Source organism: Phacochoerus africanus, chromosome 2 (genome assembly GCF_016906955.1).
Source record: "Phacochoerus africanus isolate WHEZ1 chromosome 2, ROS_Pafr_v1, whole genome shotgun sequence".
Lineage (NCBI taxonomy): Eukaryota > Metazoa > Chordata > Mammalia > Artiodactyla > Suidae > Phacochoerus > Phacochoerus africanus.
This window is the reverse complement of record NC_062545.1, coordinates 209256400-209328488: the sequence shown is the minus strand read 5'-3', so window position 1 is coordinate 209328488 and position 72089 is coordinate 209256400. Positions and strand designations below refer to the sequence as shown.

General features: G+C 39.3%; 1 protein-coding gene across 2 annotated transcripts; it reads left to right on the top strand.

The window, feature by feature from the left end:
- Window positions 1-36448: 36448 nt before the first annotated feature.
- SNAPC3 (small nuclear RNA activating complex polypeptide 3) lies at window positions 36449-70700 on the top strand. 2 transcript variants are annotated; one of them, XM_047767625.1, is made up of 9 exons: window positions 36449-36794; window positions 37499-37576; window positions 45778-45862; window positions 54817-54921; window positions 56999-57148; window positions 64744-64826; window positions 66058-66222; window positions 68714-68821; window positions 70359-70700. In XM_047767625.1, exons 1-9 carry the CDS (start codon window positions 36478-36480, stop codon window positions 70504-70506), a joined length of 1239 nt encoding a protein of 412 aa, XP_047623581.1. In that variant the 5' UTR covers window positions 36449-36477; the 3' UTR covers window positions 70507-70700. The 2 variants fall into 2 exon arrangements, with proteins under 2 accessions (XP_047623581.1, XP_047623582.1); XM_047767626.1 differs by lacking the exon at window positions 56999-57148.
- The last annotated feature ends 1389 nt before the right edge of the window (window positions 70701-72089 follow it).

Here is a 72089-nt window from a genome sequence, read left to right as displayed (position 1 = left end):
GCTCATGGCAATGCTGGATCCTTAACCCATGGAGTGGGGCCAGGGATCAAACCCAAACCCTCATGGATACTAGTCAGGTTCATAACCACTGTGCCACGACAGGAACTCCTTAGAGGGAAGTTTTAAACCAGAGACCTCACATGGAAACAATTCCATGCAGCAATGCAACACACTAGATACACTACAAAACAGACTATTAAAAACTTAGTGCTAAATTTTTTGAAAGGTACAAAAGAAAAAGATCCCTAGCAAAATACCATTTATGTGAATAATAAGCATGCACACAAAACATTAGATATATATGAGAACATATCCAAGTTGAAAGATACAGTTATGTTAGAATGGTCACTGATTGGAGGGATAAGGACATAGAAGCAGAGAATTCATCAATCAAAGGTGGTATTCAGTTCAAAAATGCAATTGCAGTGGTCAGAGCTCTGAGTTGCAAATGGCAGAAATCAACTCTGGTTAATTTAATCACAAGAGGGAAAAGATTTAAGGGTCTTGGGTAGCACATTAAATTACCTGGGAGGCCCGGAGGCTAGACTGCCAGAATCACAACCAGAAATCACAGCACAGAGGCTACCATGGTTGCAGTCTCTACAGACTGGACTACTGGCAGTGCCTGAAAGAAAAGAGGCAGATGGCTACAGCCATGTTCTCCACATTCAGTGACAAGTCTGCTGTCCCTCTTCTTTGTCTCACTAGCTAGATTCGATGTCTGAAGCAGATGCATCAAAATAACCAAACGTAACTCACAGGCAGTGCCATCTACCAAGGAGGCTGGCAATGAGTCTATTCTTAGCATCCATGGGAGGTGTAGTGAAGGTCTTTCCCAAGATTCATGGAGCGAAGAAATCATTCAGCAGAAAAGCATTCTATGTTGGGCAGGCAAAATAATTTCTCGTGAAAGTATGTCCAGGAGTTCCCACTGTGGCACAAGAGGATCGGCAGCGTCTCTGCAGCACCAGGATGCAAGTTCAATCCCCTGCCCAGCACAGTGTGTAAAAGGATCCTGATGCATCTGTGGCACAGGTCGCAACAGTGGCTCAAATCTGATCCCAGGTTTGGGAGTACCATGTGCCATGGGTCGGCCAAAAAAGAAAAAGAAAAAGTGTGGCCAGGTTTCAACAACAAGGTGTACTGAGATCAAACAAGAGTCCATTGACTTTTCCAAGAAGGCCACTGTTAACATTTTTCAGAATAGTTTCAGTGGAACATTGGGGCAGAGGACAGAGTAGTAAGCTAGAGAATGAATGGAAGATGAAGGCGGAGAGATAGTGAATATAGACTACCAAGGAGCATCACTGTGAATGGAAGGATAGAGGGGCTCGTATGTAGAAAGAAATATAGAATTCACAAAGGCCTTTGCTTTATTTTATTTTATTTATTTATTTATTTGCTTTTTAGGCCTGCACCCACAGTATATGGAAGTTCCCAGGCTAAGAGGTGAATCAAAGCTACAGCTGATGGCCTTCGCCACAGCCACAACAATGCCAGATCCGAGCCAAATCTGCGACCTACATACACCACAGCTCACAGCAACACCGGATTCTTAACCCACACTGAGTGAGGCCAGGGGTCAAACCCACACCCTCATGGGTCCTAGTCAGGTTCATTAACTGCTAAGCCACAAAAGGAACTCCTTTTATTTTTTTAAGATCGAAGAGATTTGATTATGTTTTTAGGCCGAGAAGAAAGAATCAGCAGAGAACGGTTACCATGGTTCGAAAGAAAACAGAGGATTTTTAAAAGCCTAACCTAATCAGAGGCCAGGCAGAAGGATCAGCCTGAAAATGCTGTAGGGAGAGACAGCTGCTCTTGAAAAAAGAAGTAAGGATGTATGTGGCTGTGTATAAACCATGATGTGGGGAAGTGCACGTAGTGAGTGAAGGTCTATCAGATGGCCTCTATTTTATATATGAAATAAATAGGCAGGAACAACTGAGGGAGGCAGAGGTGGAGGTGAGTTAGAGCCCTGGAGGAGAATGGTGACATTTCTGCCAAACAGGAGTTGATTATTATCAGGTAAAGAAATGATTGAAAGTACAGTTAAAATGGAAGATTATAAACTTGAAGTGGATCCAGTCTGCTTAATGATTGTTTTTCCTTCAGAAAAACCGCTGCCTATGTGTGCAAACAAAAAAGGCCAAGGTCTGGCTCATGGAAGTGCAAGGCAAGTGCGGAAGGACACGAGATTGTGAGCCTTGGGCTCTTAGTGAGTAGTGAGTATGATAATCTAACAGGCCGTAGATTAGATAGGAGGGAAATGTGGCCAGGAGCAGGTAGATAGAGGGATTAAGGTATTACAAAACTCCCTTGAGATTGAAGGTTAGGGGTTAGAGATGGAATAAGTGCTGGAACGATAAGGGTTCGTGGTAAGAGTGTGTGCTTTTCGAGTGTGTTTTTTGTTTTTTGGGTTTTTTCTTCCTTTTTGGCTGCCCCACTGCATATGTAGTATCCAAGGCGGGGATCAGATCTGAGCCACACTTGTAGCCTAAGCCAGTGCTCGATCCCTTAACCCGTTGTGCTGGGCCAGGGATCGAACCTGCATCCCGGTGCTGTAGGGATGCCACCGATCCTTTTGCACCACAGCGGGAACTCCTCGAGTTTTAGATTTTATTTATTTATTTATTTATTTATTTATTTATTTATTTATTTATTTATTGTCTTTCTGCCTTTTCTAGGGCCACTTCCCGCGGCAAATGGAGGTTCCCAGACTAGGGGTAGAATCGGAGCTATAGCCACTGGCCTACGCCAGAGCCAGAGCAACACGGGATCTGAGCCGCGTCTACGACCTACACCACAGCTCACTGCAACACCGTATCTTTAACCCACTGAGCAAGGCCAGGGATCGAACCCGAAACATGAGGTTCCTAGTCGGATTCGTTAACCACTGCACCACGACGGGAACTCCTGAGTTTTAGATTTTAGAGATGAAGCTAGTCAGGTCCAAAATGTGACCGTTAAAAAGCAATAACCTGGAGTTCCTATTGTGGCTCAGCACTAACAGACCCGACTAGGAGCCATGAGGATGTGGGTTTCATCCCTGGCCCTGCTCAGTGGGTTAAGGATCTGGCGTTGCTATGAGCTGCAGTGTGGATCAAAGTCAAGGCTTGGATCTGGCATTGCTGTGTCTGTAGAGTAGGCTGGCAGCTATAGGTCTGATTCGACCCCTAGCCTGGAAACCTCCAGGTGCGGCCCTAAAAATATTATATATTTTAATATTAATTTAATATTAATTTTTATTTATTAATTAATTTTTATATTAATATAATATAAAATATTATAATAGTAATAATAAATAAAGAGCAATAAACTTTAACATGAGGCTCCAAGGACAGAAACAATTTAGAGAGCCATCTATAGAGAGATAACCATCTGTCACTCTGCTTGAAATTCTGAAATTAAGAAGCATTACACACAGCAAAAACTAGTCCTAGAGATCATGCCTTCACATCTGGTAGCCATAGATGGTAGACGTGGCCCCAGATGAGGATTAAATAAGAAGCTGGAGATAAAAGGGAAGAATCTGCCTTCTGTGAGCCATATTTTATTACAAGCAAAGAAAGAATTGTATCACAGGTTAAGACAGAATGGTAAGCTTCCCAGGCTGATAAAAGGTAACCATAACCTAAAGAGAGGGTGACTATCTAGTTGTGGTTGGGTTGGTAAATGAAGCATAAATGGGAGTTAGAGACACAGACACTGACTTGGGGCCTCCAGCTCTGCACCAGGGTACTCACTGCTCTCTCTGACCAACACAGGTAACAGCCAGATTCCTGCCATCTATCCTTCCCAGATGACATTAACCGTGAAAGTCATCCAAGTGCTTTCCCTTGTGCTAATTCTTTGTCCCCTAAGCAACCTTACTGGATTCTGGCTTCCCACATAGATTTTTGCAAATAGGACAAGAACATGTTGATCAACAACATAATTCTTTTTCTCATGATCAGTATAGATCAGTTTGTTAATTAACAAATAGGCATTTTAAGTTTATATCTGTGGATTTGGTTAAAGGGAGTCAAGCCTCAAGCCGAAACACTAAAAATTGCATTTCAGAGTCTAAAAATCTAAGCATCATCCCCTGGAAAGTAGCACAAAATATGGCCACGATATGAAGTTGGTTTGAGTGACAATAGTCATTTCCTAGGACATACTTCTCTTATGCACTGCTCTCCTACAAATCCACAAAGATTTCTTTTTTATTATTATTATGGTTGATTTACAATGTTCTTTCAATTTCTGCTGTACAGTAAAGTAACCCAATTATACAAATATACACATTCTTTTTCTCACATTATCCTCCATTGCATTCCATCACAAGTGATTATAGTTCTAGTACTATACAGCTGGACCTCATTGCTTATCCATTCCACATGCAATAGTTTGCATCTACTAACCCCAAACTCCAAGTCCATCGCACTCTCCTCCTACCCCTTGGCAAACACAAGTCTGCTCTCCATGTCCATGAGTTTGTTTCTTTTCTGCAGATAGGCTCATTTGTGCTGTAATAGATTCAAGATATGTTATATCATATAGTATTTGTCTTTCTCTTTCTGACTTGACTTCACTTAGTATGAGAGTCTCTAGTTCCATCCATGTTGCTGCAAATGGCATTTTTTATGGCTGAGTAGTATTCCATTGTGTATATGTACAACATCTTATTAATCCATTCATCTCTTGATAGACATTTAGTCTGTTTCCATGTCTTGTCTATTGTGACTAGTGCTACAGTGAACATAGGGGTGCATGTATCTTTTTGAATGAAAGTTTTGTTTGGATATATACCCAGGAGTGGGATTGCTGGATCATATGGTAGTTGTGTTTTTAGTTTTCTGAGGTACCTCCGTGCTGTTTTCCATAGTGGTTGTACCAATTTACACTCCCACCAACAGTGTAGGAGGGTTCCCTTTTCTCCACACCCTCTCCAGCATCTGTTATTTGTAAACTGACTAATGATGGCCATTCTGACTGGTGTGAAGTGGTACCTCATTGTAGTTTTGATTTGCATTTCTCTAATAACTAGTAAGGTTGCGCATTTTTTCATGTGCCTGCTTGGCCATCAATATATCTTCTTTGGAGAAATGTCTATTCAGGTCTTCTGCCTGTTTTTCAGTTGGGTTTGTTTTTTTGCTGTTGAGTTGTATGAGTTGTTTGTATATTTTGGAGATTAGGCCCTTGTCAGTTGCATCATTTGCAACTATTTTCTCCCATTCTCTCATTCTCATTGTCTTTTTTTTTTTTTTTATGGTTTTCTTTGCTGTACAAAAGCTTGTAAGTTTGATTAGATCATATTGGTTTATTTTTATTTTTATTTATCTTGCTTTGGGAGACTTAACCTGAGAAAACATTTGTACCATTGTTGTTAGAGAATGTTTTGCCTATGTTCTCTTCCAGGAGTTTGATGGTGTCTTGTCTTATGTTTAAGTCTTTAAGCCATTTTGAGTTTATTTTTGTGCATGGTCTGAAGGTGTGTTTTAGTTTCATTGACTTACATGCAGCTGTCCAGTTTTGCCAGCGCCACTTGCTAAAGAAACTGTCTTTTCCTCATTTTATATTCCTGCCTCCTTTGTCAAAGATTAATTGACCTTGGGTGTCTGGGTTTCTTTCTGGGCTCTCTATTCTGTTCCATTGGTCCGTATGTCTGTTTTTGTACCAGTACCACACTGTCTTGATTACTGTAGCTTTGTAGCATTGCCTGAAGTCTGAGAGAGTTATGCCTCCTGCTTGGTTTTTGTTCCTCAGGATTGCTTTGGCAATTCTGGGTCTTTCATGGTTCTATATAAATTTTTGGATTGTTTGTCCTAGTTCTGTGAAAAATGTCCTGGGTAATTTGATAGGGCTTGCATTGAACTTGTAGATTGCTTTGGGTGTTATGGCCATTTAATGATATTAATACTTCCAGTCCTGGAGCATGGAATACGTTTCCATTTCTTTGAATCTAGTTTCCTTAAATTTAACTTGAATTTAATATCCTTGATTAATGTTTTATAACTTTCAGCATATAAGTCTCTCACCTTGGTCAGGCTTATAACTAGGTATTTAATTTTTTGGTGTGATTTTAAAAAGTATTGTGTTTTTATATTCATTTCCTAATATTTTATTGTTAGTATACAGAAATGCAATCGATTTCTGAATTTTAATCTTATATCCTGCTACTTTGCTGATCCTAGTGGAGTCAGTCCTTAGGGTTTTTGATATATAGTATCATGTCACCTATGTAGAGTGATAATTTTATGTCTTCTCTTCCAATTTGGATAACTTTTCTTTTGTTTGATTGTGTGTGGCTAGGACTTCCAATACTATGTCGAATAAAAGTGGTGAGAGTGGGCATCCTTGTCTTGTTCCAGATCTTAGTGGGAAGGCTTTTAGCTTTTCTCCATTGAATATTATATTGGCTGTGGGCTTGTCATAATGGTTTTTATGATGTTATGTTCCCTCTATACCCACTTTGGTAAGAGTTTTTACCATGAATGAATTTTGGATTTTGTCAGATGCCTTTTCTGCATCTATTGAGATTATCATGTGGGTTTTGACATTTCTTTTCTTTTTTTCTTTCTTTTTTTTTTTTTTTTTTTTTGCTTTTTAGGGCTGAACCCACAGCATATGGAAGTTCCCAGGCCAGGGGTCCAATAGGAGCTACAGCTGTGAGCTATATGTCTCTAGGAAGTTATCCTTTTTCAAAGATCTTTTCAGAGTTCTCAGGGGTTAGCCTTCTTGGGCAAATAATGGATCACATCATAGTACAAGGAATTCATAGTACAAGCCTTGGCTCCAAGTCCCAGGTCCAACATTAATTTGCCGCAAAACATAAGGACAGTCATACACACATCCTTTATGATATCGTATTTACAAACATGTCATATTTAACATCCTCTTACATAAAATATTTATTTATTTTTTTGTTGTTGTTTTTTTTGTGTTTTTGTTTTTGTTTTTTGTCTTTTTTGTTGTTGTTGTTGCTATTTCTTGGGCCGCTCCCGCGGCATATGGAGGTTCCCAGGCTAGGGGTTGAATCGGAGCTGTAGCCACCGGCCTACGCCAGAGCCACAGCAACGCGGGATCCGAGCCGTGTCTGTGACCTACACCACAGCTCACGGCAACGCCGGATGGTTAACCCACTGAGCAAGGGCAGGGACCGAACCCGCAACCTCATGGTTCCTAGTCGGATTCGTTAACCACTGCGCCATGACGGGAACTCCCATAAAATATTTATTATTCACTAAACTACTCGGAGCCAGGCATTGTGCTAAAGGGGCCCTGCCTGCGTTCTCTTTAAACCTTACAATAGCTCATCAAGGCAGGTATTTTTAACTTTGACCAGAGAGAATGATTGGAGAGAAAACAAGGAGAGAGAAGCCAACCCATAGTGGTCAAATGATTTAAGCCACAAAACCATGTTTCTGCACCGTTTCCTCTAGGAAGAGCAAAGCATATGTTGTCATCCTTTGTTTTGCTTTTTTCTTACCACCCTGCTTTATCCTTGAAGTTGGTATCAGTATATTTAGCTTGGATTTTGCAAACAACTGAGCTTGGCTCTGAGCTCTGAGATTCCTGCTGGGAATTGATTTGCGTCAAGCTGGTTAAAGAAACCAAATCCCCTGTGTCTGCCTTAATTGCTGGCTCCTGCTTTTAGCTCATTGGCTGTTTTATTTGGAGCCCTTGAAGGAACCACTGCCCTTCCTGTTCTCCCCTAAGGCTTCTTTCATGCATTAAGATATAAATTAAAGGGTAGCTCCCTTAGGGGTATGAACAGCATATGTTATAGTTATTCATTCTGGAAAATTCCGAAGTGGTAATATGCACCTTTTGTCAAGAAATTGGTTTTCATCACAAGCTGTCTTCTTTCCAGATCAGATCTTCAGAGGACCAGAATGTGGGCCTGCCTATGTGTTCTGTCCTGTGGGAACACTCCAGAGCCGGCCCAGGACAGAACACAGCCTGTATTTCCACTGACAAGTATGCTCCCTTCAGGCTATTCCAAGTATGGAGTGAAGACACTTGGCAACCCTCTTCTGCTATCTTCAGTTAACCAAAGTGTTCTCAGCAGGAGCAAGGCTGCCTTACCTTTACTGCCAAGTGGCAAATAAGGAACCCTCCATTGAAAATTCAGAGAGTGCAGGCCAATTGTGAGGTGTGGTTAAAGCCAATGGATCAATTCCCAGGTACCTCTTTCTGAACAGCCTCTTTGTATGTCTCTTTTTTGCTTTGTTTTTCTTTTTAGGGCCACACGTATGGCCTATAGAAGTTCCCAGGCTCGGGGTCAAGTCAGAGCTGTAGCTGCTGGCCTACACCACAACCATAGCAACATAGGATTCATGCCACTCTGTGAATGCTGCAGCTTGTGGCAACTTGAGAGCCTTAACCCACTGAGCCAGAGACTAGGGATCAAACCTGAATCCTCACAGAGACTAGTCGGGTTCTTAACCCACTGAACCACAACAGGAACTCTCCATATGTCTTTTTTTTTTTTTTTTTAGTAAATCTTACAGAGTTTCACTCTGAGTTTTATTAAACACAAAATTGAAGCTTCTGAACTTGATATTGAATTCAATTGCTGTATTTTAATAAAGTTATACATGCTTTATTTAATACTCAAATAAAATTACTCCTTTCTGTAAAGACAATATTTTTTCCTAAAAATTAGCTTTACTGAGATGTCATTTACCTACAATAAAATTGACCCACTTTAGGTATATAGTTTGATAAGTCTGGAAGAATGGAGACAGTCCTATAATCATGACCCCAAACAAGATATAGAACATTCCATCCCCCTAAAAGTGACCCATGCCGGTTTGCAGTCATTCCACTCCCCCAACCTCCAGACCCAGGTGACCACTGAGCTATTTTCTATCACAATGATTTCAGAAATAGAAATTCTTCTTTCACTCAGCATAATGCTTTTGAGATTTATCAGTGTCTTGGTGTGTATCAGTGGTCTATTCCATCTAATTGATGAGAGTTGTATTTCATTGTATGGAATGGAATTGTTTTTTGTGATTTTTAAAAATACTACAATTTCTTTACCCATTCAGCAGTTGCTGGACATTAGGATTATTTCCACTTTCTGCCATCATGACTAAAGCTGCAGTGAACCTCTGAGAAGTCTTTGGACAGATGTTTTCATATCTTTTGGGAAAATATCTAGCAAGCTTGCCAAGATATATGATAAGTGTATTTTAACTTTATTTTTTAAAAAGTCCAACTGTTTTTCAGAGTAGCAGTTGCTTCATATCCTTGCCAAAAAGTGGTATTGTAGTACATTGAATTTTATCATTCTAGTGGTTTGAATAATGATGTTCAGCATTTTTTCATGTGCCTATTTGCCAATTTTTAAAGTATTCTTTGGTGAAATATCATTTCTACTCTTTTGCCCATTTTAATTGCATTGCTTACCTCACTGAATTATAACATATATATTTTATTTTTTATAATGATTTTTATTTTTCCATTATAACTGATTTACAGTGTGCTGTCAATTTGCTACTGCACAGCAAGGTGACCCAGTCACACATACATATATACATTCTTTTTTCTCACATTATCATGCTCCATCACAAGTGACCAGGCATAGTTCCCAGTGCTATACAGCAGGATCCCATTGCTTATCCATTCCAAAGGCAATAGTTTGCATCTATTAACCCCAAATTCCCAGTCCCTCCCATTCCCTCCCCCTCCCTCTCGGCAACCACAAGTCTGTTCTCTAAGTGCATGATTTTCTTTCTGTGGAAAGGTTCATCTGTGCCATATATCAGATTCCAGATATAAGTGAAATCATATGATACTTGCCTTTCTCTTTCTGACTTACTTCATTTAGTATGAGAGTCTCTAGTTCCATACATGTTGCTGCAATTTAGATAGAAGTCTTTTTATAACAGGATTTCGTAAATATTTTCCCTATGTAGTTTGCATTAATTTTCTCAACAGCGTCTTTGGAAAAGCAAGTTTTTCATTTTGATATAGTCTAGTTTATTAATTTTTCTTTTATGGTTATACTTCTGTTTCCTACCTAAGAAACTGTTGCCTAACCTAACATCACAAAGATTTTCTGCTTTATTTTTACCTAGAAATCTTATAATTTGGGCTCTTACGTTTATATCTATGATGCATTTAAGTTAATTCTTATAAATAATGTGAAGTAAAGTTCGAGGTTCTTTTTTTTTGTACTTATGTCATGTTGATTCAACACCCTTAAGACTGTTCTTTCCTGCATTGAATCTTTGTACTTTTGTTAAAAATCAGTGTGCGTCCATTTCTGAACTTGATATTCAGTTGCTATAATTTTACAAATATTACACTGTCTTGATAACTGCAGGTGTATTGTAAGCCTTAAAATCAGAAAGTACAAGTCCTTTGAATTTTTCCTCTTTTTTTGCCAAGATTACTTTGGCTAATTTTAGGTCCTTTGAATTTCTATACAAATTTGAGAATAAGCTGATTATTGTCCACAAAAAAGCTGTGGGGGTTTTGTTTGGAATGTCATTCAATCTGTAGATAACTTGAGGAGGTGGGATTAACATTTTAAGAATATTGAGTCTGCCAATCCCTAAACATGTATTCATCTCCTAAATAGATCGTCTTAATAATTTCTCTCAATATTGTTTTATAGCTTTCAGTGTATAGGTCTTACACTTATTTCCTTAAATTTATCCCTAAGTATTTCATATTGTTGATATTTTAAATCATATTGATTTTTAATTTTAATTCCCAGTTGTTATATGCTATAATATAGAAATATGGTTGTTGTTGGTTTTTTTTTTTAATTTTTTTTTGTCTTTTCTAGTGCCACCCCTGAGGCATATGTAGGTTCCCAGGCTAGGGGTCTAATTGGAGCTATAGCCACCAGCCTATGCCACAGCCACAGGAACACGGGATCCAAGCCGCATCTGTGACCTACACCACAGCTCACGGCAACGCTGGATCCTTAACCCACTGAGCAAGGCCAGGGATTGAACCCACAACCTCATGGTTCCTAGTCGGATTCGTTAAGCACTGAGCCATGACGGGAACTCCTATTTTTTATTATTCACCTTATGTCCTACAATCTTGCTAACTCATTTATTCTAGTAGATTTTTGTGTAGTTTCTGTAGGATTTCTTATATAGACAATCATGTTGTTCATGATGTTTTTACTTCTTTTCCAATCTTTATATCTTTTATTCCTTTCTCCTGCTTTATTAAACTGGCTAGGACCTCCAATGCAGTTATCTAATTATAGTTATATAAGACTTTTATTTTTTATCTCATTAGAAGTAGTAGGAGTGGACATCTCTTTTGGTCAGTTTGAGCTGCTATACAAAATTCCACAAGCTGAATGGCTTATCAACATCAGAAACTTTTTTCTCACATTTCTGGAGGCTGGAAGTTCAAGTTCATGGTGCAAGCATGGCTAAGTTCTGGTGAGAGCTCACTTTTGGGTTGCAGATGGCTGACTTTGTGTCTCCTCAAGTAGTATAAAGAAAGAAAGCTCTCTTAGGACTCTTATAAGGATACTAATCTCCTTCACAAGGGCTCCCTCCTCATGACCTTATCTAATCCTAATTACCTTCCAAAGGCCTCATGTCCTAGTACCAGCACATTGGAGGGTAGGTTTTTACCATATGATGTTGGGGGAGATACAGACATTCAGCCCATAATAGCATCCTTGCCTTGTTTACAATCTCAGGGGTAAAGCAATCAGCTTTTCATCATTAAGTATAGAGTTAGCTATAATTTTGTTAAGTGTTCTTTATCAGATTATGGAAATTCCCTTGTTCTGCGGTTTGATGAAATTTGTCATGAGTGGATGTTGAGTTTTGTGAAATGCTTTTTCTTTATTGAGATGCAACAACTTTTTTACCTTTATTCTGTTAATGCAATGAATTATGTTTTTTGGTTTTTGTTTTTTTTAATGGCCACACCTGCAGCATATGGAAGTTTCCAGGCTAGGAGTCAAATCAGAGCTGAAGCTGCTGGCCTACGCCACAGCCACAGCACAGCAGAATCCAAGCCATGTCTGTGGGCAACCTACACCACAGCTCATGGCAATGCTGGATACTTAACCCACTGAACAAGGCCAGGGATCGAATCCGCATCCTCATGGATACTAGTTGCTTTGCAACCCACTGAGTCACAACAGGAATGCCTGATTGATTTTTTTTTTAATGATTTTTATTTTTTTCATTATAAGTGATTTACAGTGTTCTGTCAATTACTACTGTACAGCAAAGTGACCCAGTCATAAATATACATAAATATTCTTTTTCTCACATTATCCTCCATCATGTTCCATCACAAGTGACGGGATATAGTTTCCTGTGCTACACAGCAGGATCTCATTGCTTACCCACTCCAAATGCAATAGTTTGCATCTATGCAATAGTTTGCAACTATCTGATTGATTTTTAGTGTTAAACCAATCAACCTTTCATTCCTAGATAAATTCCACATCTTCCTGACGATTATCCTCTTATATGTAGTTCTTGATTCAATTCCTAATATTTAGTTAAGGTTTTTTGTGTCTCTGTTCATGAGATATACTAGTCTGTGGTATCTGTTTCTTGTGATAATCATGTCAGGTTTCGTTATCAGTTTTATTGGCCTCATAAAGCAACATGGAAGTGTTAACTCTTCCTTTTTTCTGCGAGTTTAAGATAAGAATTTTTTTTAATAAAATTTATTTAGCAGCTATAGGGTTATACAGATTTTCTATTTATTCTCTTATTGGTTTTGGTAAGTTAGGTTCTTCTAAGAACTTGAATGTTTTATCTGAGCTGTCAAATTTATTGGCATAAAGCTCATCATAGCATTCCTTTATTATCCTTCCTTTTATAAGATTTGTAGTGATATCCTTCCTTTTTTTTTTTTTTTTGCCTTTTAGGGCCACCCCTGAGAGGCATATGGAGTTCCCAGGCTAGGGGTCAAATAGGAGCTGCAGCTGCCATCCTACACCACAGCCACAGCAATGGAGGATCCGAGCCGCGTCTGTGACCTATACCACAGCTCACAGCAATGCCAGATCCTTAACCCACTGAGTGAGGCCAGGGACTGAACTGAGTCCTCATGGATCCTAGTCAGATTCATTTATGCTGAGCCATGATGGGAACTCTGATATCCTTCTTTTTTATTCTTGATAGTTGTAATTTTGCCTCTCATGTTTTTTTCCTTGTCAGTCCTCTTCAACTTAATTCATCTTTCCAAAGAATCAACTTCTTGTTTGAAAAATTTAATGTAGTACTTCTATGATTTATCTTTCTCATTTCTGTTTATTACTTCTCTCCTTCTATTTATGTTTTGTTTAATTTGTTCCCCCTGCAGGATCTAGGATATAGGTTCTTTGTATTGTAACTGGATCATGGGTGGTATCTGATGGAGTGTATGAACTTTAGGAACATAGCTAGGGGGTCAGTTAATTTAGGGAAACTTGAATCTGGAAACCAAGTATTACAGAAACAAGAGATAAGACTTGAATGCTGCTGGCTAATATACAAGTAGAAGGAAGGTCCAGGGCATCTAAGCTGGGAAGAAGTAGCCTATTGGCACATCCCAAAAGAAGTAAGAACATGACAGGTAAAGTTAAACAGATAGTAGACGGGGTGGGTGGGGTTGGGTGACAAAAGGTAAAAAACACCTAGCCTCTGGGCACACCATGTATCTGAAAGGATCTAGTTATTAGGGAAAATAAGAACCACATCTCTGGAGTTCCAGTCGTGGCGCAGTGGTTAACGAATCCGACTAGGAACCATGAGGTTGCAGGTTTGATCCCTGCCCTTGCTTGGTGGGTTAACGATCCGGCGTTGCCGTGACCTGTGGTATAGGTTGCAAGACGTGGCTCAGATCTTGCGTTGCTGTGGCTCTGGCGTAGGCCAGCGGCTACAGCTCCAATTGGACCCCTAGCCTGGGAACCTCCATATGCCGCTGGAGCGGCCCAAGAAATGGCAAAAAGACAAAACAAAAAAAACAAAAAAACCACATCTCCAAACTTAGTCAACCCTACTCTTTTGTGGCCTTATTCCAACTGTTTTCATGCTAATAACTAGGGGACACTTGGCCATCTTTCTGTGGGTATCACACTGAGGGCTCAGCTATCCAAATCCATACAGTCACAAGGGGAAGGTGTGTGTGATTGCTTCCATTTTATGAAAGAAACGAGAATCTTACTAGTATCCATGAGGATGCAGGTTCAATCCCTGGCCCCCCTCAGTGGGTTAAAGATCTGGTGTTGCCATGAATTGTGGTGTGGGTTGCAGACTCATCTCAGATCTGGCATTGCTGTGGCTGTGGCATAGGCTGGCAGCTACAGCTCCAATTTGACCCCTAGCCTGGAACCTTCATATGCTGCAGGTACGGCCCTAAAAAAGGCAAAAAAAAAAAAAAGAAGTTACATCATCACACTGAAAATTACCTTCATGGGAAACTATGCCCAATTAGATAATAATGTTATTGCTGGAAGTGGTTTAAAATTTCTACAATAGGCTTGCTTCAGAGTTTTATTTATTTGTTGTTTTTTTACCTATAAGTTTCCTTTTATTTTATGAAAATTTTCATATATTTGGGGGAAGCTAAAAATCAGTAAGATACAGATCTGGAGGGGGGAAAAATCAATGACAAAGCTGGGTGATTCCATTTAGGTAAAAAAATGAAAGGGCAACTATAAAGCAATAACATTAGCCTGTAAACTCCATTCTGTAGGGGAGACGAAGGTACTGATAAGTAATTAGTCTGGTTTCATACGGTTAGGACACGTCTAAACTAAGAAATCAGACCTGTGCTCTTAACCACCAAGTTCTACTGCATTCTATGATTTGACCATCTATCTACCTTGTGGAGCATAATGCCAAGCAGCTTGTAAGTTAAGTCAGTAACACAAAAATGTGATATATTATTACTAATAGAAGTTGATGCAATGTTGGTATTCAGTATATTCCTTTTGCTTATGAAACATAACATCTTTGCAAAAGCAAAACAGGCAGAGTAGAAAACATAGCTTGCTACTAGTTGCAAGTTTTTGCAGTCCTGCTGACTAGACCCCTGTTCAATTTAAGCAGCCATATAGGATAGAGACTGGGTAAGAAATGGGTTGTGGATTCAGGCAAATCTGAATTCAAGTCCCACCTTCACCACATGCTCTCTGGGTAACTTTGTGTAGATGAGGAAACTAAGTCACCATCTAATTGATAACACAACTGAGCCCAGAGTTGAGGTTTCCGTATTCCAAGCACCTTCCATTACCTGTGAACATATGGCTGTCATACAGTCGCTTTTCAGAAAACAGGCCCCATTGTTTGTATGACGAGGCCCAGAAGAGTCTAGAGAGTGTTGTGAAGAAGGAGATATGAGCACTGGGGTTTCAGAGAACACTGTTCAAGTTACCAGACCTTCTGCTACGATCTGAATGTTTGTGTCCCCCCAGTGTTGATATGTTGGAATCTAATCCCCAAGATGATCATATGAGATGGGGACTCTGGGAGGTGATTAGATCATGAAAGCAGAGCCTTAGGAATAGGATAATAGGATTAGCACCCCTTTAAGAGAAGCCTCAGAGGGAAGTTCCCACATAGTGCAGCAGGTTTAGGATCTGGCGTCACTGCAGCTGTGGTGAAGGCTGCAGCTGTGATGCAGGTTGCAACTTCAATACAGGTTCAATCCCTGGCCCAGGAACTTTCATATGCCATGGTAGGGTTATGGCCAAAAAAAAAAAAGAAGCCTCAGAGACAAAGCTCTCTAGCCCTTCTGCTATGGGAAGTTACAGCAAAAATATGGCCTGTGGCCATCTAGGAAGTGGGCCTTTACCAGACACCAAATCTGCCAGTACCATGATCTTGAGCTTCCAAGCTTCTAGAACTGTAAGAAATAAATGTTTGTGGTTTGTAATCTACCCAATCTGTGGTATTTTATTATAGCAGCCTGAACAGACAAATTGCCTCATTTAATTTATCTATAAAAGGGGGCCTAGTCCTTCCCTCAAAGGACTATTTTGAGGATATTTTTAAAACATAATGATGGATGGGCACTGGAGTCCTACTGCACAGCACAGGGAACTGTGTGTGACTGGGTCACTTTGCTGTACAATAGAAATTAAAGAAACATTGTAAATCAATTATATTTTAATAAAAATATATTTAGGTGCTCCCCTTGTGGCTCAGCAAACCCAACTAATAACCATAAGGACTCGGGTTTAATCCCTGGCCTAAGCTCAGTGGGTTAAGGATCCAGCGTTGCTGTGAGCTGTGATGTAGGTCACTGATGTGGCTCAGATCTGGCGTTGCTGTGGCTGTGGTGTAGGCCAGCAGCTGTAGCTCCAATTCTGCCCCCTAGCCTGGGAACGTCCATATGCCACAGGTGTGGCCCTAAAAAGCAATATATATCTATATATTTAAACTATATATGTAGTTTAAAATAAAATGAAATGTAATAATGCATATGAGATCTCTATCTCTATGCCTGGAACTTAGTAGACACAAAATAAATATCTTCCCCACTCAGTCACACCAGCAAATAAGTTGGATTCAAGACCAAATAACAGCTACTGGAAAAAATTAATAATCACTAGTAGCTGAGAGACAACGAAATATGTAAACATTGTTGTTGGTTCACTTAGTCGGGGTTAAGGAAGCCTGGGCCAGTCCTTCACACTGTCAGCTGGCCAACTAGTGAGAAATGCATATGAGTGAAGAGCTCTGCTCCAAGTTCCGCATCAAGGGATGGATGGTACATGCCAGGTATAACCCACACATCCTCCCCCCACCCCAGCCCCTCCCTGCTGGCTCCCTGATTCATCTCCCAAGGACAGGTTCAGGCCTCTTCTAGTTCCCAGAGCCAGTCTTAACCTGGGGCCAGATGTGCTCAGATGACTCCAACTCCACATTTGGCTGCCAGTCGACTTCTGACCTATTGCCCAAGTCTTAATGTCTAGGCTTCTGCTTGCTCTCCTATCTGATTCCTTGCCCCACTGACCTAGTTCCTACATTTCCCTGGCTTCCTTGTCATTCTGCTATACATATCTGATAGGAAACCTAAGACATTGTCACCGTGGTTCTTCTGCAAAAATTACAGACTGACACATAAGGGTTTCCCAAAAGGCTATGCCTATGTTACCCATTCTTTCCTTTAGTTATGCCTGATGATACAAAGGAAGAGATTGCTGACCTATCAGGTTCTTTCCTGGGAACTTTGAGAACAGAGACAGAAAATGATAAGAGCTGAGTCATTGCTGGCAATTAGGGATAGAAACCCACAAGCTCTTCTTGTTTTGAAAGGACTGACCCTGTTAGGATAACTCTTCCTAAGACTTGGCTGTTCAGCTCTGCCTCCTATCATTAAGCTTCCATGATGAATCTAATTTTTGCTTAAATAGAAGATCTGTTTCTGGTTCTTGAATCCACATGAACCTTATCCAGTACAGCTCTCTATTTTCAACCACTTATCTGAATTCAGTGTGTCCTGCTTCTGGTTCAGAACTTCTCTTTCAAACAACTCACCCAGGCAACCCAAATCTTAAAGCAAAATAATGCACACTCATGTTTAACATTGATATTTGTCCCAGGTTATCCATAGGAGAATTTTTTAGAACTGTTCCAGTAATAGTCATTTCTTTGGTCATATTTATTTATTCATCCATGTATGCATCTTCCATCCATCTGTATTGAGCATCTATTGCACATTAGGTACTATCCATGGTCCTAGGGTTACTGAAATGGAGCAGGCAGCATCCCTGCTTTTCAACATCATAGAGTGAAAAGTAACTGCAATGCCAATAAATAATCTCAGTACAAAGGGCTAAGAGCTATATTAGGGGGACAAATACAAGGTAGGGAGAGCAGTGAGGTGGGAGCAAATGACAGTCTTCAGAAAAGGGATCAGGAAGTCTTTGCACAGTAGTCTTTAAGCTACTGTTTAAAATGAATTTTGGAAAATAAGGAAGAATTCACAAAGGGAAGAACAGTAGTACAGTTTTAAGAAAACACTACAGGAATGACAATTTGTTAACTATTCAACCTTGCAATCTTATTTCTGGGATTTATTCTATAAATGTATTTGTACATGTAATAAATGACTTCAGTATGAGCTTAACCATTGCACCACTCTTTGTAAGAGATTGAAAAAAATTCATATATAAATTAATGCGACTGATTAAGTAAATGCAGTATATCCATTTGATGGAAGATTATGCAACTGTAAAAAAAATAATGAGGAAGATCTCTATTTACCAATATGAAAGATCTTTAAGATACAATGATGGAGTTCTCTGGTGCCCTAGCAGTTAAGGATTTGGTGTTGTCATTGCTGTGGCTTGGGTTTGATTCCTGGCCTAGGAACTTCCTCATGCCATGGGAGCAGCCAAAAAAAAAAAAAAAGATACATTGCTAAGTATGGTTTAGAACAGTACTGCCTTTTGTTTTAAATGGGAATACATATGTTCATAATTGTTCATGTTTATATTAGAAAGCTGTATAAGTTATATACATCTGATAAAAGTGGGGCAGTAAGAACTGAAAAGACAGCAAAAGACATGAGCATGAGACTTCACTGAATCTTTTTTATTTTTGAACTAAGGGAAGATATTATCTATTCAAAAATGCAAATAATTGGGTTGTGATGATCATTGCACAACCATAAATATAAGAAAATCCATTGAGTTGAAAAAATGCAAATAAGTTTTCAAAGAATATCTTGCAAGGAAACACCAGAGTTAGACACAGCTCAGAAGATAGCACAATTTTGTTTAAACTGCTCCATAAGTCAGAAACTGGCTGACAAAAGAAAATAAGGGAAGAATGTTTTGCTTCACCTCCCTCTTATGTGGGTAGTAATACTCTAATAACTAACTGTTCACAGCAATTACATAATGTGAGACTGGGCACCTTTAAAAACACAGACAAGACTGGAGATTTATGGCTTGTGTGAAAGCAAAATGTTGATGACAGGAAAACCTATCATACAGATTTAGAAGCAGAATTTTTGTTCCTTCTTAGTTGGATATATTCACTCAATTTAAACAACATTCCTTTTGCCTTACTCCTGAAAGCATATGAAGATTTTTCATTTAAAACACTTGAGGGGAGGGGAAAACAAATAAAACTGCATATCCTAAAGTCATCTTCCAGTTTAAAGAAAAAAAAAAATCCACTGATATTTTGAACTGCAGAAGCCACCCTTGTAGAAAGTAAAATATACAAGGATGAACAGTTTTAACTTATCCCAGACAACTCACCAGTGTATGTCATTAGATAGGACTTTTAATTTTTTCTTACATTCTTTCAAGACTCAATGTCCTCCTCTTAATTTTTTTTTTAATTTTTCATTTTTTTGTGTGCTTTTTAGGGCCACAGCTTTAGCATATGGAAATTACCTGGCTAGGCATCAAATCAGAACAACAACTGCCAGCCACAGCAATGAGGGATCTGAGCCCCATCTGCGACCTACACCACAGCTCACAACAAGGCCAGATCCTTAACCCACTGACTGAGGCCAGGGATTGAACCTGCATCCTCATGAATACTAGTCGGGCTCATAACCACTGAGCCACAATGGGAACTTCCAATGTCCCCCTCTTTAAAAGAAAGAAAACAATAATTCTTCTTAGACAATCCCATGCTATCTGATCATTAGAAAATTCATTTACTCAAAGGAAGAAGATATAATTAAGTAAAACCAGTGTCACTGAAATTAGAGCGTCCTCTGACATTTACCATTGTCTGAGAGTTCAGTCCTCAGTTGTAAAAATTGTGTTTTTAATTCACCAAAGGATGACCATATTTGAGGCGACTGGGTCATTCTACCCAAACTCAGAAGGATCGTGGTTTTTGTAGCTAGCTCTTGTTTCTGTCTATTATTACCTTCCTTCTTTTGGGGGCACTGTTCTTCTCCCACCCACTTGCCAGCTCTGATTTTCCTTGTGGCCAAGCTGTCAGTCACAGTATCTAATCACATGGCCACAGGGTGCTCTAGATCTAACCAAACATAATAGCTCATTCCCCTAGCTGCAGTCACTGGTTGTAAGGACTGCTGTATGGTAGGCAGGTGTTCCAAGCTGGATAAATTATCCTCTTGGGTTGCTGCTATTTGGAGGTAGGTGAGAGTGGCCTTGCCTCTAGGATCACGAAAGCTGGAAAGATATCAATATGAGATCTTAGGTAGCCATATTATTTATATATACATATTATAAGATTTGGAAGGCTACTCAAACATTTTCAAAAAATCAGAATTTTCTTGTGGTGCAGCAGATTAAGGACCTGACGTTGTCACTGCTGTGGCTCAGGTTGCTGCTGTGGCACAGGTTTGATCCCTGACCCGAGAATTTCCACATGCCAGAGGGCATGGCCAAAAAAGAGATTTTTGGCTTTTTTTTTTTTAAGTCCTTTTAGGTTGTTGGAACTATGAGGGATTTAAATTTTTTTTAGCGCTATGATTTTGATTTCAGTTTTTAAAAAAGGAAACAGAGGGCAATTAAATTTTTGAGGTGATGAAGAATACAAGATCATTTATAAAGTGTGGACAGAACAGTACAGACTGGCGTGGGAAGGATGTCACAGAACCGAAGGATTCTATGGAGCCTCAAATGATCTGGATGAGCGGAGGAAAATAGTGCAGAAAAAGAGGTAGGCTAGAAGGTCAACCTGACAAGAGCAAGAGTGAGTGTCGGCAGGCAGTTGAGTCAGCCAAAAAGCATAGGAGTGATATCTGAGAGAGGCAGGAGAGGGACAAGCACTGAGCAGAGGTGAGGGGACCAGAAAAGGAACCTCTTCTTGCCAGAGGTAGAGAAGAGGGGAGGAAGGCGGGAGTGAGGGAGTCTGCTGGCAGACATACGTGCCCGGGGCATAATGACCTGCCCGACTACTTTCTTTCTATGTAAACTAAATCTGTATGTGTCCCTACAGCCCCCCAACCAACAGCCCATGACCTTGGCCACAGCAGGTTAGACCAGAAGGGGAGACACAACAGGGCCATCTGAAAGCTGACCTTTGGCTTAGCATGGTCTGGGATGCCGGGCTTTTCCAAAACAGGGAAACCAATCCTCTTCTCTTTCTACCTTGATTTTGTGCCTTCCCCCGCAAAAGATCCAGAGGGAAGTTTTTTGTAGCTCCGTGAGCTGCTCTGAAAGGTTATGAAGTAGACTGTAGGCCAGGCATAGGATTGTAAGATAAAATAAAGAATTGTTAGGGTGTTCCTTGTGGGTTATGAACCTGATTAGTATCCATGAGGATACAATTTCTATCCCTGGCCTTGCTCAGTGGGTTAAGGATCTAGTTGCTGTGAGCTGTAGTATAGGTCATAGACACAGCTCGGATCCCGCCAACCCCTAGCCTGGGAACTTCCATATGCTCCAGGTGTGGCCCTAAAAAGCAAAAATAACAACAACAATCAACCAAACATTTTAGTGTAAGTATATCCCAGATAGTGCATGGAATATGCTTATACTAAAAAGTTATTAGTTCATAGTTTATATCCGAAATTCAAAAGTAGGAGGATGTCCTGCACTTTTCATTTGCTAAATCTGGCAACTTTATCGGGTGCCCTTATGCAACATGTGAATATGAAGCTTGTGGGGCAAAGCAGTGCAGATCTCTTCTTTCCTGCCTTAAGGAAAAAGGCAGGCTGTCTCTGGTGCTGGAAGACTCTGCCCCAATGCGGTAGGCGTGTTTTTCCTCTCCTCTTTTTGCTGGATCCCCAGCAAGCGACCAGAGAGCACTTATTGTTCCTCTGCTGCTCAGTCTCCCCTGACCAGGTACACACTGTATTATGAGTGAAGTACAAAATTCATCACCCTGGGTTAGGCTATAACTGTATTGGACTCTATCCTACCTTGCTGGAGGCCAGCTCCGGCGGCCAGGGAGCATACGCTTTTTCCCGATCGGAGAGGGATGCAGCATCGGCAAATGTACAATTACGGAGAGAGCCTCTTTGTCCCTTCTTTCAGGGCGCTGGACTGCTCAAATTTTATTGGCATAAGTGGTTGATTATAGAGACAGCTTTTTGCTACAGATTACATCACAGTGTTAAAAGTACATTGGTCAACTATTACATGGTATAGCAGCCATAGATCATGTTTTAAGATCTTTGTTTTAACTAAACTTAGTGGGTACAATTTAGGGGCAATTAGGTACAATACATCATGTTTGAAGATCTCTATCTTAACTAAACTTAGTGAGTACAATTTAAGGGCAATTAGGTACAATACATCATGGAAAGGAGGAGACAGTACAAATCATCCCACAGCCAGCCAGTCTTTACAATTTGAAGAGCTCACAGACACAAGAATTTGGCATTCACGAATCTTGTTTTTAGACTGGTGCTTATCTTTAAAGCATTATGGCAGGGAGACAGTGTAAGAAAATATAAACCACCTTAACTAGATATCACTTAAAAGCTTCTATAACTCATAGCTAGGTGTTTTTTGGTCAAGAATAATATATGTCTAACTTCTATGAACCTCATTAAAATCCTAACTCTAAAATTTACTGTATAACTAATTAATAGATAAACACTATGTTTTAACTAAGTTGGATTAAAATAGGGGAAAGTCCTTCAGGATGAAATTCTTATTATACTATTGTTGTAATTTTGTTAAGTCACAAATCACCACAGGACAATAAGAATGGAAAATAAGAATAATAAGTAAATAATCAGGAAAGACTGAGAAAAACTGAATAACAAAGAAAACAGCAGGAAAGACTAGGTCACCCGAGAAACAATCCATGTTCTTCAGTGCAAACATGGAAATGACTTTTCCAGGAAAGCCTTAATTCTTCCCCATCAACATCAACGTGAGAGCTGTGTACCTGAGGCCTGCCCTCGGCTTGTACCGTGCAGGCAAGCTTTCATCCTGACCAGAGGCCTACCTTCGTTCGGCATGCACCGTTCAGGTGAGCTTTTTTCCTGACCAAAAGCCCACCTTCGGCTTGTACCGTTCGGGTGGGCTCCCTTTCTTGGTTAAGAACCTGCCTTCAGGTTTTTTCTGCCATCAGGCAAGGTCCTTTTTTGAGTCCCTGCATTTTCTCGGCTCCCGGCACTACCTCACACCAGCAAAAACCTTCCAGACGAGATCTTCAAAATGAGGGAGTCTAATGTAAGTGTTCCCTCTCTCCCTCCTTCTTCAACCCCTCTCCAGCTAACGCTGCCTCTTTTTAAAGCCTATAGTAAGGTGCCCTCCTGCCACCCACTCCCTCAGGGAACTCCTGCCCTCCCTGTAGGAAGAGGACAGCCCTCCTCTTTGTCTTTTGCAGGGACTTGCAAGCTTGAGCACCTGAGAGGCTGTGCTTTGCTTAGTCACTGCTGACTCTGGGAGGATGAGGATAATCCCTAGTGTTTGATGGACTTGAAATCTTCAGAAACGTGCCTTAAAAAGAAGGGCACCTCTCCAAAGGTAGCAATTTTGGGGTTTTTTTCCCCCTCAGCTACAATGTCTAATCACAAACAAGGAAAGGATATTCTTCCTTGAAACTGGCATGAATTTGACAAGTTCTAAAAGGGTAATAATTGTGTTGAGAAGGAATTGCTTTTTTTTTTCTCCCTGGACTTAGCTTACATGACTAGAGAGGTACCTGGCTCTCTTTACCATCCAGGGGGTGGTGCCAGCTCTAGCTAAATTCTTCTTTATCATAAATCTCCTCCCTTCTAACCTTGCTAAAAGGGAGAGTTCCCCCACTATTTAGCCATCTGCATAAGGAACTAGTGAGAACCACCTGAGAGAGAAAAAAGGAATTGAAGTGCACAATAAAGGCCAAAATGCCCTGGAAGAAATGTAGTGTTGATTCCTGGTGTCAGATCCCACAAACAATTCTGTTCATGTTTTGGACTTCCATAAGATCTCTATTCTTACAGAAATAAGCAACATAGAGAACAGACTTGTGGTTGCCAAGAGGGAGGAAGGGGGAGGAGAGATGGATTAGGAGTTTGGGATTTGCAGATGCAAATTATTACATATAGAATGTATAAACAAGGTCCTACTAGTACACAGGTACATAGGGAACTATATTCAATATCCTGTTATAAACCATACGGAAAAGAATATGAAAAGGAATATATAGAGAGAGTTCCCATTGTGGCTCAGCAGGTTAAGAACACGACTAGTATCCATGAGGATGTAAGTTCTACCCCTGGCCCTGTTCAGTGGGTTAAGGATCCAGCATTGCTGTTGTTGGGGAAATGGCTCGGATCTTCAGTGTTGGAAAATGAGACACATGAACATGGGGAGATCTTGACAAGGCTCTTTACTTCTGCAGAAGGGTGTGGGTACTCAAAAATTGCATGCAAAGAAGACCCTCCTTATTTATCCCTAAGGCAGGTGATATACCCATCCCCTTCCCATTGGTCAGGTCAGGGTGTACATTCTTCTCAGTTGGCTAATTAGAAACAAATTGCTACTAGGAGAAGAGGGAAAGAGGAGGGGGTATCAGGAGGGCTTTTCAGCAGAAACCAGAGCAAAATGGATTAACCAAGATTTCCTTTGATAGAAAAGACATTATGTTACTTTACACACTGTGAGCTGTGGTGTAGTTTGCAGACGCAGCTGGGACCCCAAGCTGCTGTGGCTGTGGTGTAGGTCAGCAACTGTAGCTCCAATTCAACCCCTAGTCTGGGAACTTCCATATGCCACAGGTACGGCCCTGAAAAAGGCAAAAAGACAAAAAAAAAAACATTATATTAGTTTCAGATGTACAACATAATGATTCAGTATTTGTACATATTGTGAAATAATCACACAATAGATCTGGTTAACATCTGTAAAGAGTCAGATAGTAAATATTTCAGGCTTTTCAGACCATGTACTCTTGTAACTGTTAAACCATTAAATTCTGCTGTTGTAATGCAAAAACAGCCAAGATGAAATTGAATAAACATGATTGTGTTCCAATAAAATCTTACTTATAAACTCAATGGCAATAACTATCTGGCAATGTCAGATCCAAGCCGTGTCTGCGACCCTCTCCACAGCTCACAGCAACGGTGGATCCTTAACCCACTGATTGAGGCCAGGAATAGAACCCACATTCTCAAGGACACTAGTCAGATTTGTTTCTGCAGCTCCACAGTGGGAACTCCAGGAGTCACTAATTTAAATAATTTCAGTGATTCGGGGCATAGTGGCTGCCCTTTGTGGCTGATAGCTGGGTTGTGGTCTCTGGATTGGTTGGTTTGCATTTGAAAGGCACACTCAAAAGGGGAATCCTTTACTATCTCTAGGAATGGGCAATCCCTGGGAGGGGTGCTCTCTCCAGGTTTAGCAATACCCCAGATGTCAAAGCATTTGAAGCACGTGATTAATACAGGAGTGATAGATGATAATCCAAAGATAAAATAAATATCCATGAGTATATATTGATATTATAAATGAAAGACTGAATATTTAAATTAGTGAAGGAGAAGATGCAAATCTCCCTTATAGAATTTAAAATAATTTATGTGAACTGTTCCCTGCTCTGAGGAATGAAACTTAATTCCCACTCCTTCCCCACCCCCTCACCCTCCAGGAGTGAGCTGTCTTTAGTGACTTGCTTCCAAAGAGTATGGAAAGAAGGAAGACAGTAACTTTACAATGGAAAGATGCTTTCCTTCTGAAATGAGAGCAAAAATCTTATTTTGGAGAGTATTTCATCACCTGGCCCACTGCTTCTAGCCTCCAGTCATTTTATATCATTTCCAAGATCTGTTCCTCTCCCATCAGCGAATGTGTCCCACAGAGAGAGTAGGTGAATTTAAGAAGACAAAAAGTATGCTTGTTTGCAGAATCTTAGGGTGACACCAGCCTTGTAGCATGGAACAATGTCTTGGTCCCACCCTCCCTCCAAAAAAACAATAGCTTCACCCAAATCTCTCCATGTCCATAGTCCTTATAACCAAAAGGGACCAAAACATCTTCTGATATTTTTTTCTCTGATTTTGTTTTTTGGTTTTTTTTGGCACACTCGCAGCATATGGAATTTCCCCAGACCAGGGGTGGAATCCACACCACGGCAGTCACCCAAGCCTTTGCCTTGAGAACGCTAGATCTTTAACCTACTGCACCACAAGAGAACTCCCTTTTCTCTGATTTTTTACATTTTCTACCAGTAACCTTTCTTACTCTATTTGCTAATCCAAGATTTAAAATAGCTGATAATAAATTTGGGATCATTCTTGGAAAAAACTAATTGCCTAATTTGTACTCATCAGTGGAACTGAGGTCAGGATGGTGGGAGAACAGGAAATAATGGAGGTATCCGAAAACTAGTTGGAGACAATTTAGAGCATTTGTTAAAAAGTCATTGTACAGAGTTCCCATTGAGGCTCAGTGGGTTAAGAACCATACAAGTATCCATGAGGATGCAAGTTCGATTCCTGGCCCTGCTCAGTGGGTTAAGGATCTGGCATTGCCATGAGCTGTCGTGTCTGTTGCAGATGCAGCTCAGATCCAGCTTTGCTGTTTCTGTGGTGTAGGCTGGCAGCTGTACTGCCAATGCAGTCCCTAGCTTGGGAACTTCCATATGCCTCAGGTGCGGCCATAAAAAGAAAAAAAGAAAAAAAAAGTCATTATGCAAATATATATCTATTAACAGTTAGCTGTGAGAAGGACCATTGCTTAGAATGGATGAGGACAGTCAGTTGTGGTTTCCTCCCTCAGTTGTTAAAATTCCTTATAATTAAATGTCAGGACTGTGAATGGTTATAGATCTTAATTATCACCAAATGGTTATTATTATTGTACCAAACACCCTTTAGCTGTTTTTCTGGTCACATCATTCCCTTACCGTCCTTCTTCTAACCCTTTCTTTGGCAGAGAGAAATTCCCACATAGTCCCCTGACTTCAGGAAAGAAATTCTCCACAGGAACATGTAATCTGTTGAAGCAGAGAAATCAGGAACAGCACCAAGCAAAAAAAGGTTTTCTCCTTTTGGTACCTTGAAGATGTTTCCAACCCTGTTGTGGAGAGAGCTGACTCATTCTTATTTTCCTAAAGCCTCACAATGCCTAAGGGGTAAGTGAGAATTGGGATCTGTCCCTACCCTTCTCTCACTAGAAATGCCAAAAAAGAGTTGGCGGTAGGAGAAGCTGTTTCACAGTTGCTTTTGCAGGGTCTTTCTTTGAACCTGGTGGGAATGTCTGTCCCACAGAACCCAAAAGAAGGAAAGCCTGAGCACACAGTAATTGCCGCACTGTAATTGTAAATTTAGAATTGAGGTACACTCCCTGCTAATCATGAGTCAAATGTAAATTACTGAAAAATCAGTGGGCTTAGACTATGGCCATAAACAGTGTAGCTTTGAAAATTTAGAGATTTATGCTTAGTCGAGGTGATGACTGGATTGCAAACGGATATTTGTAGGAACTCCCTGATGGCCTAGCAATTAAGGATCTGGTGTTGTCACTGCTATGACTCAGGTCACTGTTGAGGCTCAGGTCTGATCTCTAGCCTGGGAACTTCCACATGCTGGGAGGGTAGGGGAAAAAAAAGGTGTTGGTAAATTTAGACATCATTTCTGTTTTTCGGATAAAACTCATCAGTGCTTTGAATCGCAAACAACACTAACCAAAAGAATCCGTGTGGGTGTATGTTTCACAAAGGTGAAAGGAGAAGAAAGAATGGACAAAAAAGGAGATAAGTGCTTGCATCCCCTTGTCTCTCTTTGATTATCAACTTTTCCTCCCAAACTAGCTGTCAACACCTCAAGGCAAGAATGTTCCCACATGGTGTCCCACAGTTGGAAATGCTACTCAACAAGATAGGATCAACAGAGTCAAAAGAAAATGATCAGAGGTATGAAGTCACCATTCAATATGAAGAGCACACTCTGACCAAGTTCATAGTTGAAAGGTGATTTCAGTGGGTGTGATAGCATTTAATGCTCTCAGAATCAGTCATTTTTGGAAATATTGCTGTTTAAGTAGATGAATCTTCCTGCATTTCTGTTATTGAAAACAAGTCTCCTTAAAGCCAGTTCCTTTACTAAGTTTATGATTAATCTCTCTACCCCAAATTTTATTCCCTTTTTTGTCCCCTCTGACTCCAGTCCTGTGCTCACTGAATGCTAATCAACCAGAGTCAGATGACAAAAATTGCTATTGTCGATAATATCATTAATATACTAAAATTACTATATTCTAGAATATCATCATTAATGTACAAATGCAGGTTGTTTCTCCAGGGCTGGATGAGCTAACAGACATCTGAGCTACAGACGGCCTGGCCAGAGAATCATAAACTAGACATTCTGACTCCCCAAAGTACAATTAAAAATGTCACAAGACAGTGACTGATCCCAGCATCTTTGTTCTCCCCTTTTAAAAAACCCTTAACTTGGCAACCAGGTTGGAGTGGGTCTGAGGTTTATCTCCACTCCCTTGCTTGGCACCCTGCAATAAACACTATACTTTCCTTCACCACAACTCAATGTTAGTAGATTGGCTTTGTTGTGAGTTGGGTGGCTCTTCTTTTTCCAAGATTTATCCTTGCATGTTGTGCTGGCTTATGCCCCAGGGCTTTGCTCTGCTGAGGGTCTCCTCTGGGTGCTCTACCTTCCGTGGCCCTCTTTTCTGCTGCTTTCATATGCTCTCTTCCCTCTCCCTTGACAATTTTGTGTTTTATTATGGCTTTTATCTACCATCTTCCCAAACAGCTCTACGAACTACATCCTTAGCACTGTTCATTCTCATTTAGATTCAAACTTCTATCTCCCTGCTGGACATCTTCACTGGACTTGAAATTTCCTATGCTCGACAGTAAAGCAGCCTACGTACAGACCCGGATTTGAGTCCTAACTCTACAACTTCAAGCCCATCACTGAAATTTTCTCAGCCTCAAATTCTTAAATGAGGAAAATAAAAATATCTACCTTACACAATTACTCTGGATATTACTATTTCACTCCTGTTATTTGCTTCTGCCTCCACTCTTCCCTATTTCTGAAACATCATCACTATCCTCCTAGATATTTGAGCATGTAATCCTACAACTACCCTCATGTCTCTCATTTCTTTTTCCTCTATGTTTCTCTCATTAAACCTTTTCTCTATTCATAGGCCCACCATTGCCTCTTTACTGGACTATTGGAAATGTTTCCTTATTTATTTCCTTGTTTCTTGTCTCTATGGCAAAGCCCCTTGTATGGGTTAATTCTATTAATGCATGGCTGTGTTTACATCACTCTGTGTATTATTTATTGCTATGCAGCAAATTACCCCAAATGTGGCAGCTTAAATATTTATTATCCCACTCAGTTTCTGTGGGTCAGGAATCTGGGAAGAGATGAGCTAGGGCCAGCAGGACTGCAGTTATCTTAGGCTTGATGGGACTGGAAGGTCTGCTTCCAAGGTGGCTCCCTCAAGTACCAGACAGGTTAGTGCTGATTATTGATAAGAGGCCTCTTCTCCTTTCCTCATCATATCAGCCTTTGCATTGTGTTTGAGCATCCTCATGACATAGAGCTAGCTTTCCCCAGGGTGAGTGATCCACAAGAGTACAAAAGAATAATTTTTTTTTTTGGTCTTTTTGCCTTTTCTAGGGCTACTCCTGCACAACATGGAGGTTCTCAGACTAGGGGTCTAATTGGAGCTTTAGCCCCGGCCTACACCAGAGCCACAGCAACACCAGATCTGAGCCACGTCTGCGACCTAAACCACAGCTCACAGCCATGCCAGATCCTTAACCCACTGAGCAAGGCCAGGGATCGAACCCGCAACCTCATGGTTCCTAGTCGGATTAGTTAACCACTGAGCCACGACAGGAACTCCAAAAGAATAATTTTTAAAAAGAATTTTTAATTGGGGCCTAAGGACAGATATCAATCAGCAAAATGACTTCTTATAATAGTATTCATTGTTGCATTAATTGTACAAGTAGACTACAAACAGCCTAAATATACTTCAAGGGGGGACAGGTTCAACAAACTTGACAGATAGCTACAGTGGAAGAATTAGGATCCTTTTTAATATATTAATATAAAAGGATGTCTAAGATATAACCTTACATAGAAATCACCAGATATAGAATGTAGAGAAACATGTACAGTATACAAAATATATATGTGTGTACATGCATACATACATGTGTGTGAGCATCTGTATACATAAATCTGTGTGTATGATTTCTTCAGAATGATACATAACAGCTATGGTTGCCTCCAGAAATCTAGGAAGGGACTCTACATTACTGGGGACTAGAGAGAAAGGGAGACTTTCATTGTGTGATATTTGTATCAATTTTTTCCTTCTAGTTTTATTAAGATATAATTGACATATAGCACTGTATAAGTTTAAGGCGTACAGAATAATGATTTGACTTATATACATCATGAAGTGATTATAATAATTTTTGTGAATATTCATCATCTCACATAGATACAAAATAAAAGAAAAAACTTTGTTTTCCTCATTATGAGAACTCAGGATTTACTTTCTTAACTTTCATATATAATATAGAGCAGCATTAGTTATATTAATCATGTTGTACATTACATCCCTGATACTCATTTATCTTATAACTGTAAGTTTGTACCTTTTGACCACCTTTCCCAATTCCCCCTCCCCCTACACCCTGCCCCTGGTAACCACAAATCTGATTTTTTTTTTTTTGGCCACACCCACTGCACATAAAAGTTTCTGGGGCAGGTATGCAACCCAAACCACCACAGCAGCCACCCAAGCTGCTGCAGTGATGACACCAGATCCTTAACCCACTGTACCACAAGAGAATTACTGATTTCTTTTTCTCTGCGTTTATTTGTTTTTGGAAGTATTACTGACCTACAACACTATATTATTTCTATATTATTTCTGACCTACAACACTATATTATTGAACAGTGATTCAATATTTCTCTACATTACAAAATGATCACCATGTATCTAGTTACCATCTACACCCATACAAAAATACTATCTTACTTTGACTATATAGTTGGGAGTTCCCATGTGGCACAGCAGGTTAAGGATACGGCGCAGGCCACAATGTTGCATAGATTTGATCCCTGGCCCGGGAACCTCCATAGGCTGGGGGCGTGACTAAAAAAGAAATAATAATAATAATATAGTCAATATTTGTATCATTTAAATTATGTGCCTACTCAAGAACTATTTTAAAAAAATCTAGACCAATTGTACACTCAGGTGAAAAAAAAGCTGAAGCCAGAGGAGAAAAATAAAGTAAATGATTTAGCTATAGGAAATATTTAGACATTAGAAGGGGATGGAAATACAACTTGGACAGATGACACTGAAATGGTGGGAAACATATGGCTTCAATCCCAAGTGAGACCCCCAGGTACCGATAGCTAATTCTGAGAAACATGGCCTGGGGGCACTGGTAGAATTATTTTGGAAAAGAAACACAAAAGAAGTTCACATTTGGAATTACATAAATTGGGAGCTGGGTGGATTTTAGGGATACAATAGCTAAGAGATTATAAACACATGGGCTATAGTATGTAAACAGGTGGGCTATGTATGTTGTGTTTGGTTTGAATATTGTTTTTAAATTTTATACCAACTGTTACAGGATAAACTGAGGTATATTAAAAATTTTATGAGTCTCTTTGAGCAAAAATCCATTTAAATTGGGCAATGCCAAACTGGAAGTGGTTAGGAGAGCTTCACTGATTGGAGCCTGGGTAAAGACATTTATAGAGAAAGGCGGAAACAAGGCAATTATTGATTGGTTATAGCTTAAAGCCTAGTTGACTGTTTGCAATTGGTTGTCTTTAGCATTTTGATTTTGTAATTGAGGCATTTACAGACTTAGATTTTGGTTTGCTGAGGTAAGTGGCCACCACATTAGAGCCACCTCAATCCAATGTGCTCCTTGTTTAAGTAATTTAACAAAATTAATTGCCAATATCTCCTGATCAGGAGATTTCACATTTAGAAGAAAAAAAAGCTAAATATATAACTTCTTTAGAAATATTAGAGGCACTGGTAGACAAATGCTATATTCCTGCATGACAGTCAGGCAGCCTTGTAGACAGAGGTTGGTATTCCACCGTTTGTCACGGTTCCCATCATCAAGGTTCCCATCAGCAAGCCAATTTTTCTCACCTACTGAGCCCATGTAAGTATCTCAGGGGAGGAAACTAATGCCCAGAGGCAAACTTTGAGAGCTCTTGTCTCCCTATTCCTACTCCCCAACCAAAAGCAAGACAATGACTCCATGACCTGTTTGTGCCACTACTCAGACTTCTGACTCTAAACAAATGCCACCACCTCAATCCAGTAGCTGGTTCCAATATCCACAATTTGGAAATCTTAGGGGGCCCCCCAGGAATCATACAAAGCTCCCCCAGAATTACAAGGACTGTACCTATCTATCCAGGGACCTTAGAATCATTCTACCTCTTTTCTGTCTGGTGCTTGCCAAGTCCAACAATACTCCCATTTTTCTGCCAGTTGGGCCACGGGGCCAGCAGCTACCTTTACCACAGGTTGTTGGGGGAGGAAAAGCTTCCTCTTACGCTCTTTCATGCTCTTTTAGGCCCTGTGAATGAAACTGACAAAAGACAGATTAATGAGCATTCACAGGAAAATGTGACTCAAGGAGGCGGTTAGAATTTGAGCTTATGTACTATCTCAGTGGGAGGAGGGGAAGGGGAGCAGGGCACTAATAGGAAAATAAGTGACTTTCAGGAAAGATAAAATAGGTCCTAGGGAGAACCTGATGGGAAACAGAGCTTTATTACAGCGTGTGGGTGTGATGCCCACTTTCACTCAATCTTCTCTAGTTATGGGAGTTGATTTATAACAATTCAGCTCTTTGTGTGGGGGGGTCCACATTTAGGTAAATAATGGGGCTCAGAAGAAAAGCTAATTCTCAAATGCCTTCAGCTCAAAATAATTTTATGCTGCAGTGGCTACCCTGGACCCCTTCAGCCTTATTACAAGGAGGAGCCACAACCATTAATCCTTTCCCCACTGATCCCTTCGAACCACACCCTACCACACCTGTAAACTGCTGTTGCAGCACAGTGCTGCATCTCATAATGAACCACCTTTCCCTGCCCTGGCTCCTCTGGTCCTGCCCCTCCCGCCTGCTGCTCAGGAACCACCAGTGGTATCCACTCCTGAAGCCAATGTTATTAAATCTCCACATACACCCTTAAGATTTCTTTCACCTGACTTAAATATACGACAGGACACCATCAAACTCCTAGAAGAAAACATAGGCAAAACACTCTCTGACATCAACATCATGAATATTTTCTCATGTCAGTCTCCCAAAGCAATAGAAATTAGAGCAAAAATAAACCCATGGGACCTAATCAAACTGAAAAGCTTTTGCACAGCAAAGGAAACCCAAAAGAAAACAAAAAGACAACTTTCAGAATGGGAGAAAATAGTTTCAAATGATGCAACCGACAAGGGCTTAATCTCTAGAATATATAAACAACTTATACAACCCAACAGCAAAAAAGCCAATCAATCAATGGAAAAATGGGCAAAAGACCTGAACAGACATTTCTCCAAAGAAGATATACAGATGGCCAACAAACACATGAAAAAATGCTCAACATCGCTGGTTATAAGAGAAATGCAAATCAAAACTACCATGAGATACCACCTCACACCAGTCAGAATGGCCAGCATTAATAAGTCCACAAATAACAAGTGCTGGAGGGGCTGTGGAGAAAAGGGAACCCTCCTGCACTGTTGGTGGGAATGTCAACTGGTACAGCCACTATGGAGAACAGTTTGGAGATACCTTAGAAATCTATACATAGAACTTCCATATGACCCCACAATCCCACTCTTGGGCATCTATCCGGACAAAACTCTACTTAAAAGAGACACATGCACCCGCATGTTCATTGCAGCACTATTCACAATAGCCAGGACATGGAAACAACCCAAATGTCCATCGACAGAGGATTGGATTTGGAAGAGGTGGTATATATACACAATGGAATACTACTCAGCCATCAAAAAGAATGACATAATGCCATTTGCAGCAACATGGATGGAACTAGAGAATCTCATCCTGAGTGAAATGAGCCAGAAAGACAAAGACAAATACCATATGATATCACTTATAACTGGAATCTAATATCCAGCACAAATGAACATCTCCTCAGAAAAGAAAATCATGGACTTGGAGAAGAGACTTGTGGCTGCCTGATGGGAGGGGGAGGGAGGGGGAGGGAGTGGGAGGGATCGGGAGTTTGGGCTTATCAGACACAACTTAGAATAGATTTACAAGGAGATCCTGCTGAATAGCATTGAGAACTTTGTCTAGATACTCATGTTGCAACAGAACAAAGGGTGGGGAAAAAATGTAATTGTAATGTATACATGTAAGGATAACCTGACCCCCTTGCTGTACAGTGGGAAAATAAAAAAATTATAAAAAAAAATTAAAAAAATAAAAAAATAAAACCAAGATCTGGGTAAAAAAAAAAAAAAATTTCTTTCACCTGAAATGTGACCGCCTTCTCTGGAGTGAGAGCTCCCCCTGTTGGGGGATTTGGACCAAGGTTTACAGGTCCTCAGGTTTCGAGAATTCAATTCAAACTAGCAAAAAGTTTTTAAAAATTTACTGGTTTACATAATGGCAAGTCTAGGGGAGGAGTTGGCCTCAGACACATCATTCCAAGACACATGACTTTTCTCTTTTCTGCCTTTCCTCATTTAAACTCTTGGCTTTTTTCCTTCTAACCATCCACTGGCTGGCACAAGCTATGTCTAGGGCACATCCTTAGGTCTTCAGAATGGAGGAAGGGTGTTTTATAGATAAAAATCCCATGGGAGGATTCTAATTGGCTCTAGTTGAGTCACTTACTCATCCTTGACCCAATCACTGTGGCAAAGGGAGAATGGTTCTATGATTGGCAGGCCCTGGGGGACCAAAAGGAGTAGGCAGGGTCAATGCTAAGAAACAAACTGCTAAGCAGACAAAAACAACGGATGTCTTCTACGACAACCTACCGATAAATACCAGGGCTCATAACTTAATTTAAAGTGGGCAAAGGACTTAAATATTTCTCAAAAAGAAAAAAAAAAAGACAGATGGTCAAAAAAGCACACAAAAAGATGCTCAGTACCATTAGTCACTGGAAAAATGCAATCAAAACCACAAGATACCACTTCACACCCACCAGGATGGCTATAATCAAAGAGTCAGTAAATAACAAGCATTGGCAAGGATGTAGAGAAATCAAAATCTTCATACAATCCTAGTGGCAGTGTAAAATGGGGCAACCACTGTGAAAAGGTCTGGCAGTTCTTCAAATGCTTTAACGACAGAGTTACCACATGACCTAGCAATCCTACCTATATATCATTAGATACACATATATCTTCAAGGGAAATGAAACTGCACAAAAACTTGTACATGAATGTTTAGCAGTGGTATCATAATGGCCAAAAGGTAGAACCTTTTTTGATAAATGGATAAATAAAACGTCATATATCCATACACTGTGTATATTTAGCCATAAAAAAGTGAGGTTCCAGTACATACTACAATACGGATAAATCCTGAAAACATGCTAAATGAAAGAAGCTAGTCACTAAAAGATCACATATATGATGCCATTCATACTAAATGCCTAAGGCTGGAGGAGTTGGGGTGATAGGTAAAATAAATGGGGTTTCTTTTTGAAGTGATGAAGATGTTCTTAAATTGACTGTGGTGCTGTTTGCATAACTGTAAATCTTCTAAAAGCCATTGAAAGAACATTTAAAGAGGGTCAGGTGTATGGTATGTGAATTATAGAGCAATAAGTAAATAATCAAGGCTCCTCCCATATGTTCTGCTACGTTGCGTCCTCTGGGGCTTCGGAAACATGGAGAAAGTGCCATCTGAAGCTAGACGGATTGAGTTCTGACCTTGCTTCAGTCTCCTGGCGGTTAACTCCTTCCTCAGTAGCACAATGGGGATGGTAATCCCTGCCTGGCAAGGTTGTTGTGATTTTTAAAAATATACACTAGGGATAATAATGTACAGTGTCTGACACATATTAGGTGCTCAAAAAATCAACAGCATGTTGCGCCTGGACAGCAGTGATACATACATTACTGGGGGTGGGGGGCGTTGGGGAGGTTCTCAAGGAACCGGATCTGGAGGTCCGGTAGTGCCCCCCCGTCTCAGCCCTCGACCCCCAAGGCTCTCAGGCTCTGGGACAGTGAGGCAGCCACGCAACCCTTAAATCAACGAAAAGTCCCACACCCCCGGGCCGAGAGGAAAGCACTGAGTGGGGCCATGGGCTTGTCAAAGCCGCTCTGCCCCGCAGAGAGCGACGCTGCGTAACCGGGAGAGCCGAAAAACCAGTCACACAAGCTGCAGTGAACCGAAAACCAAGCCACTCTTCGAAACGCCGCCTGCGGAGAACAATGCACTCAGCCCTGCACGCGGAGACTCGCGGTGCCGCGCCCCGGGGCGGGTACCACTCAGGCCCTGCCGGGAAATGTAGTACCTGAAGTTGGGCACGTGCAGCCTCGTTGCCTGCTGGCCCGGGCCCCGCGCTACTGCAAGTCCCAGCATGCTCCGCGAGGCCTTGATCCGCCGGCTTTCTCAGGGAAGAGAATAAGGCGAACATGGCTGAAGGCAGTCGGGGCGGTCCAGCGTGCGGCAGGATGGAGGACAGACAAGACCCGGCCCCCAGCAGTGGTGGCTGCAGCTTTCCAGAGTACGAGCTTCCTGAGCTAAACACACGCGCTTTCCACGTGGGCGCTTTTGGGGAGCTGTGGCGCTGCCGACTGCGCGGAGAAGGGGACTTGTCGCTGAAGGAGCCTCCGGCATCCGCGGTGCCCGAGGGCGACACGGTCGCCGACTCCGGACGGGAGGATGCTGCCGTGGCCCGGGATCTGGGCTGCAGCCTGGAAGCGGCAGCAGAGCTAAGGGCGGTGTGCGGGTGAGTGCGGGGCCGAGGGGCTCTTGGGACTTGGGGTCTACCCGGGTGCAGCCTTGCTCCTGCGCTCCGCTGGGACTCATCCTAGGGCGGGCCTGTGGTTTACTCCCCCGGGGTAGACAGGCTGCCCTTTCAAAGCTTTCAGCCTGGTGAAAGCTTTCCCTGAGCGACGGGAGAAGTCCCGTGATCGGAATGCACAATTTCTGCTAGTTGGAGTGAAGGGAGAGAGCTGCATAAGAGATTCATTTTTCTACTCACTAGTTTTTTAAGTGATTGTTAATGTAGTAAAACAATTATAGTAACAGCGACGGGTATCTGCCATTGAGAGGCACTTTGACGTTGGAAGGACCTTAGGAACGAAGAAGCTGGAAGGATGTTAAACCAGAATGGAATCTTGATTAACTGTGGTCTCTTTTGGCGACCTCCCGGGTATGCTGTTAATGAGATTTTCCCCAGAGTGCCTTATTTTGGGTGAAAATATGAAAGTAACATCTCTTTGTCTATTTAACAGTATTGGCCGCCTCAAACGCCATGTATCCTTTTACTTAATGAATATCGCACAGAATTCGCCTTTAATTCTGGTCTCCTCTGAGGCGCCTGCTGGATTTTATCTGATTTCTTAATTGTTCATTAACGTATTTAGGACACACTCTTCCACGCGCTACGGAAGGATTCGTGATTGCTTTTTTTTGTTTGTTTTGTTTTAGCCTTGATAAACTGAAGTGCCTTGAGGAAGGGGAGGATCCAGAAGTCATCCCAGAGAATACCGACCTAGTGACTTTGGGGTATGGAGGACTTTGTCATTTGTTTAAATATTTCTTTCAACATTATATTATTCAGAAGTCGACAGTATGGTATTGTTATCATTCTGTCCACTAAATTCAGGCATTGTTGACATTTAGTCATCTTGGCTTTAGCTGTTTGTGTTTGAGATATTTGCTGTGTGTCTTCTATTGTAGAACGACTCAGTAAGTTGCAGACATTATGAGAATTTACCCCGAAATACATGAGCATATAGCTCCTAAAAGTATCATTCTCCTACTTAATCAGAGTGGTATTATTATTCTTAAGAAAATTAACAGTAAATGCATTAACTGTAATATTCAGTCCATATTTAAATTTGTTTTTTTTTTAATGTTTACAAAGATACAATTAATCTACTTAAATAGGTTTCTGAGTGCAAGCTAATTTTTCTGATGGTGCTTCTCAAACTATCATACTCTGGTAGTATGATAAAGTACTAGTTTTTTTTTAATTTTTGACAGATCTATATCTGTAAAATAGGATAAAGATGAATTACCAGAAAAATGGAATTAAAAGACAATAAAACTCCAAATTTTTTATTAAATTCAACAGAAAAATCACTGTCATTGCTATGAACATTTCTAAATGCTTACTCTCATTGTACCAATAGGATAACAGACCAACAGATGAATTCTGGTCTGCCAACCACTTTTGAGAAACACTTCTCTATGATGATACTGTTATGGAGAAACTGTGTGTGTAATAGTGAAATTTATAATTCCTGGATTGTAGCCCCTTACTTTGCACCATCTCAGTTGTGTTGTCAGCCTTTATCCTACCCTTTCTATTTTCCCTCAAAAAATTTAGTGGGGCATTTCTACTTCAACTTGGTTTCTTCTATAATAACTGCCAAATCTTTTTCTCTTATCTTGTTGCTAATATTTACATTAGCAATATTTGGAGTGATATAAAAGGTTCCCGTTATTCCTAGCTCCTGTCTTTCCTCCTTCTGATTTATGCATCATGCTCTTTTGCTAGAAATTGTCAATAGCTCATCCTCTCCTCTATGGACAAATTTCAGATTTCTTCCTTAGACATTTGAAGCCTTCCACATAGCCCAAATCCACCTTTCTTGATTTATATTTGATCATTTTCTCTTTCAGTGGGTCAAGATGAACAAGACCCCTCTCCCAGATGAAACCAACCCCATCTCTGAGACTCTAAGATTCTTTTTTTTTTTTTTTTGTTCACACTGCCAGCGTGCAGAAGTTCCTGGGCCAGGGATTGAACCCATGCCACATCAGTGACAGTGCTGGATTCTTAACCCGCAGAACCACCGGGAACTCTGAGACCCTGAGAATCTTTTTCACATCTCTCAACCCATTTGTCTCCCTGAAGGAATAGAAGCACTTGAAAGGTCTAGAACTCTTCTAACCTTTCTAAAGTCCTTAAAGGCTCATTGAGAGTCCATACTCCTTTATCTGTGAATTGCCCTTAACCCTGCTGTTTTGCTTTGCTCCATTTGATGCTCTTAAATTATTGTTGATTGGTAAGTAGAATTTTTTTTAAAAGGCACATCTGATTGTGTTACTGTCTTACTTAAAACCTTTCAATGGCTCTTAGGCAAAAGTCCTGAGTTCTTAAAAGGATCACAAGGGCCTCTGTAGAAGGAATCTTGTTAATCTTTTCAGCTCTTTATCTTTTGCAGGGCTCCAGCCAAGTTACACTGTTTGTCAATTCCTAGAATGTGCTCTCATTCCAGGCCTTTGCCTAGAACACTCACTTTCTTAATACCCTGGTCTTGCTGACCTGTACTTATCTTTCAAGTCTTAGCTGATGGACTGAGAACTCCATCGAGCTCCCCTTTTATGCTTGTGTAGCTTCCAGTGCTTCCCTGTCGAAATACTCATCAGGAGTTCCTGTCATGGCTTAGCAGTAACGAACCTGACAAGGATCCATGAGAATGCGGGTTCCATCCCTAGTCTCTCTCAGTGAGTTGGGGACCTGGTGTTGCCGTGAACTGTGGTGTAGGCTCAGATCCCCGAATTGCTATGGCTGTGGTGTAGGCCAGAGGCTGTAGTTCCAGTTCACCCCCTGGCCTGGGAACTTCCATGTGCCACAGCTGTAGCCCTAAAAAGCGAAAAAAAAAACAAAAAAAAAACCAAACTTATATTTATTTAATTTTCTGTCTTCTAGCTAGACTTAAAAGTTCCAGAGTTCCCTTGTGGTGCAGTGGGGTAAGGATCCTTTGTTGTCACTGCTTTGGCTCAGATTCAGTTCTTGGCATGGGAACTTCCACATGACACAGATGTAGCCCCCCCCCCAAAAAAAAAGTTCTATAAGCTATGTCTGTCACACTGTCATATCCCCCATTCCTAGAATTTTGGCACATAATGAGGAGTCAGTAGATATTTTTAGAATGAATGGAATAAATGAAACTTACATAAACCTAAGGAAGTAATTTTTTAGCTATTGACTAAAAGAAGAAAGTTGATAATTATAAACAAAGCACACTTTGCTGTAGTTAATTACATGCTAATTGGCTTATAATGATTTTATTAAGCTATGTGAAATAGCAACTTTCAGACTACTTTACACAGTGCTTCCCCTGGCTATTTTCTGTTATTAGATCAACTAGATCTCCTCAGTTGTCTTCTAGTCCCTTCCATGGGAAATGTGAGGAGAATGATATGTGTAATCTAATGCAAAAAATGTTAGTGCAGCATTCCTTAGCTGGGATTATTTTTATGTACTTTAAAACCATTTAAAATAGGACTGGAATTCCCACTGTGGTACAGCAGGTTAAGGATCCCGGTTTTCTCTGTGGCAGCACCAGTTTGATCCCCAGCCCAGAGCAGTGGATTAAGGATCTGGTATGGCCACAGCTGTGGTGTAGGTCACAGCTTCATTTAATTTTCAGTCTCTGGCCCAGGAACTTCCATATGCTGCAGGTGTGGCCAAAAAGAAAAAAAAAAAAAAAGGACTAATGTTGATCTTAACAGTACCACCAGTAAGTTAGACTTGTGCCAAAAGCCAAAGATCTGTATCTCTATGCCTTCTCTTTCCCTAAACCTTCCTTTCCTCTCCCCACCAATAACTTAAAAACATAAAAGTAAAAACACAACCAAAGTATGGCATGACCCCTTTATTATGGCATAAAATAAATGAATTTATAGCACGTTTTCTTTTCCCCAGAGGACTCATTTTATGTGTTAGGGAAAAAAAAAGGTAATTGATAAGAGATTTATTCTCCATTGATACTGCTTCTCTCCTTAATCCATAGCAAGCTAAATAATTTATTTGAGGAGTTCCCGTCGTGGCGTAGTGGTTAATGAATCCGACTAGGAACCATGAGTTTGCGGGTTTGGTCCCTGCCCTTGCTCAGTGGGTTAACGATCCGGCGTTGCCGTGAGCTGTGGTGTAGGTTGCAGACGCGGCTCGGATCCTGCGTTGCTCTGGCTCTGGCGTAGGCCGGTGGCTACAGCTCCGATTCAACCCCTAGCCTCGAACCTCCATATGCTGCGGGAGCGGCCCAAAGAAATAGCAAAAAGACAAAAAAAAAATTATTTGAGTACACTTGAATTTTTTTTGATCACTGAAAAGATAGGATTTTAATTCCCAGGTATAAGAGAGAGTTGTTACAACATGGGTGCTACTAATACTTATCTTTCATCCCCAAAGCTTGAGGAACATTCTTTTTAATCCAATAGCCTATAAATAGAGTATTTAAGAACATAATCTAAGGAAAATTTCCAGAATTGGGAAGAAAACCCAAAACAAGTTAAAAGAGCTCACTATTTACCTGAGAAAATTAACCCAGAATTATCAACTCTTGAGGCATATCTTAGTAAAATGATTAGATTTCAGAGAGAAAATGTATAACAAGGGGCATTAAAAATATATATAAGTACAAAGGTAACCACAGGAACAAAAATGCAAATGCCAAACTTCCCAATTTCTAAAAAATAGATAAGCAAAAAGACACATCTCATAATGAAAAAACTAGCTAATATAACAAAGTACCATATAATTAGAAAATATAACTGAGTTGTATCCCAAGGCATCAGTCTTTCTACAATCTAGTAAAAGGGGTTTAGATTTGGCTCACAAAATGAAAACCTTGCAGAGACAATAGACACATCTAAAATAAAAATACTAAAAGTATTGGTTATTTTATGAAGTTATAAAGTTCGTATGGAATATATACAAGAATAACTAGGAAAAACTGAGGGAAAGAAAATTGTGAGTCCTTAGTAATTTTATTGTATATTAAAATATACTACAAAGTCTTTGTAATTAAAACAGTAGGTACTAGCTCATGAATGGACAATCAGACCAGTGGAATAGAAGAGAAAGGCCTGTTATATTTAGATGCATATGGAAATTTAGTATCACACTACACACAAGAATAAACCCAAAGGGATTAGAGAATGAAACATACAAGTCTTTGTATAAGAAAAGGCTTTCCAACTATGACTTCAATTCAGAGGCAGTAAAAGGAAAAGACTGGTAAAATTGACTGCACAAAAATTTTAAATTTTGCTTAACAAAAGAGCACCATAAGCAAAGTCAAAAGACAGCTGCCAAACTTGGAGAGAATATAACAGTGTACCACAAAGAGCCAATAACCATTATATATAAGACCTTAAAAGTTGAGGGACAAAGACCAAAAATCCAAAGGGAAAATGGGGAAAAGATAAGAACCAATAATTCACACACACACAAAAAAAGATCTAAAAAATGACTGAAACATATCAAAAAATGTTCATGTATGTTAATAATTAGAAAAATGCAAATTGAAATGATGCCTTTTTTTCTCTTGGACTGGCACAAGTTTTAAAATATGCATTCTTAAAAATACACATTCTTTTGATGAGGCTGAGGGGAAGCAGCATTTTCCTACATTCCTGATGGAAATGAAAATTGATACAACCCTTTTCTAGGGAAATTTAGTAGTACGCAAATTTACAAAATTACATAGGCACTTAATTGTTTTTTTGTCTTTTCAGGGCCGCACCCACAGCACATGAACCTAGCCACGTTCCCAGGCTAGGGCTCCAATCTGCCTTGGAGTGAGTCACAGCCATGCCCTCTCCAACAAGGACTGGATTTCAGATCAGGGGAAAGAAAAAGGAGCCTTCCTTTGGCTACTCTTTCTTAGCATAAGGGGTAGGGTGCTCCTTATATTTGCTAATCCTTTGTTCTCTAGTTCTTACCTGGCAATCCCTCATTCCTCCACTCCTCTGTTAAAGTTAATAATTATTCATATTAAGCTTTCTCTGTTCAAATTACTGTTTAGTTTTCTTTTCCTCCCAATTAAACTCAGACTAATACAGAAAGAAAAGAATGTACATAAGTATCTGCATTTTTTTTGGTCTTTTTTTTTTTTGCCATTTCTTGGGCTGATCCTGCGGCATATGGAGGTTCCCAGGCTAGGGGTTTACTAGGAGCTGTGGCCACCGGGAGCCGTGTCTGCAACCTACACCACGGCTCATGGCAACGCCAGATCCTTAACCCACTGAGCCAGGGATCGAACCCACAACCTGATGGTTCATTAGTCGGATTCATTAACCAGTGAGCCATGATGGGAACTCCAGTATCTGCATATTTAAACAAAAGAAATGGAGAGAATAAACCAGAACTATAAAGATTGGTTGCCCTTTCTGGGTAGTTAGGAAAGGAGTGGAGTGGAAAGAAAGGAAATAAGTACAGCTTAGTGGTGAGAACAAAAAGAGAATGACAGTTCTTTGGATATATATGTACTTTTTTTTTTTTTTTTAGGGGCGCATATGCAGCATGTGAAAGTTCCCCGGCTAGGGGTGGAATCGGAGCTGCAGCTGCCAGCCTATACCACAGCAATGCCAGATCCTTAACCCACTGAGCAAAGCCAGGGTTCAGCATCCTCATGGATTCTTAACCTGCTGAACCACAGTGGGAACTCATGTATGTACTTTTTATAACTCTGACTCTTAGAACCATGATAGTGTTTCACGTATCTTTTACATACCCCCAAAGTAGTCTATCAAAACTAGCCAGGGGAGTTCCCGTCGTGGCGCAGTGGTTAACGAATCCGACTAGGAACCATGAGGTTGCGGGTTCGGTCCCTGCCCTTGCTCAGTGGGTTAATGATCCGGCGTTGCCGTGAGCTGTGGTGTAGGTTGCAGATGTGGCTCGGATCCTGCGTTGCTGTGGCTCTGGCGTAGGCCGGTGGGTACAGCTCCGATTCGACCCCTAGCCTAGGAACCTCCATATGCCGCAGGAGCGGCCCAAGAAATAGCCAAAAAAAAAAAAAAAAAACTAGCCAGGATGTAGGGGGAAACCAAAAATAGAATACAAAAACTGGCAAATTGTGAATTGAATCTAATTGTGTTACAAATGAATAACAGAACAACACTGAAGAGAGTTAGTGAGAAAGATCTCATCTAATTCTGTACAAAATCACACCTTGATTCAGTGTTGTAAGGCTGCAGACAAGAACTATTAATGAGTTAGTGTTTCTCACAAGGGTGTAACTTAGTAATTCTCAAAACATGTATTTTAAAAAACCAAATATATAAGTGAATAAAAGTTTGTAGACAATGGGAGCTGGGTTTCTCACTTATGGAGAAAAGTTATAAACAAGGAAAGGTTGAAGGCTAAAATGAATCCTGTGATTTTAGTTTGGGATTAGAAGTATCAGTATAAACTCATGGCTTAAAAAACACAACAAAAATACACAGTCACAGATATTTGTATGTGTGTGGGTTAGTACATGTGTTTATGTTGCCTACCTATGTGTATGTTTCCTACCTCTCTTCTGAGAGTCCTAGAAGCAGTGACTGTGGAAACAGAGTGCCTTGTTCTCAGATACAGGTCTTTAAATCTCTCTCCACTGAAGGAAATAGGGCTCCTAAGAGAAGTGGTTGATTCCAGGGCTGAGATATGAAAATACAGGATGAGCCCTGAGCATCTTATGGTGCCAAAAGGTAAGGAATGCTTAAAAAAAAAAGAAGAAGAAGAAGAAAAGATAAAGAACAAAAATGAGGGCTTGTTGAAAGAACAGGAGCCAACTTGAAGGAGCTCCTAATGCCCAAAGCTAGAATAATTTGAGCAATAAAATAACAATACTATTAGATTTTAACCTGTACAATAAAGTATCTATGAGTTCATAGTAATAATATAAATGACCAAATAAATAGATGGAAGAAAAGAGGTCTCCCTCTTAATAACAGGAAATAAATGTAAAAGGAGGGGAATAGAAAATCACTCTTAGGTATAAACCACAGTAAGAAATGTTGCAGACAGAATTTACTGATGAATGCTAAAATTCCTAGATGAAAGTTTGATGAGAAACAAGATCTGCATAGTTTCAAAGTATCTCCCCCAAACATTTGTCAGATATACAGAAAAAGAAAGTATCTTTCTAGTGTAGAACCCTGGCAGATAGGAACTTAATCAATGTAAACATCTCTAGGAATAAGACAATATTAATATTCTGAATCTCCTGATGATAGAATTAGAAGAACAATATCATTTTTGTGTTATTCTTGCCCAAACTATGTACACTTACTCCAATTATGGGGAAACAGCCATCAAACCCAAATTGAAGGACCTTCTACAAAGTAACTGAAAGTGTAAAGATCGTGAAAGACAGAGGACTGAGGAATTGTCAAAGACTGAGGGAAAGAAGAAATAAGAAAATGTAGGAAGTTCCCTTCCTGGCTCAGTGATTAAAGAACCTAAAATGCGTGAGGATGCGTGTTCAATCCCTGGCCTTGCTCAGTGCATTAAGGATTGGGCATTGCCGTGAGCTGTGGTATTGGTTGCACATGCGGCATGGATCCCAAGGTGCTGTGCCTGTGGCATAGGCCAGCAGCTACAGCTCTGGTTCGACCCCTATCCTGGGAAACTCCATGTGCCAAAAGTGCAGCTTGAAAAAGCAAAAAAAAAGAAAGAAAGAAAGAAAATGTACTGTGGTGTCTGCATAGGTTCCTGGGACAGAAAAAAAGGCACTAAATTAAAAAACTTGTGAAATTCAAAAAAACTTTAGTAAATAATACTGTTAATGTTAATTTCCTGATCTTGGTGATTCTGTGATCATGTAAGATGTTAATATAGAGAAACCCAGGTAAGAATAGGGAACCCTTTGTACTAGTTTTGCAGTCTTAAATCTAAAATTAGTTAGAAATAAAAAGTTAAATATTAAAGATATCTTTGGAACCCCCAGTAAAGAATGTTGAAGTTTGATTTTTCTTGTTAACAGGGTTAGAAAGAGGCTTCTGGAACATCGGAAAGAAACCATAACGATAGATCGGGTCTGCAGACAAGAAACATTTGCTTATGAGATGGTAAAAGTGTTAATTTTTCACTTTTTCCCATGAAACAAACTCTTACTAGATGTTAGTGATGACTATATGATAGCTTTATATTGGATATGCTTAGAAACAAATTAGAAAAACTTTACTGAGACTAGGAACTAGTAGGAGAAAAAGACCCATAAAATTCAAGTGATGGCACATTTTACACTCAGATCTCTGCCTTATTATTGTTTTTACTTTTTGGTCTTGCTCTCTGTATTAGGCTAATTTCATGCTTTTACCATGCTCTTTCTGATATTTTTGTTCTGTTCCTGATTTTGATTTAACTACCTTCTTTCTTAATCCATTATCTCTTAGGTAAAACCCTCAGAATAATTTAAGATGATGAATAATGAAGAATTAAGTGCTTGTAGACATGATGGGCTCATCCAGTACATATTCTTTAGAACTTACTACAAGCCAGATGCTGTTTTGGGCACTCACTAGTGCACAGGGGTATCTGTTGTCTCTCTCACTCATTTTTTAAATTGTGGTAATATTTACATAACATAAAATTTAATGTTTTAACCATTTTATAATGTTTACTTAGTGGCATGAAGTACATTCACAATGCTGTGTAAGCATCATTACTATTTTTAGAACTTTCTCCTCATCCCAAATAAATTCTATACCCATTAATGCTAACTCCCCATTCTCCCTTCCCCCACCCCAGGTAACCTCTGTTCTACTTTACATCTCTGTGAGTTTGCCTATTATAAATATTCCATGTAAGTGGAATCATGTAATCTTTCGCTTTTTGTCTCTGGCCTATTTTACTTAATTGTGATGTTTTCATGGTTCATTCATACTGTAGTGTGCATGAGAACTTTATTCTTTTTGTGGCTGAATAATATTTCATTGTGTGGATACACCACGTTTTGTTTATCCACTCATCTGTTGGATATTTGGGTTATTTCCAAATAATTCTGTTATGAACATTAGTGTTCAGGTATCTGTTTGAATCAATCTTCAGCTCTTTTCACTATATGCCAAGAAGTGGAATTGCTTGATTGTGGGGGTTTTCTATTTTTTTATTTTTTATTACTTAGATGAATTTATCACATCTGTAGTTGTATAATGATCATAACAATCTGATTTCACAGGATTTCCATCCCACAGCCCAAGCACATCCCCCCACCCCCCAAACTGTCTCCTCAGGAGACCGTAAGTTTTTCAAAGTCTGTGAGTCAGCACCTGTTCTGCAAAGAAGTTCAGTCTGTCCTTTTTTCAGATTCCACATGTCAGTGAAAGCATTTGATGTTGGTGTCTCATTGGATGGCAGACTTCACTTAGCATGATAATTTCTAGGTCCATCCATGTTGCTAAAAATGCGGGTATTTCGTTCCTTTAATGGCTGAGTAATATTCCATTGTGTATATGTACAACAGCTTCTTGATCCACTCCTCTCTCGATTTAGGTTGCTTCCATGTCTTGGCTATTGAAAAGAGTGCTGCAATGACCATTGGAGTCCATGTGTCTTTGCGAGTCATGGTTTTTTCTGGATAGATGCCCAGGAGTGGGATTGCTGGATCAAATGGTAGTTCTATGTTTAGTTTTCTGAGGAATCTCCATACTGCTTTCCAGAGTGGTTGCACCAATTGACAATCCCACCCACAGTGTACTAGGGTTCCTTTTTCTCCACACCCTCTCCAGCACTTATAGTTTGTAGACTTTTGGATGATGGCCATTCTGACTGATGTAAGGTGGTACCTCATCGTGGTTTTGATGTGCCTTTCTCTACTAATGAGTGATGTTGAACATCTTTTCATGTGTTTTTTGGCCGTCTGTATGTCTTCTTTGGAGAACTGTCTGTTTAGATCTTCTGCCCATTTTTTGATGGGGTTGTTTGTTTGTTTGGTATGGATCTGCAGAAGATGTTTATAAATGTTGGAGATTAATCCCTTGTCAGTTGAATCACTTGCAAAGATTTTCTCCCATTCTGTGGGTTGTGTTTTTGTGTTGTTTAGGGTTTCCTTTGCTGTGCAGAAACTTTGAAGTTTGAGTAGGTCCCATTTGTTTATTTTTGTTTTTATTGTCAATACTCTAAGAGGTAGATCTGAGAAGATGTTGCTGTCATTTATGTCAGAGAGTGTTTGGCCTATGTTTTCCTTTAAGAGTTTTAGAGTGTCTGGTCTTCTATCTAGGTCTTTAATCCATTCGGAGTTTATTTTTGTGTATGGTGTTAGGGAGTGTTCTCATTTCATTCTTTTCCATGTGGCTGTCCAGTTTTCCCAGCACCACTTATTGAACAAGCTGTCCTTTCTCCATTGTATATTCTTGCCTCCTTTGTCATAGATGAGTTGGCTGGAGGTGCGTGGGTTGATTTCTGGGCTTTCTCTCCTGTTCCACTGATGTATATTTCTGTCTTTGTGCCAGTACCATATGGTTTTGATGATTATTGCTTTGTAGTATAGTCTGAAGCCAGGGAGCCTGATTCCTTCTGCTCTGTTTTTCTTTTTCAGAGAAAAAGAAAGACTCTTCTGGGTCTTTTGTGTTTCCAAACAAAGTTTAAACTATTTTGTTCAAGTTCTGTGAAAAATGTCCTTGGTAATTTGATAGGGATTGCATTGAATCTGTAGCTTGCCTTAGGTAGTATAGTCATTTTGATAATATTGATTCTTCCAGTCCACAAGCATGGTATATCTTTAATCTATTTGTGTCATCTTTGGTTTCTTTCATCAGTGTCATATAGTTTTCAGAGTACAGGTCTTTTGTCTCTTTAGGTAGGTTTACTCCTAGGTATTTTATTCTTTTGGTTGCAATGGTAAATTGATCATGTTTTAATTCTAGATTTAATGTTTTGGGGAACTGCCAAACTTTTCCACTGGGGCTGCATTACTTTATATTCCTTCCAGCAATGAGGGAAAATTCGAATTTCTCCACATTCCTGTCAACACTTACTATTTCCTGAGCTTTGATAATAGCCCTCCTAATGGGTGTGAAGTATTTATTACAGTTTTGATTTGCATTCCTCTAACGATTTTTGATGTTGGGCACCTTTTCATTTGCTTTTTGGCCATTCGTATTTCTTCTTTGGAGAAGTGTCTCTTCAAGTCCTTTGAGTCCTTAGCCTATATTCAAATTAGCTTGTCTCTTTGTTTTGAAGTTGCAAGAGTTCTTTGTATATTCTGGATATTAGAACCTTACCATATGTATGATTTTTAAAATATTTTCTTTCATTATGTGGATTGTCTTTTCACTCTCTTGATTGTTGATGGTCAAAAATTTTAAAATTTTATAAAATTCAGTTTGGTTTTCTCTTTTGTTACCTATACTTTTTGTGTAATAGTGAAGAAACAATCAGAAACAAACAAAAGTTCACTGTCATGAGATTTTAATTTCACCCTATGTTTTCTTACAAGATTTTTATAGTTTTGGCTCTTAGTTTCAGTTGTTGATCCATTTTGAGTTAATTTTTATGCGTGGTATAAAAAAGGGTCAGCTTCATTCTTTTGCATGTGTATATTCAGTTTTTCCAGTACTCAAGACTGTCCTTTCCCTGTTGAGTGGTCTTAATACCTTTGTTAAAAGTCAGTTAACCGTAGATAAGGTTTATTTCTGAGTTTTATTTTATTGGTCTCTGTCTGTCCTTATCCTGGTACCACATTGTTTTGATTACTGTGGCTTTGTGGTCATTTTTGAAATTTGGAAATATTACTCTTCCAGTTTTATTCTTGAAAGATTGTTTTTGTTATTCATGGTCTCTTGAAATTTCAAATGATTTTAGGATAAGTTTTTCTATTTCTGCAATAACAAGAAAAGCAATGAGATTTTGATAGAGATTGCCTCAGATCTTTATGTTTTGGATAGTATTGTCACCTTAATGATATTAAGTCTTCCAATCCATGAACAAAAGATGTCTTTCAGCTTATTTAAATTTGTCTTTAATTTAGTTCAGTGTTTTGTAGGGTTTTTTTTTTTTTTTTTTGGTGTGTCTATCTAAGTCTTTCATCTCCTTTATTAAATTTATTACTAAGTATTTTGTTCTTTCCATGCTGTTTTAAATGGAATTGTTTTCTTAATATTCTTTTCAAATTGTTCATTGCTCCTGTAGAGAAATACAGCTGAATTTTGTGTGTTGATTTTATATCCTGCAACTTTGCTAAGTTTGTTTATTAGCTCTAACAGTATTTTTTGGTGTGTGTGGATTCTTCAGGATTTTGTACATAGAAGATCATGTATGTCATTATCTCTTTTCTAATTTGGATGCTTGCCTGCTCTGTCTTCCTTCCTTTTTTTTCCTCCTAATTTCTGTGGCTAGATTTCTAGTGCTGTGTTGAATAGAAGCGGCAAAAGTATACATCATTATCAGTCTTTCACCACTGAATATTAGTTTTGCTGTGGATTTTTCATATATGGCCTTTATCATGTTGAGGAAATTCCCTTTGTTTTCTGTTTTATTTAATGTTTAGTGTTGGATTCATTTCCACTGCACCACAATGGGAACTCCCTTGCGATTTCTTTATTTACCCATTGTTTGTTTACAGATATGCTATTTAACTTCCACATGGAATTTTTCTGTTTCCCTCCTTCTATTGATTTCTAGTTTCATTCCATTGTGATCAAAAAAAGATACTATTTTATCATTTCAGTCCTTTAAAATATATTAAGATTTGGTGGTCTAGTCTGAAGAATGGTCCATGTTCCCTTAAAAAGAATGTATATTCTGCTGATGTTGGTTAGAGTGTTCTGCATATGTCTGTTAGGCCTATTTGGTATTCGGTTTCTACTCTTCAAGTTTTCTCCTTTTCCTCCCCTCACCCCCCTTCTTCCTTTTCTTTGTTTTTATAGCCACAGCTGTGGCATATGGAAGTCCCCAGCCAGGAATTGAATCCAAGCCATAGCTGCAGCAACGCCAGATCCTTTAACCTACTGCACCAGGCCAGAGATTGAACCTGCACCACAGCAGAAACACCTCAAGTCTTTTTTATCTCTGTAATAGATTATTGAAATCATTATTGAAAGTGGGTTATTGACATCTCCAAGCATTATTGTAGAACCATCTGTTTTCCCTTCAATTCTGTCAATTTTTGCTTCACAGATTATGAAGTTCTGTTGTTAATAATTTTTGTATCTTCTTGCTGGATTGTAACATTTGTGAATGCATAATACCTTTCTTTGTTTCTTATAATCTTTTTTGACTTAAAGTCTATTTCTGACAATATAGCTACCTTAGCTTTCTTTTGGTTACTATTTGTACAGAATATCTTTTTTCATCCTTTTACTTACAGTCTCTTTATGTCTTCATATCTAAAGTGATTCTGTTGTAGAGGGTGCATAGATCAAGTTTTTTTTTATCCAATCTGCCAATCTTCTATCTTTTTTTTTTTTCTGTTTGTGCTTGTTGCATGCCGAAGTTCCCAGGCCAGTGATTGAACCTGAGCCAAAGCAGTAGCCCAGGCCACAGTGGTGACAACGTGAAGTCATTAACCCCCAGGCCCCCAGGGAACTCCTATCCTGCCTTTTTATTTATTTATTTATTTATTGTCTGTTGTTGTTGTTGTTATTGTTGTTGTTGTTGTTGCTATTTCTTGGGCCGCTCCCGCGGCATATGGAGGTTCCCAGGCTAGGGGTTGACTCGGAGCTGTAGCCACCGGCCTACGCAGGAGCCACAGCAACGCAGGATCCGAGCCACATCTGTGACCTACACCACAGCTCACGGCAATGCCGGATCGTTAACCCACTGAGCAAGGGCAGGGACCAAACCCGCAACCTCATGGTTCCTAGTCGGATTTGTTAACCACTGCGCCACGACAGGAACTCCCTCTCCTGCCTTTTTAATAGGAGAGTTTAGTCCATTTATATTTAAAGTGATTACTGATGAGCATTTACTTCTGCTATTACATTTAAAGTAGTTACTGATGAGGATTTATGTCTGCTATTTCTTTTCTTTCTTTTTTTTTTTTTTTTTTTTTTTGTCTTTTGTCCTTTTAGGGCCAGACCCATGGCATATAGAGGTTACCAGGATAGGGGTCTAATTGGAGCTGTTGCTTCTGGCCACAGCCACTGCCACAGCAAGCCAGGTCTGAGTCTCATCTGCGACCTACACCACAGCTCACGGCAACACCAGATCCTTAACCCACTGAGAAAGGCCAAGCATCAAACCCGAAACCCCATGATTCCTAGTTGGACTCGTTTCCACCACACCACAACGGGAACTCCCCTGTTGTTTGTTTCTGTATTTACTTCTGTTATATACGTTTTTTGCTCTTGAGTTCATCCGTTACTACCTATTTTTGTGGTGTATCCCTTTGATTCCCTTCTTTTTTCCTTCTACATGTGCTCTACTTATTTTCTTAGTGGTTACCTTGGGGATTACAATTAACTTCTTAAATTTATAACAGTCTAGTTCTAGTAATACCCACGTTTTCATTAGTACACGTGTACTTTTCTATATATATATATCCATCTCTCCCCCTTGTATTGTTATTGTCACAGGTTATATCTTTATGTATTGTCTGTTAACATAATTTATAAATATTGTTATAGGCATTTGCTTTTGAAATAACATAGGGAAAAAAGTTACAAACCAAAATTGCAGTAATCTTGAGTTTCTAATTTACTTATGTCATTATCTTTACCAGTGTTCCTTATTTCTTCTTATAGATTCAAGTTACTGTCTAGTGTCTTAATTTCAGCCTGAAGAATTCTCTTTAGCATTTCTTATAGGGCGAGCCTACTGGTAATGAACTCCTTCAGCTTTTGTTTATTTGAAAATGGCTTAGTTTCTCCTTTTTTCCTGAAGGATAGTTTTGCAGGGTGTATAAATTCTTGCTTGACAGTTTTCTCTTTCAAGACTTAAATATGTCATACCATTGCCTTCTTGTCTCCATGGTTACTAATGAGAAATAAGCTTTTAATCTTATTGAGGAACCTGATTTTCTTTAGTCCTTTGAGTATGGCTTCTTTTAGCTCATTGAGTGCACTGAAGATAGTTGGTTTTAACATCTTTGGATAGTATTTTCCATGTTTGGGCTTCCTCAACAGTGTTTTTTGTCAAATTCTTTTTTTTTTTATGAGTAGGTCATCTTTTCCTATTTCTTTGTGCGTTTTGTAAGTTTTTTTGAGAACTAGACATTCTGAGCATGTATTTTACTTGTTAAGGGCTAGAGCTGTTTGTGACTTTTCCAAACGATTTTTCCAATGCCTGTATTCCTTGTTGTTTTCAGGCATACTTTATTTTATCTCACTTTACTCTATTTTGCATATACTGTATCTTTTTACACAGTGAAGATTTGTGGCAACCCTGTGTTAAGCAAGTTTCCAACATCTGTTCACTTGGTGTCTCTGTCATATTTTGGTAATTCTCACAATATTTCAGACTTTTTCATTATTTTTGTATTTATTAAGGTGATCTATGATCAGTAATCATTAATGTTACTACTACAGCTCATTGAAGGTTCAGAAGATAGTTAGCATTTTTTTAATTTTATTTTATTGAAGTGGAGTTGATTTACAATGTTGTATTAATTTCTGCTGTACAGCAAAGTGGTTCAGTTAATACATACATATTCTTTTCCATTATGGTTTATCACAGGATATTGAATATAGTTATCATGTGCTATACAGTAGGACCTTATGATTTACCCATCCAATATAAGCAACAAAGTATTTTTAATTACTGTTTGTACATTTTTTTAGGCATAATTCTATTGCCGACTTAGTAGATTACAGCATAGTATAAACATAACTTTTGTGTACATTGGGAAAACAGAAAATTCATGTGACTCATTTTATTGCGATATTTGTCATTGTGTTAGTCTGGAGCTGAATCCAGACTATCCCAAGGTATGCTCGTATGCTCACTGATATTTCTGTTTCATTATCTGGGTGGTCAGCCAGTGACCTGACCAAGATTTCCTTAAATGTCTGACTCCACAGAGGGTCTTCTGTCTAAGTTTTCTAATAGATCCTGCTAGGGGAAGCCACTGCAGGTAGGAGCACTTAGACCAAGGCAAGTATTTACACCAGGCTCTCAGGTCGTTGCCGGAGCAACCAGAGCACACTATCCCCATATTTTGGAGAAGAAGATCCCCACTGCATGTCCTGGCATCAGCTACCTGTTCCAGGACCACAGGCTGCTATCCCCACATCTGCGGCAGGGCTAAAGAACCGGGCACGGTAGTTGGTTTATACCTTCTGCTTCCCTAGGAAAGATCAGCAGCTTATCCCTTCATTAGGCACTCACTGGTCAATATAAGTGTCTGATCAGGCTCCAGAGTGCCAACATAATCGATTCCATTCTTTTTCCATTGTGATGGTTGCTTTGGTAGAGGAACCAATCCCTAGAGCTTCCTACTCTGCCATTTTACGTGATATCACTCCCACCTATTTTTAAAACATCAGTGCACCTTTACTTCTTTACCAGTCCACCCTGGTGGCCCCTATTTCATGGTTATTCAGCACATATAAAAGCGAGTGTGATGCTGTGACATATTAAAGATATGACAGTATAGTTAAAAATCAAGGGTTTTAGAGTCAAACAGATCTGTATTTACATTCTGACTCTCTGATTTACCTTGAGTAAATTGGTCAACCTGAGCTTCATCTGTCAAATAGCTGTCATGGCAATACAAGAGGAGGTATGTAAGAGTGTCAGTAACTTGTAAATGCCAATGTTGTACCGACATTAGGTGATAATCCTATTGTGTCATCAGTTGCTGAGCAGTTAGTGCCAGACATCTTAATAGATGCTTTATGTATACATTTCCAACAACCGTTCTGTAAAAATTTCTGTAAGTATTTTCTGGTTTTTTGTTTGTTTATTTGTTTACAGATGATGAAACCAAAGTTTAGAGAGGTTTTAACAGTCTTCCTGAAGTAAAATTAGGAATCAGACCTAGGGCCCACTCAGGCTTTTGCTTATAGCCATTGTTCTATACTGCCTCTGAGCTGGGTCACAGTGGCTGATTTTAAGGTCTCTGTTAATTTGCTTCCTTCTTCAGGAATCACATGCCATGGGGAAAAAGCCTGAAAATCCAGCAGACATGATTGAAGAAGGAGAACTTATCCTATCTGTGAATATCTTGTACCCTGTTATATTTCATAAGGTCAGTGGTAAAGCCTTTTGGACTTCACATATTATGATTGTCTTTTGTCAAAGTTGAATTATTTGAAGTTGAATTATTTGACCTTAGGGTTCAAAATAAATGCAGGCATATGCTGTCTTATCTGACATTCTGTCTGTATTCTTGGGTTCTTTGTTTTATAAGGAATATCATAAATAAGGTTAAATTTCAAGTGATCTCTTGAGTAGTAGGATTAGAGTATTGGAATATAATATACCTGATTTCTATACTAGTAGCAACTGAAAGTATATAAATCCATAGTGATTCTGATTATATGAATTCTTGAGGGTTTTTGGCAGAAAAACTGGCAAAGAAGGGGGGTATTTTTTGTTCACTAGTTCAGAATTCTTGGGAGTTATTGAACTAAGGTCAGCTCTTCTTAGATGAAATTGCAGAAAGTTAACAGGTCAGGGGTATCCAGGAATTTCTTAGGGGCCTCTAATAAAAAGAACTCTATCCCCAGCCCAGAGTGTATATATTCTTGATTCCTCAAATAGATGTATCATAAACTTTGATAAGGTTTAATTGAAATTTGCTGCACGTAAATTGTACTTATGGTTAAATAGGCTTTTATGAATCATCTGGGATATAGTTAGTACTAATTATGTTGTTTGATTATGATGTCAAATTATTAAAGAAAACAAAGCAAAACTAAACCTCTGGGTTTATAACATGAAGGTAGTGTATACATTGCTTGACCTCTAGAGGTAACTTCCAGGAGAATTATGTTCAATTATAATTTATTAAATTTATAATTTAATTATATATAACTATATTCCAAAGGCTTTTTTTTGCTGACATCACTTTAGTAGCATATTGGTTTTAAACTGTAGCTTAAACTAAAAAAGTTTTATTGCTGGGCATATTAGTCCATTCTGGCTGCTATAACAAAATAGCATGGACTAGGTGCCTTATAAACAACAGAAATTTGTTTCTCACAGTTCTGGAGACTGTAAATCTAAGATCAGAGTGGCAGCATGGTCCAGTGATAGTCCGCTTCCAAGTCACAGACTTCTTTTTTACTAAAGCACTCTCCTGTTCATGAGGATTCTACCCTGATGACCTAATCGGTCTCAAAGGCCCTACCTCCTAACACCATCACATTGAGCCTTCAGATTCCAGCATGTGAATTTTGGGCAAACATAAGCAGTCAGACTATAGCACCAAGTGTCTCAATTGTACTCCTGGGATTTTAATTTATAGAGATTACTGATGCTAGCACTAGAGGCCACTGCCATTGAAAGAAGATTTTTATTATTTGCACTTCCTCAGGGGAGGAGGTATGCTATGCCATTGCGGGCCACAGGAGAAGCACTAGTATCAGTCTGGAAACAGAAAAGATAAAGGGGAGTGTCCGTCGTGGCGCAGTGGTTAACGAATCCGACTAGGAACCATGAGGTTGCGGGTTCGGTCCCTGCCCTTGCTCAGTGGGTTAATGATCCGGCATTGCCGTGAGCTGTGGTGTAGGTTGCAGATGTGGCTCGGATCCCGCGTTGCTGTGGCTCTGGCGTAGGCCGGTGGCTACAGCTTCAATTAGACCCCTAGCCTGGGAACCTCCATATGCCACGGGAGCAGCCCAAAGAAATAGCAAAAAGCCAAAAAAAAAAAAAGAAGATAAAGGAAAAGACATAGGCCATAGCCCTTTGGGGGGGTTTCAGCAGGAATATCAAAGCAGGGCAGAGTAAACAGTTTAGGATTGGCTGGCTTGAACAATTCCACTGGGCTCTGGGGTATAGTGCTGTCCCTAGTTGTCTGGTACCTGGCTCCAGTTGATTCAGGACAGAGAAAATACTGGCTTGGTATACTAGAGTTAGAGAAAGGAGATAGTTGCACAGTGGGGCTCTGAATTACAGAGGAGATGGTAAACAACTTTGGTGATTAGTTTGGCCCTAAAATTGATAGATGCTGAGTAGACTAATGGCAGAATGTAAGAAAACACAGGACACCATGTTATGGAAATAATTTACATTAAGAAAACTTAATTTAGATCTGGTCATGACAGATCTATAGTTTAGCTGCTTTGTCTCTAAGTGAACACTGATTTATTTACTGACTTTAGCACAAAGAACACAAACCATACCAGACGATACTGGTACTGGGCAGTCAGAAGCTCACGGAACTAAGAGATGCAATTTGCTGTGTTAGTGACCTCCAGATTGGTGGGGAATTCAGCAACACTCCTGATCAAGCACCTGAACACATCAGCAAAGTAAGGTGATTTTTTTTTTCTCTAACCCCCATAAAACAAAAGGAAATAGTAATAAGCTAAGGAAATAGTGATTACTCTAGCAGACTCACAAACTTTCCAGTAAATGTTTTTTTCTTGCATGCCATTCCATCATGCCGATCTCTTTTCTTTTTGTTTTTGTTTTTGTTTTTGTTGTTGTTGTTATTGTTGTTGTTGCTATTTCTTGGGCCGCTCCCACGGCATATGGAGGTTCCCAGGCCAGGGGTTGAATCGGAGCTGTAGCCACCGGCCTACGCCAGAGCCACAGCAACGCAGGATCCGAGCCACATCTGCAACCTACACCACAGCTCACGGCAATGCCGGATCGTTAACCCACTGAGCAAGGGCAGGGACGGAACCCGCAACCTCATGGTTCCTAGTCGGATTCGTTAACCACTGCGCCACGACGGGAACTCCCCGATCTCTTTTCTTTATCATCAAGACCTTTTCAAAGATTGGTCTGTAGTTGGTTTTGATTTCTTCATCTCCCATTTATTTTGCAGTCATTCTTCATATACTCTTCTTTTTAGGGTCATAGGACCACCTAATTGTCTAACCAATAGGTCTCTTTTCCATGTTCATACAACTTGACCTCACTATAGTATTGAACTTGACTCTTCACTCTCTTTTCTTGAAACCCCATATGAGTTTGTCTGTCATATAACTGCCCCCAGCAAATGGTTTGGGGTCTCCCCCGAGAGCATCAGCGCCCATAGAACAAGCTGCCAGTCCAAGGACCGAAGCAAAGGAATATAGCATCTGATGTTGGTCCTTGCTGGTGTTTCCCAGGGTTCTGCTCTTAAAAGGGCAGAGAAACCCTATATACCCATTGGATCAGGATGGAGAGGAGCAAAACTGTGGCTACCCGCAGTTTTCAGAAGGGATTGCTCACCCAATAAAATAGTAGGGCCTTGATCCTTCCAAATTTCATCACAGACCAAGCTTGACCTAATTGTTTTACTTGGCACAACTCTGATGGAAGACCTCGGCTTTATTGACATGCTGAAGAGGTGCAGCATCTCCTGCAGAAGATGATGTTTGGAACAACTAGAATGGAGATAGAGTTTGGACCAGAACCATCACAATCTCTTTTTTTTGTTGTTCTTCCTTTTAACACCAGCCAGCCAAATAAATGTTGTTATAACTTAGGTTTCATCTTAGTTCTTATTCTAAATTCTTTTCCTGGGCTTCCCCCACCCCTAGCCCCACCCCCAATTTTCATGTGTTTATGTATACTCCAGTCTTTGTAAATCTTTTTCCCTGACCATATTCTCTCTTGGTTTCCAAACTCATTATTTTGAAGTGCCTACAGGACATTCTCACTTAGCTTCAATGCTGCGTAGCATTTTCACCACCTCTCTGTAGTTAGTACACTGACAGTTTTCAAGGTAACTGTTTTATTCCTTCTGAAACTGCCAACATGTTTTCCTCTTGGCTTACCTACAGCTGAAAACTTTGCTGTTTATTTCACTGACAAAATACAGTTACGAGAAAAGAATTTTCCATCCTTTCTTTCCCACATTTATCCCTCTGCCTGCTTAGTCTGCCTTCCCACCTGTTAGCATAGATGGACTCAACTAAATAGATGCTGCTATCAAACACCAAGCTATGTGTCTACTGCATTCCACCCCCAATTGCATAACCAAGGACTATATCATCAGTTTTGGGGTTTTTTTTTCCCATTCTTTTGGCTCTCCCATGTGTACACAGATGGGCTGTAATATCTCCCATCCTAAAGCATTTTCTTGACTATGTATCTTTTCCTAGCTATGACTTCATCTTTCTGTTTTCTTCTCAGTAAACTGACTCAAGAGTTAATAAGAGTAAAAATTAATAGGAGTTAATAATAGTACCTTGATTTATTATTTTTTTCTCCCCCTACTTTCTCTTACACTCACTCTTGTGCTTCACCACTCCACCAAAATCATTTTTATCGATGAACTAAATCACCATAGATTTAGGTCTCATCTTATTTGACCTTTCATCAGCACATGACACAACTGAATATTTCTTCCTTCTTAAAAGACTTTCTTTACTTGGCTTTTAAGATGTTTCACCCACTTGATTTTCTTCCTGTCTGACTGACTTTTAATTCCTCTGCTGGATGCTTTTCATCCTCCTGACTTGTGAATGTTATTAAGCCCTATGAATCAATGCTCAGAACTCTCCTCTTATATTCTCCCTAGGTGATCTCATCCAGACTCACATCTCCGGTCCCAGCATTTCCTCTGAACTCCAGACTTCATTGCCAACTGCCTCCTTGACAATTACCAACTGTCTAGTAGCCATTCAAACTGCATATGTTCAAAAAGACTCTAGTTTTCTCTTCCCCCTCAAATCTATACCTTCCCCAGTGTTCCCATTTCAGTAAATATGCTCATTTTATACCTGGTTTCTTTCTTTCTTTCTTTTAACCCACTGAGCAAGGCCAGGAATCGAACCCGCAACCTCTTGGTTCCTAGTCCGATTCATTTCTGCTACACCACAATGGGAACTCCTACACCTGGTTTCTTAAGCTAAAAACCTTGGAATTTTCTTTGCCCTCTTTTTATTCCATGTTGAAGGCATCAGCAAGTGCAGTGACTGTACTTTCAAATTATATTTAAGATCTGCTCCTTCACATGTACCAGGCTGGTTAAACCACCATCATCTCTTGCCTGGACTCTGCAGTAGCCTAGTGACCATTCCTCCTGCCCTCCTTCCACACTTCCTTACCAGCCAGAATGGTATTTTTTAAGTATAGTCACATCCTGTTGCTTTTCAGCTCAAAAGTCTCTAGAGGCTTCCTCTTATTTCTAAAGTAAAATACAAAATCATTAATTGTGGTCCATTATCTGGTCCTGTTTGCCTCCCAGCTTCTTATTCCTAACACCTTCTCTATCACTTGTTGCCTTTGAACCACTTGCCATTCTTGCTGTTTCTTTCAGGTGTTGCCTCAACAAAGAGGTCTTTGCCCACATTAGTATTCCCTTCCCCTCCCTCCATCCATCTGATGAATTGAGTTCATATTCATATTCCAAACTCAGCTCAAAACTCACTTATTTCATGAGATTCGTCTTTTTTTTTTTTTTTTTGTCTTTTTGGGGCTACACCCACAGCATATGGAGATTCCTAGGCTAGCAGTTCTCAGAGCTACAGCTGCCAGCCTACACCACAGCCACAGTAACTTGGGATCTGCTGAGCCACGATGGGAACTCCTCCATGAGTTTCTTCTTGACCCTCCGCTGTGCCCCTCTGGGACCATTTCACTTTTCCTTTTATAGTGCTTTATAAGAATGTATGGATACTTTTTGATATGTCATGCCCCCCACAAGGCTGGCTGTGCTCTAGTCTTTTTGGTGATCAGCATGGAGACCAGCATCATGACTCACATGACTTAAGTAACAGTAGATTTTACTTAAATGGTTTTAAGATACTTGGATTATACTTGGATTCTTCAGGTTTGCAAGCTTGATGCTCTTGGAGGCAAACATTAAAGAGAGTCAAGTGGAATCTCAAGGCTGTATACATACCGGGGAATAGGAGGTTTATATCTTTTCTTTTAAGAGAAGTAATCTTCTACCAAGTTTCTCCACCCTACCAGGGTTGGGGGGGGTGGTTGTGATCTAGGAATCAGTCTTAGCTCCAAAAACCCTGAAAAGTGTTTTTAACCAGACTTGCTTAGTTTATTGTGTTTGTACATCAGTGCTCATGCCTTCAGCAGCTTCCTAAGCAAGGGATTTAAATGACCCATAGTCATTTAAACTATTTACACATCTGCTGTTACAATTGTTTCTGCCACTTCTACTTATTAAAATTATATCCTCTGATTATTTAGCACTCATGTACCAGTTGTATGGTACAGTAGTTGATAGTACACTATCTTTGGAAAAGAATTATCACCATTTTACAGGTAAGAAAAAGATGGATCAAAGCATTTTCATGTGGAGACTGCGTTTGGTAATTAGTGATGCAGGCTGGATTTAGACCCTCGCCAACTTGCCGTCAAAGCCGCGTGTTCCTTCTTTGCCATGTTGGCGCCATGCCTGGCTTTAGACATCTTTCCCTACCCTTTTGTTTACTTGTTGAACAGGCACTGAGTGAAAACTTGAGCTGTGCTGTAATTGACGGCAAGATTCTAATACATAGACTTTATCGAATTTTTGCCTGTCAAGGGACCTGTTTCATTTGCTTCCTTGTTCTCCAGCTATGTTTTAGGATGTTGAACTCATATAATTAAGTGGAATTTTCCTGATGCTAATAATCATGTGGCCTGTGGAAAGAATTTTATTTCGTTGATTGGTATTTGTATTTTATGATGGTGTTTTCTTTAAAGCACCTTTTTTTTGCCTTGAAAAGTTTTAAACATACACACAAGAAAAAGAATAGTATAATGAGTCCTTATGTACCCATTACCCACTGTCAACAGTTCTCAGCATTTTGCCAGAATTAGTTCATCTATTTACCCCCTGCCATTGTTACACCCAACAAATTGAAAATAAGTCCTTCAGTTATAATGGGTTTTTTTGACAGGGAGATATTTGGCATGTATGCCACTAGTAATCATGGAACAAATTAGTGGATTGCAGCTCTTGTAGCTAAGGAAGTGAGACTCTTATTCCAGCCAATAACAAGAGATTAATAAAATACTTTGATTAATTTGGTGTGTGAGATGACAAGAATTGGGCCAATGTATTTAAATCCCTTTTAAAAGCCATGTCTGAAATGTAATATGTTTGGCTATTTTTTTTTTGGACTATAATAGTTATGCTCTGGCTTTTTATTTCTTTTTCTTTTTTCTTTTTTTTTTAATGGTCCTTCCTAGTCTTTTTAGGGCCACACTAGTGGCATATGGAAGTTCCTAGGCTAGGGGTTGAATCAGAGCTGTAGCTGCTGGCCTACACAACAACCTGGGACCCCAGCTGAGTCTTCTCACACCACTTTTTCCATTTTCCCTCCTTTGAACTTGGTCGGCTCAACTGACAAAGCAGGAAAACTACTTAGTGAGTATCTCTGGTTACCACTGAGAATGAACATTAGCTGGTAATGAGATTACTTACATCTTCTTTCCATTTATATAATAAGGAAACTATTTCTGTTCTTTTAGAGTTCCCCTTCTAATTATTATGTCAGAGGTTTTAAGTTGCCTAAATAACTTAAAATGAAGTTATATATGAACTTTTTTTTTTTGGATTGTTTGTTTTTTGGCTGTGCTTAACAGCCTATGGAAGTTCCGGGCCAGGGATTGAACTTGTGCCACAGCAGTGACCCAAGCTGCTGCAGTGACAACACCAGATCTTTAACCCGCTACACCACAAGAGAACTATTGAACATATTTTTAAATACACTAAACTTCTTTTGTTTCCAAAATAAGGTAGTGATTCTTCTAGAATCTTTATTTTGGACCCTAGCTTACCCCTTTGAGGTAAGTGGCATAGTAAGTGGCACATTTTGTGTTACAGCCACCAGGCATGGCATTATAGTACATTATATCTTTATATGTCTGCAACCACTTGGGAAGAGGGTATTAGCTTTACTGATTTTACACCAGGAAACAGAGGATCAAGAGATTCAGTGAGTAGTCCAAGAAGAAACAGCACAGCTGATCTTAGAAGGGGGTCTGATACCAGTGCCAGGTGATCTGTAAATAGGGGAATGAAAGAAAAATCAGGGCATTCCCTTCATGGCTCAGCAGTTAACGAACCCGACAAGGATCCATGAGGATACGGGTTCGATCCTTGGCCTTGCCGTAAGCTGTGGTATAGGTCACAGACTCAGCTCAGATCCCACATTGCTGTGGCTATGGCCGGCAGCTACAGCTCCAACTCAGTCCCTAGCCTGGGAACTTCATATGCCACAGGTGCAGCCCTAAAAAGCAAAAGCAAAAAAAAAAAAGAAAAATCAAAGTTTCAAAGAAGTGGGATAGAAATTAGGCTATCTTGGGAGTTCCCATCGTGGCTCAGTGGTTAAGGAATCCGACTAGGAACCATGAGGTTGTGGGTTCAATCCCTGGCCTTGCTCAGTGGATTAAGGATCCAGTGTTGCCGTGAGCTGTGGTGTAGGTCACAGATGTGGCTCGGATTCCGCGTCGCTGTGGCTTAGGCCGGCAGCTACAGCTCCTATTAGACCCATAGCCTGGGAACCTCCATATGCCTTGGGTGCAGTCCTAGAAAAGACCAAAAAAAAAAAAAAGAGAGAAATTAGGCTATCTCAGGATAAAATTATTTTAATGCCTGAAGCTTACACATCTTTCATAGTTCATAGACTGCTTTTGATTTTTTGGTTATCACCATAATTGAATGATAATATGGTAGATACTGTTCTCATTATACAGGTCAGGAAACTTAGGTCTGAGAAGGAAGTATAGATTAAGCAAAAAAGACACACATCTTCTGACCCTCACCAAGGGCCTAATTCTGAGCAAATGGTGAAGGAATTGTCTAACAGAATCCATAAGGTTCTCAGTGCTGGTTGCATATCTGAATCTCCTGGGGATTTAGGAAAATACTGGTACCATCATCAGAGGTACTCACTTAATGGATCTGAAGTAAGATGTGGTCTTTGGTATTTTTGTGATTGTTATGAGGTCAGGATTTGAGACCACCTCTGATGGAAAGTCTGGTAGATTGAAAGTTGAAACCTGAGGGTTCAGACCAGCTGTGCAACTACTATGGTACTTTGGGCAAGAGCTTGAATGAGAATAGAAGTTTACATTCTGCCTGCATAAGAGTTACTGAAAATATAAAAAGAGAATCTTTATAAAAGCCCATTGAAAATAACAACAAAAGGAGTTCCCACTGTAGTGCAGTGGAAGCGAATCCAGCTAGGAGCCATGAGGTTGCACGTTCAATCTCTGGCCTTGCTCAGTGAGTTAAGGATACAGCGTTGCCGTGAGCTGTGGTGTAGGTTGCAGATGTAGCTTGGATCTGGCATGGTTGTGGCTGTGGCGTAGGCTGGCAGCAACAGCACCAATCAGACCCCTAGCCCAGGAACCTCCATACACTGTGGTGCGGCCCTAAAAAGACAAAACAAAACAAACAGAAAAAATGTCAGATCAGCATAATTCCATGATCACTGTTACTATCACTGGGGAAACATCAAAGATGTGACATTGTTTAGTTTTTAGTTCTAGTATCCAAAATAACTGTCACTGCTATGTATGCATATAATATTAAAAGTTTATTTCATTTCTAATTGGGTTCCTTTCATGAATCTTAGTAGAATATACAAATTAAATCAAACCTATTGATTTAAAATAGCAGTAGTATAACAGTTCTCTTGTGGCATGATGGGTTAAGGATCCAGCATTACTGCAGTGGCTTCGGTCACTGCTATAGCACAGGTTCAGTCCCTGGCCCAGGAACTCAATACATGTTGTGGGCACAGCCAAAAAAAAAACAGCACTTGAAAAATAGCAAAGATTTGTGTCTTTTACACCTTTATCTCTGGGAACCAACAGAATGAGCTGAGTATATTCTATGAAGTTGTTGTAAAACATAATTAGTGTGACTTTATGACATACAAATTTGGAATTAATACTTAGAGCAATTTTACAACTGTTAATACTGACCTTTCTCTCCATATCCGTTTTCTTTTAGGACTTATACAAATCAGCCTTCTTTTATTTTGAAGGAACATTTTACAATGATAAAAGATACCCTGAGTGCAGAGATTTGAGCAGGTATATTTTCCAAAAAATCTTCTCTAAATCTTTCCTATTTTCTAGTTGTCAAAATAATGTTATCTCTGTAAATATTATTGGTCTGTTAATCTTTGCCAAGGAATTTTTTTTTAGATTGATATATTTTGAGGTTTAAAATGATCTCTCAATTTTTTAAATATTTTCAAAGTTATTTCTTCTGGTTGGCTTAGGTTATCATAAATTAATCAAAATTTTTACCCCAAGAAGAAAGTTTTCTTGCCAAAGACATACATGGAACATTTCAAGTCTGTCTGGAACATTTCCAGCTATCTGTAATTATTTTTAAATCTATTACCTACTATTTCAGAGATTATGTTAAATTTTATGTTGTCTTAGATGCATCTAAAAAAAGATTAAACCCCACTTAGGTAGTTTATTAATCTCTGTTCTTCATATTTAGGTGATAGTAAATTAGTCTTTCACTATTTTTCTTCTTGTCCAGTGTGTACTATTATTTGCCCTAGGTGACTGATTGCTTAAATACATAACATGAAAAATCTGTATCTAGTATCATGTTATCTACCTAAAAATATTTACCATACTTTTATTGTTGGTGTCCTGGCAACTAGAATATAGATGTGTATTTTTTCTGAGTGTATAATATAAACTCTTCCTTCATAGGCATTTGTGTCTATATTCTAATGCAGGAGTTCTCAGACTTGGTCTTCACATTCCTTTATGCTGTAAATAATTGAGGACTGCAGAGAGCATTTGTTTTTTTGGCTTATAGCTGTAAATATTAGAAATTGAGACTATATACTTACATTAGAAATTGAGACAAATATTTAAAAATATTAACTAATTTAAATAGTCCCAATATAGTTACCATTAATGACATTTTTCAGAAATCTAACTTTTCCAAAACAAAATAGTGAGAAGAATGGCATTGTTGTACATTTTCCATTCAATCTGAAGTGGTAACACACATCACATAGCATCCAGAAAACTGGTATTTATGAGGGAATAAGGGTTGAAAAGGGCAAATGACATTATAGGATTACCATAAAGATAATTTTGATCTCACAAATCTCTGAGGGGGTCTTAGGATCATACTTTGAGAACTACTGCTCTAATAGATACAGAAAATTCAGAGTTTCTTTCTACTTGCAACATGTATTAACCACTCTGATTTTCATTTCTAAGATGGTCGAGTTAATTGGGTCAGCTGACTTTTGTCAGCAATGATACATGCTTGCCTTTTCCCCCTCAGAACCATCATTGAGTGGTCGGAGTCCCATGATAGAGGCTATGGAAAGTTTCAGACTGCCAAGATGGAAGATTTCACCTTCAATGACTTGTATATTAAACTGGGTTTTCCTTATTTATACTGTCACCAGGGAGATTGTGAACATGTTGTTGTCATTACCGACATAAGGTAAGTGACAGCACTCAGAGCATTTTATTCTGTTTATTTCACAGTGTATAAAAAGCACAGGTAGTTTTTTGTTCATATGTTTGAAATAAGAGGAATAGAAGTAATTATCACTGCAGCTTGGCTCAGGAGCAGCAAAAATAAGTGTTTGTTGTCTGTACAGTGACCAGCTCTGCATCCATTTGCCTTTTGAAAAATCTGTAATAAGAAATACTTTAGTGTTTTAAAGGATTAAAAATCTATAAACACTTTTTTTTTCCTAGGCTTTTTCAGGGCTGCACCTGTAGCATATGGAGGTTCCCAGGTTAGGAGGTAGAATCGGAGGTGTAGTCACTGGCCTACACCACAGCCACAGCAGTGCCAGATCAGAGCTGTGTCTGGGACCTACACCACAGCTCACGGCAACACCAGATCCTTAACCCATTGAGCAGGGCCTGGGATCGAACCTTTGTCCTCATGGATACTACTAGTCAGATTCGTTTCCGCTTAGGTACGTCAGGAACTCCTGTAAACACTTTTAAGTGTCTCCACCTGTGTATTAGATAACTCTTATCTAGGTAGTAGTTATCCACTTTCTACATCATATAGGCCCTTTGCAATTTGCACCTAAAGTTTTTCTTTTTGCCACAATTTGAAGGTGATAAAAGGAAACTGGGGGAAGAAAAGAGTAATTCTGATATTTGATAAATATGGAAGCCTTGATGCTTTGATAAAGATTTAAGAGTGGGAAGTCCTGAAATGGTCTCAAGTGAGGTTTGGGGATTAGTTTTAAATGTTGTATAGCTAGTATCTCTAATGAATAAGGCTATTCATTTCCTTATTTAGGAAATCTCAATTTATGAGGGGCCAATATATAAGTCCTACTTTATCCTTGGTTTGATTTCTTGTGAGAGACAATTAAGTTTTTTTTTTTTATGGAGCAATGATAATGCTTGTTATACTAGTAATAGGAACTGATGGTTTCAGAAAGTGCCTCCTTCCACTTTTTTGGGGTTTTAGTGACCAGTCCCCCAAAATTTACCTCTCACGCCCTCATTCTCAGGGAGCTACCAGAAGTACTTTACCTGAAGAGTGAACATTGAAAAAGAAAAATACTGAATGCAAATCAAGATAGATAAAATATAAAAGGAACTCTCAGAATGATGAGAAGGGGAATCCCAGAATGATGCTTAGTCCAGAGACTAGAGCAGGACAGAGGACTCAGGAAGCATGTCTTGAGATTGCTAGGCCTCCTGTGGAGAACGTGTTTACTGTTCTCTCAGAAACTAGGAACCTGAATTAGACAACTACACTGAAACCCAAGCAAATGCAAACATGAGAGAATTCGTAGCTAGGAAACTAAAGTGTTACACAATAAAATGAACCTATAGTCAATTGTGTGGATATGTTTAATTCATTTGTCATAATTTAAACATATAAATATCTATTTAACCAAAGCCGAGTTGTTATGTAGAGGGATGTAGAGGAGCTAAATTCAAAAGCCTCTAGGGAAGAATTGCTAAAGCAAAAGCCAGGAGAGCTCATGAACTTAATGACTTAAAATTATGTACATTTCTTTATTTGATAAGTTTTTTAAGCTGTTCTACCTGCTCTTCATTCAAATGCAGGAGAATGTGCCTCAAATAAGGATAAAATGGAAGCTAGTCCACTTTTCTCTGGTGATCCTTATATTTACTATAGTGTAGGCATATTTGCTATAGTGTCATTCCTTAAATTCAAAACAACTTGGACATTCCTAAGGAATTTCTCCCCCTAAGGAATTTTTTAATGTAATTAACTACCAGTAATTTTTATTCTATAGGAAGATTAATAATTCAGTGCCATTCCATAGCTTACCATTTTCTGATGATGTTGATACATTGCTACCCTTCCTTAAGAAAAGAAATCAAATTTTCTAATCACCAAGGGCCTTTAGAATACTCTAGTGCATTCCCTTCATTTTTTAGATGAAGAACCTGAGGTCCAGCATGGTTATAGGACTTAGCCACTACTCTGATTTGTGGTATAGTAGACACTGACTTGCACTTAAAATGTCCTAATTCTGACACCAAAAACTAAAGTCCTACCAATTTACAATATGCCAGAAGCCATATTTGAATTTTAATAAAAGGGTTCTTGTAATTTAAAAAACTAGCCATGTTTATAATACAAAGCCAATTAATTTAGGTAAAATAGCCCTGGATAGACTTGCTCAAACTCTGTTTCATAAAAAGTTACCAAGTGTTGAGCAAAGCAAGGATTCTTTGATGGAATACACTCAAGAATTGCTGCCTGCAATATTTCTTTCTTTAGTGTGAGTGCACATGGCCATAAAGGGATTTGGAAAGTTTCACAGGAAGAAAACATTGTTTAATCCCAAAGGCTCTTTTGGAGAACACAATAAATTGAAAAAAACACCCAACTCTATTGCTGATTTTGAGATAAAGATACATTTTGTTACAGATCGCAAAAATTTGCACTCTAATATCTTCATTTATTTTCTCCTGTACAAAAGGCTTGTGCATCATGATGACTGCTTGGATAGGACACTTTATCCCCTTCTTATCAAGAAGCATTGGCTCTGGACCAGAAAATGTTTCGTTTGTAAAATGTATACAGCTAGGTAAGTGATTCTATTTTTTTCCTTGAGAAGTACTGGTTTTCCATAGTTATGTACTTAAGATTTTTGGCTTTTGAAGTTTTTGCTGTTTTGAATCTGAAGACTTACACTTTGGGGTATAAATAATATAAAGGGCGTCATCTAGTAGGAAAGCACTACCAACAGTACAAATCAGCTTAATAGGTTACAGTCATCTTTTTAAACAATGAGGAGATGAATTGCAATTAAAAGTTCAGGAATTAGGTATGACTTTAGTTTGGTTAATAAAATGCTGGATGATGTCATCAGGGAGCCATGTTCTGCTTCTTCCCAGTTTTTTGATGATTAAAAAAACAGCATCTCATTTTTAATGAGGTCAAAATATAATTTATAAAATTTTGTGGGTTTGCATATTTAAATTATGTTTAACTGTGGATGAGAGTCAAAAAACCATTTAGAAGAGGGAATATTTTGGTGTCATAAGTTTGTTTTGGGTTCCCCACCAAAAAGGCTTTTCTGAATGATCAATAGGGAAAGCATGATCAGTCAGTTACTGGAAAATCAGGGAATGTGGAAATATTTCATGAGTGTGTTCTCTTGTGCACAGTGGGTTAAAGATCTGCTGTTGTCACTGCAGTGACTTGGTTGCTGCTGTGGCACAGGTTTGATCCCTGGCCCATGAACTTCCACAGGCCACAGATGTGGCCAAAAATAAAAATAACATTCCATGAGATGTAGAATTCAGAAGGACTGAAAAATAGCATTTTACTTACTGTGACATCTCAGGACAAAACCAAAATCTCAGTTGAGTAATGTTGCCCATATTCTCATTTGTTTGCACTCTAAACATTTTATCCTAAAGGCTAGATTAAAAAGCTTGAGTTTTCAAGTTAGCCCAGTACTAATTTTATTATAAGCAAAAAGTTTATCAAGTCTGTAGTATCTAGTATTAATGTTCAAGATGGCCTACTAGAAAATTATGTATTAACAGTTATTTGAAAGGTAGGTATGTCATGGCAAAAATGTATGATTTATATATTTATATATATATTTTTTGTTGTTGTTGTTGTTTTGTCTTTTTGCCATTTCTTGGGCCGCTCCCATGGCATATGGAGGTTCCCAGGCTAGGGGTCTAATCGCTGGCCTACACCAGGGCCACAGCAACGCTGGATCCGAGCCGCATCTGCAACCTACACCACAGCTCATGGCAACGCCAGATCGTTAACCCACTGAGCAAGGGCAGGGATCGAACCCGCCACCTCATGGTTCCTAGTCGGATTCGTCAACCACTGCGCCACGACAGGAACTCCCTATTTATATATATTCTTTTCTACTTACCTTTAAGGAGGAGTATTTTGGAAAAAAGTTGCCATTTTGCCTTGTAGAGTACTGGTAGTGATATGTCTGTACCTATATGTATATATATAATTATAAATTATAATGTATAAATTATAAGACAATAGTGGGAGTGTTATATTTACATATTAAGTAGGTCATAACTTACAGCACATTAAAGCATGAAAAGGTTGATTGTGATGATATACATTTTTTTTAACTACAGATGGGTGACGAACAATGACAGTTTTGCACCAGAGGACCCATGTTTCTTTTGTGATGTTTGCTTCCGAATGCTCCACTATGATTCAGAAGGCAACAAACTGGGGGAATTCCTCGCTTATCCTTATGTTGATCCTGGAACCTTTAATTAATAACAAAAAGTGTACCCTTCCTCTTGGATGGTTACTTTACTTCCCAGAAATGCCACCAAGGATCAGGATCCACCTGAAACAATGAGCTAAAAGCTAACCACCCCCTGCAAAAGTTCAAATCCCAGATTTTCTTATGAAGTACCTTGATTGTATTTAAATGTTTTGAAATTTATATTAAATTATTTTAGTATTTATTCCAAAGTATAGTTTTTATTCAGTGCTTTTCGCCCATTTTAACTGAGTTGTCTTAATTGAGTTGTAGGAGTGCTTTATGTATTCTGAATACAAATCCTTTGTCAGATACAAGTATTCTGGTTTTTTCCCAGTCAGTGGTTTGCCTATTCATTCTTTGTCCAGAGGGCTTTTTGCTCATTAGCAAAATTCTCTTAATGATATATCAAATGATGGAAGTGTTTGGAAATTCTTTGAAGAATGTGAGAGCTACACCTTGTACCTTGAGGCTTCCAAGGTAAAAGATCCTTCAAATATCTGTAATAAAAATGAGGGAGAAGTTAAGAATAAAAGATTATTAAATAATAACTATTCCTAATACTGTAATAAATAATCAAGAATAGCTATTGTGTAATTTAATCTTACAGTGGGCCCTTTTGTTAGAAACTGGGCACACTGAACACTTTTGAGATTCACTACATGAAAGATCTTGAGTATATATTCATGCCTTCACAGAAATAACATTTAAATTGAAGCTTCATCTCTTGACCAGAAGTTTTTGGAATTACAAATGTTATTAGTTTAAAATGTATGTTAATTATTTTTACGATCTTAAAGAATAGCAGATTTTATGTAGTGTGACCACTGAGTGGACATGAGAAATTAAGATCCCCATGGTCTGCCACCTCTAGGTCACTTATTCCTGGGCAATACCCAGAATTCTATATGCAAGAAGAAAACAAGTGTTTTTCTAGCCTAGTTCTTTATTCTTATGGTATCCTTGTTATGATTATCCTCTTATCCTATTCTCATTCTCTTGCCAAAGGGCAACTTTAATTCTGAGCTCTAATTCCATCAGAGAAAATTGTAGCTACCCATATTGAAATGTATTCTGGAATTATTTTTTGGTGGAAAATTTGTTTAAAGACTTTAGGAATGCTGAAAAGCAGTTCATTTTAAATGTGTTTTATTTAAATTTCACATTCTCTCTTCTAGGTTGTATTTAAGTTCAACTGAATTCCATATTCCCTGGATGGCTAAGAACACATATATACCATATAAATCAAAAACTGGTGATGCCTATGTGTTTAAAAGGTTGACAGTGAAATGTTTTATGGACTTAAATGCTATATATCCAATTAATTGGATTGGTATGTAGAAGACAAACACCTGTTTCTAGCAGCTCTGACTCTGTCAATACACCAGAAAATCAGTGTAAGGGACTAAGGTTCTTCCATGGCTAGCTGGCTGTTATTAACTAAATGTTTACTTTTCCTGTTTCCAATGATGCTCAATTTGAACAGGTAAAAATTCATGCAGGAAAACCATAGATTTACCTAGTCCTTAAAGTTCCCCAGGTAAAAATGAAGTTTTGCTTCCTTTATATTGAAACTGCATTTCAAAACTTTATT

What these genes read in the sequence shown, in the direction of transcription:
- SNAPC3 (XM_047767625.1), top strand. Translation starts at nt 36,478, where the DNA reads ATGGCTGAAGGCAGTCGGGGCGGTCCAGCGTGCGGCAGGATGGAGGAC. An exon ending in GAGCTAAGGGCGGTGTGCGG is followed by an intron (nt 36,795 to 37,498) that starts GTGAGTGCGGGG and finishes GTTTTGTTTTAG; the next exon opens with CCTTGATAAACTGAAGTGCC. An exon ending in TGTAAAATGTATACAGCTAG is followed by an intron (nt 68,822 to 70,358) that starts GTAAGTGATTCT and finishes TTTTAACTACAG; the next exon opens with ATGGGTGACGAACAATGACA.